General features: G+C 41.9%; 6 protein-coding genes and 1 long non-coding RNA gene across 8 annotated transcripts; 4 read left to right on the top strand and 3 right to left on the bottom strand.

Moving 5' to 3' along the window:
- Positions 1–4129: 4129 nt before the first annotated feature.
- Positions 4130–14236, bottom strand: lnpa (limb and neural patterns a). 2 transcript variants are annotated; one of them, XM_076039951.1, is made up of 13 exons: positions 14121–14236; positions 12027–12103; positions 11580–11621; positions 9685–9872; positions 9552–9610; positions 9424–9464; positions 8457–8540; positions 8308–8359; positions 7986–8207; positions 6037–6142; positions 5797–5867; positions 5268–5423; positions 4130–5058 (listed from the first exon to the last, which is right to left on the bottom strand). In XM_076039951.1, exons 2-13 carry the CDS (start codon positions 12051–12053, stop codon positions 4898–4900), a joined length of 1209 nt encoding a protein of 402 aa, XP_075896066.1. In that variant the 5' UTR covers positions 12054–12103; positions 14121–14236; the 3' UTR covers positions 4130–4897. The 2 variants fall into 2 exon arrangements, with proteins under 2 accessions (XP_075896066.1, XP_075896067.1); XM_076039952.1 differs by lacking the exon at positions 14121–14236 and adding an exon at positions 13607–13726.
- A 9113-nt stretch (positions 14237–23349) lies between these two features.
- evx2 (even-skipped homeobox 2) lies at positions 23350–27349 on the bottom strand. The gene is made up of 3 exons (XM_076040201.1): positions 25101–27349; positions 24475–24710; positions 23350–24065 (listed from the first exon to the last, which is right to left on the bottom strand). The coding sequence occupies exons 1-3, from the start codon at positions 25492–25494 to the stop codon at positions 23442–23444; spliced, it is 1254 nt and encodes a 417-aa protein (XP_075896316.1). The 5' UTR covers positions 25495–27349; the 3' UTR covers positions 23350–23441.
- Positions 27350–27508: 159 nt separating this feature from the next.
- LOC142897630 (uncharacterized) lies at positions 27509–33320 on the bottom strand. Its single transcript, XR_012928471.1, has 3 exons — positions 33199–33320; positions 31185–31260; positions 27509–28101 (listed from the first exon to the last, which is right to left on the bottom strand). It is a non-coding gene; the product is annotated as an uncharacterized LOC142897630 (long non-coding RNA).
- Positions 32395–35278, top strand: hoxd12a (homeobox D12a). The gene is made up of 2 exons (XM_076040086.1): positions 32395–33831; positions 34210–35278. Exons 1-2 carry the CDS (start codon positions 33261–33263, stop codon positions 34446–34448), a joined length of 810 nt encoding a protein of 269 aa, XP_075896201.1. The 5' UTR covers positions 32395–33260; the 3' UTR covers positions 34449–35278.
- A 3773-nt stretch (positions 35279–39051) lies between these two features.
- Positions 39052–42672, top strand: hoxd11a (homeobox D11a). The gene is made up of 2 exons (XM_076040059.1): positions 39052–40474; positions 41115–42672. Exons 1-2 carry the CDS (start codon positions 39844–39846, stop codon positions 41348–41350), a joined length of 867 nt encoding a protein of 288 aa, XP_075896174.1. The 5' UTR covers positions 39052–39843; the 3' UTR covers positions 41351–42672.
- A 2136-nt stretch (positions 42673–44808) lies between these two features.
- hoxd10a (homeobox D10a) lies at positions 44809–47374 on the top strand. Its single transcript, XM_076039838.1, has 2 exons — positions 44809–45890; positions 46635–47374. Exons 1-2 carry the CDS (start codon positions 45110–45112, stop codon positions 46907–46909), a joined length of 1056 nt encoding a protein of 351 aa, XP_075895953.1. The 5' UTR covers positions 44809–45109; the 3' UTR covers positions 46910–47374.
- An 816-nt stretch (positions 47375–48190) lies between these two features.
- Positions 48191–50824, top strand: hoxd9a (homeobox D9a). Its single transcript, XM_076040060.1, has 2 exons — positions 48191–49620; positions 50146–50824. The coding sequence occupies exons 1-2, from the start codon at positions 49029–49031 to the stop codon at positions 50388–50390; spliced, it is 837 nt and encodes a 278-aa protein (XP_075896175.1). The 5' UTR covers positions 48191–49028; the 3' UTR covers positions 50391–50824.
- The last annotated feature ends 10972 nt before the right edge of the window (positions 50825–61796 follow it).

Here is a 61796-nt window from a genome sequence, read left to right on the forward strand (position 1 = left end):
TTGGTTCATCATCGGATTGGCTTGATTAAAATTAGTTTGTGTTTGTATACATTAATATCAATACACAAATACATAAATTTCTACTTTGCTTTACATTGTGAGGGGCATTCTTCATTATTGTTGTATACTAAATTACCTTTTAAACCATATGATTGGCAGAGCATTACGTTGCCGGTCATGGGTTTTAATGGTATTTATCGTATCCTCTGGATGGACTATGCAGTGATAAACTGAACAATTCGCTGAATGGGCCAGAAGTGTGAGGTGCAGGTTTATTAAACGTTCATTTTTAAAGCAATGCCAACTCACCCTAGTGGCTATGTTATCCTTCAAGGCAAGTGGGACATAGCTGAGACAGGACTGTGTACATCCCATAACTGTCCTTCTCTGCAGGTCTACAACACACACACACACACACACACACACACACACACACACACACACACACACACACACACACACACTGAAAGCTCCCCGTCTTTCCATCTGGTAAAGTGGGCTGTTGTGATTGATTTGTGGATTTGCTCCCTCTTTTTTCCCTTCCATTTAAGTGAAATAATGTATGGAAGCAATCTGGCGACAGACATTTTGGAAAATCTATTTGAAATCATTTCAGCTCAAGCCGTGGCAGTTTGTCTTCTTAGGGGAGAAGGAGCAAAGTATAATTGTCTGCAGTCTAGTAAAACACAGTATAACTGCCATCACACTTGACTGAGCTTATAGCTGGCGAGTCCCATGGCCTCTAGAAGATAGAGCAGTTAATGTTCCCTTTTATTTTAGAGGATATGTCACTTGTTTCCCAGATTTATACCATGATACAGCAATTTTGTCCAAACAGATGGATAATGGTGTCACCAGCAAAAAGCCCTGCTTGTATCGAGTTTAGAGCATATTGTTTAGATAGGGGACTGAGTTGAACAGCTCTGCCAAGGCTTTTTCTCTTTATCTCCCTAATCTTGCCAGTATTAGATTTGATCATTTTTGTTTGAAGGAGGAAAATGTGGCTGTAATGGCTTCCTAATAGCAAACACGGGGGATACAAATCCAGCGGCTCTGTTCTGCGGTGCTTCCATAAGCACCACTGATTTATAGAGGTCTTTATGACAGAAAGGAAAATGATGTGCTGCAGGTATAAATCAGGTGAGGAGCAGGAAATTGAACTTAGATATCATCTTGTCAGATGCTTAATGCTCTTCCTCCTGTCACATTCGATAGGACCAATTTGGAGAATCCTGCAGAGGTAAAAAGAAGACAATTAACAATGACAGCGTTGTAATAGATGAAGCCATAAAATGAACCCGCTGCCTGCAGGATGCTTTGTATGATTTTCACATGAGTTAGTGGCAGGGATGGGTTCTTCCAGCCTCGCGTTGGTTTTATGTGGTTTCGTGAACATTCTCGAGCCGAAACGTGCAACGAAACTGCACGGAAAATAATAAAGAAGCTAATTTTTCAAGTTTTCCACCGTGCACTGTAATTGAAACATTATGCCTGTCATGACAGCACTTGTAAATTTAGGTCAATCTTTTTTTTTTCTTTTTTTATGTTATCGATTTCAAGAGTATGCTCTACCCTAACACTATATAGAATGAATCAATAGATCAATTGTCGAGCACAGAATTATATGCGGAATAGAGACAGTTGAAATAAATTCCATCTCTGCTTGGCCTGTTGTTGGTGGAAATCTGTTTTTAGTCCAACAATAAAGGATTCTTTTTGAACACATGCGTTGTCTTTATTAAACTGCAACCTATTGTCTGAATTAAATGAAGTTAGCACAGTGGATTGTTGCCAATGATAATTCTCAAAGTGTGTGCTTGGCGGAACAGATGCCATTGCTTCATGGCGTTACGAGTTCAGGGTAGGACAGTGAATGACTATGCTCCCTGATCCCTGAATGCCACGCTGGTATTAAGTAAAGCGCAGTGCTTTATTGCCGACATCATGTATTCAGCCGCACGCATTTGTGATTTGACAGATAGAACGTGTGACGAAAAAATGGAAAGCCATCTGTCTGGCCTCGCGGCTCCTCCTCCGACTAGAATTTTAAAAGCTAATTTCTCGGAAAGCTGATGACCTTTTCGAGAGAGGCTGTATCAACTTGGTCGGGTGGCAATTGAAGCCCGAGCAGATAAAGAGCCCCTGTAATAACTCCAGATCCACAGCTCAGGAAGCGTCGACCCCTCTCAGCTCATCAAGCCGAGCTCTTGTATAATCTAATTTGATTTTAATGCTTCTCTGAAGGAGATTGTGCTCTTATTACTGTGTAATGATGCTGTTGTCAGGAGCCGGCAGCGATGCCTGGTATCACGGCCGTGTTAACTGCTTCCGTGACACTCATCTCCGCATCTCCTCCACGTTGTTTCCACTGCACAACGGCTTGTGTTGTGCGTATGTGGTTTTGTTGCTTTTCACTGTTATAGACAAAAAAAAATAAAACGTATCAAATCTTGAAAAACTCCCCTCGCCATTACGTTCCGTCTGATATGGCACTTTTTTCGTATTCAGTACAGTAGATGGAGCATAACGATGAAGGTCTTCGCTGAGATGAGGAGAATTCTGAAGTGCTCACACTCGGGGGCAGCAAATGGAAAAGTGACAAGGCTGGTGCACTTGTCTATTTTACTTATTCTGTGCCTCTGTTTCATATTCTGCTCCGCACCACAGGGTTATTTTCCTCCAGGGTTCAGGAGGGCACGCTCTTTCATTTCTTCAGAAAATTGTTTCGCAGGATTTCAATCTTTTGGCTCCCAGATATGACAAAACACAATATCAAGAACACTTATGTTTCTTATCTGCCATTTTTTCTGGGTATAAATAAAAGATCAGTATAAATTTGTGTCAAGTGGCCCGCGAGTGCGCATGTGAGAGATGAGTATGAAAAGAACTATGAACCTTGGGACAGGCCCACTGTACATTTTCCTCGCCCGCTCAAAATTACCTTGGCACTGGGGCTTTGTATGTCATTTGTCATCCTTGAAAATCAATTAGTGCTTCCATGATAGCAATCCAGATGAATCCTCTGAGAGTTTAGCCAAGCGCACCCAACAATGTGTATGTGCTTCTAGTGTGGACATTCTGGGTAGAGCATTTATGTAGTCATAACTGTGGAGATAATGGTCTTTTAGGGTGCAAAACAGTGAGCAGATTTGTAAACAATAATTTCAGCAAACACAGGCAAATGTAAAAATCTGCTCCAAAAAAACATAAGATAGGATTACATTTTCGCTTCGTTCAACATTTCCTCTCCATCTCCATGTCTCTTGTGGGAGTCTCTACGGCTTCAAACAAAAGGACCAAAAGCCATTGCAGCAAACCAAAAAAAAAAAAAAAAATCTCACAAAAAGTAAAGAACTGTCAAGAGATGATTCAGTGCCACAGCGAATCCCAAATAATTCCCAAACACGCATCTCGAAACCAACACGGCAGATAGATCTCTGGTGATGTATCATTTATGATGATACGCGTATACACGGCCGATGTAGAGTGGACAACCCCGCAGTCCCGTGAATACATCCCAACGTTGTCCTATTGATGTCCCATTTTTTTCCCCGCCGTTTGGCTCCTGTCAGAGGTCAACCTCAAACAGCACGCGGTGGAATCACGCGTTACTGTCGATGTCACATTGATGCATTGCAAGGCCCGGGAGGTCACGTCTCTGTAAACATACATTATCAAAACCCATAGAAGACGCGAGGCGGCGACCTCACCCATAGTTTACGGTTTATCTTCAGGGGGAAAAGGGTCACGCGGTGGCAGAGGACAAGTTTGTAGCCGCAATCACTTTCTTGTTGCAAATGAAGAGGGTCAAGCAATCAAGAGCGGCCGAGCCTGGTGTCAGCACCATTATCTTACACTGTCTGGAATGATCAATGAGCTAAAATAAAATGATCACAAGCGAAAATTGACCTGCTAATGAAAGCGGGGCGCTTAAACATGCAGCTGTGAGGAGCTGAAGAAATGCCCCAGCAATTTAAAATAAGTAACAACACAGGTATCATATTACACCTACTTATGTTCTTATCAGTGTAGAATAAACCTTTTGTTTCATTTGTCAATTCTTCTGAATGCATCAGTATAAATAAAATACCTGGATAAATTGTCATTTTTGAAAATAAGACACCCTTAGTCCAGATAACACTTTAGTTTATTTGTAAATAACAGTAATTCATCAGACAAATACATTCTGTAAACAGTGAAATATTTATAGATTATTTCATGAAAATACTGTGAAACAGAGTAGAAAATATAAAATTCACTCAGGAGCATGTGCCCTGTACCGCCTTACAGAGTCATTTCCCTCCACGAGTCATAAATATAGTTGCGTTTATGCATTGCTCGAATAGAACCATTGTATTGTAAACATGTAGCACCACTCTGCTTAAAAACACACTAGTCACTGTCATGAAAGGCACAGTATTCTAGAAAAATTGTTATAAATAATATTAAAATAAATATCAATTTTTTCTGATTAAAAAGATTCTCTCTGCCCGTTAGGGTTCCAATTGCTCCAGGCATCATTTATTTATAAGAAAATATGAATAATATTTTATTAATCAAAATTAGACACAAATTCATTGATTGTCCTTAACACAATATAATAACAATGAAATGGACACACCACCATGCTGGGAAAGGTTTGCTCTCTGCAGTTTGATTTGCAGTTGGTACCAAAAACTTGTGCTGCATGCTTCAAATTCATCACTTTTGCTAGAATAAAAGCAGAGGGGGAAAAAATATCCTATACTCCAACTTGAAACTCCCAACCATTACTTGTGTGTTTACGCTGTTATTCCAACACAAGGTATTTACTTACAAGTCAAATACATTTTTTTTTTATTCTAGAGAAAAACAAAGCTACAGCTCGACTTGTGCTTGTCATCATTATTCCTGTGCTTTATTCCACTTCCATGGCTGACAAATCCTGCTCTTCGTCAGATTTCTCCGAGGGCAGATCTTGTGACTCTGGCGTGGTCGGCCCGTCTGACGCACAGCTCAGCTCTGCTGCGGCTGCTGCTGCTGCTGCTGCTGGTGCTGCTATTCCTGCCTCTTGGGTGTCTGTTTCAGCAGCAAGCACAAGTTTGCTTTTTCCGCAATAACGAGATCTCATATTTCACTGACATTTCGCATGCATTTTCAGTATATCAGACTAAAAGGAAAAAGACGGTAAATTATATAGACGCAGCCAACACTTACAACAGATTACACACGCACTCTTAGGTGTTACGGTGTACGCGTGTGTGACATGCTGGTGGCGGAATGATAACCTGAAACTGGTGGTTCGTCATTTTCGTCGGCAGCAGACGAGGTTACGTGGTCGTCAGGTGAGAGCTTTGGCTCAACTGCGAACTCGGGGAATCTGGGTGCCTGAGGCCTGGTCTTTCTCGCAGGGTTCAGGAAGTAACAATACGCACACCTAAAGGCTGACAAATGAGGAGAAAACAAATAAGAACACCAACGGTTTGGTGCAACCTTACTAACTGATTCCTAAACAGACACAGATTAATATACATGAAAATAAGCCATCGACTGTGGGGGTGAATGGGGAGAAGAAGAAGAAGAAAAAAAAACGCTGGAGATGCATAAACACATCAGATTGATGTGTGGCACTAGTTTGCATATTCAATCTTGTTGCGCTTTTTGCTTACAGGGGTCGGCGGAGGCGGAGGCATTTAAGAGCCATATGATATACTACACTGCCAAATGCAGGGGGGGGGCAAATGAAGGCGGTGTTTGATGGGGGGTTGGGAGAGGAGGGGCGCTGACACAAAGCGTGCGCGTTTCACCAAGTCTTACCAGTGTACTCGAACTCCTCCTTTAATGCCATGCCGTTATGGGAGAGACACTGCTGACATATGAGGGCGTATCTGTGAGGAAGGAAGGACAACATTCCCAGACGGTAATTTAGACTGCTGCACACTCGGAATAGCCGTTGTGGCGTTTCAACATTGCGCTGCATTATTGTGTGACTGTTCCATCGAGCAAGTAGTAGTTTCCCCGCCGCCCCCACCACCAGTATCTGCAGGGGTGGTTTACCTGTTCTGTGGACCATCACCGACAAGATACTCAACGACTCTGTCCGCAAGGCCGCGTTCCCTCGGGGGAACAGGTCTGGCGAGGGGCGGGCCTGGAGGGTGCATTCCTGGTAAAACACAACACACGCTCCCTTAAACACAGTTCCCAGGCCCAGGCGCAAATGTTGCTTTCCACCCACAAAAAAAGCCAAATTTTAATACCCCAGTATGATTAAAAAAGGAACACTTTGTGCTTGGCAAACATAATAAACCGAAGCAGAGCTGTTTTTCCAAAGAAAACCAATTTTAGTGTTTTAAAATGATGCATTCTGGTAAGAGTGGGCCTGCAATCCCTCCAAAATACACACTAGTAAGAAGGGTTTAGCACAGGGATGGGCAAACTGTGACTGCTGGGCCACAATGGCTTTTAAAATGTGACAGAGGGGGTCGGAGCAGGAGCAGATGGATGGAGTGTTTTGGTGACCCACCACATGGAATAAAGATATGTATCATGGGTTATGTAGAAAACATGTGCCTTAACGTCCAATGAAAATGAACAGAAGCGCTGCAACAAAACATCTGTTTGTTGACTCTTTAAACACTGAAAATCAAACAGAGCTTTTTCTAGTACCATCAGTTACTGCTATTTAAAAGTAATTTAGAGTTATGTTGTTCTTCAGGATATCATCATCAACACCGTGGCAGAAAACGTGAGAACGTAGGGAGACTAAAACATTAAATAAGGTACACTAATATAGTTTCAAGTTCGCGGGCCGGATTAAAAAGCTTAATGGGCCGCATATGGCCCCAGTGCCATAGTTTGCCTGTTCCTGGTTTAGCATAATATTCTGATATGTATAATGGTTTTCAGAGAAATCCATCACAGCAGAGACTTCATGGTTCTGAAATGACCAACAAGGCCGAGGTTCAGTTTCCTGCCAACACCATGGTCCACCTCACTCTGCTGTACCGGCTTCCCGACGGCCAAACGGTGGCCATCACTTGCGAAGCACGTCCAGAATCCCTGCTGCGCTGGCGCGTGGTAATTAATATAATCTTACATCAAGAGCAATCATACGAAGATGACTGGTCATTTCTGCGAGGCTTGGCAAGAGTCTCGGCCTCCTGCTGCTTATTAATTTACCAACATATGGAAACTCTGCGGTGACTCTTTGTACCAAATTGCTTTTCACTTTCGATTTTCCACAGGAGCAGGTGATACCATCAAGTCGCGCCGACCATTTGTGAGGCGTTCCGATGCCAAAGGCAATCTCGCCGTGCATTAAAAGGCATTTAGTGAGATTCTGCCATCATTGCCCAGAGAACAAACGCGGGCCTGGCTAATTAATCATAGTTAATGTAATCCTGATCCGTGCACGCTTCGCAGTTGGCATTCCAACGCGGCAATTACAGCATTCAGCTTCCTGCAGGAAAACATCTTCCTTGCCGTTTGCGCTTATTTGCATTTTCAAATGAGCGTCCACAGTCCAGAAATGCAGTTTGTGTATACGGTTCATACTTCCGCATAGATGTCTTTCTTTTTAAAACAGCTGCCGAATGGAACTGTTTTTCGCTGCACTAGATTTGAATTGTCCAGAAACTACTGCTTTCCAAAGTGTTGCGTCTAACAACAAATGAGGTTGGGGGGAAAAAAACCAAAAAAACACTGAACCTTTTAGCCGGATACTTGGAAAGTACATTCATATAATTACGTCCTACCCTTTCCTCCAACACACACACACACACACACACACACACACACACACACACACACACACACACACACACACACACACACACACACACACACACACACACACACACACACACACACACACACACACACACACACACACACACACACACACACACAAAGCCTTATGCAACTGGGGACACAAGAACCAGGGAAGAGTAAATCACACCTTAATCGACCACATTATGATGTGGTCCCCCTGCGCGCAGGTAGCTCACCGAATCCTGGAACAGGTGTTTCAGAGGTCACAGGCTTCCTCATCAAGCTCTGCTGAGCAGCCACAGTCGACAGGTTCCTCTCCGGGGGTCCGCCCGGAGCCGAGTGGGAAGCTCGTCCAGGCAAGGTTGGCTCGGAGGCAGTCGGAGGGCGGCCGACGGCTACGCTCGCAGGGCTGGCCATCACCGAGGGGGCGTTGGGGATGACATGACGCTGCCGAAGCTCTGAGACATGAGACATTGGAGGTTTCACGCGAGAAATAGTAGCGGGGAAAAAAAGGGTAAGAGGTACATATTGTATTTGTTCCCCCGAGGGTGGCGCTACCTTGTCCTGGTTTTACGGGCATATGGCGCGCAACAGAAGGGGACTGGAGCTCCTGACATGAGAAGCAACAGCAGAGTGAGGAGTTGGATTAACTGTGAAATGTGAGGTGTGAGTCCACAGCATGGAAAAAAATAAGAAAACAAACTCACCAATTTTTTATTGGAATCCGGATCAAATCTCTCCAGAATTAGCTTGGCATTTTTATAAGTCTCAGTTTCCATAACTTCTTCCAGCTGAGGCAGGGAGCGGGACCAAAAAAAAGCATTTTAGTTAAAAAAATAAATAAATAAGAAAATACTACTACTTTTTTCTTGATGATGCAAAAAACCAATTACTTATTGAGTAATAGCCTTTTTCCCTGTCTGGCAGTATTTTTTTTTTTCTTTTAATGATTTGGTGTAATTAAGAAGCCTTTTACATATATATTTTAGAGTCAACTAGCATAAAATCACAAATAAACGTGACTGAAATTGGCACCACAAAATTACTTAAGAAAATGATACATCTTAATCTAAAATAAGTACTCAACATTTCTAACTGTTTACATATAATATGAAGAATAATTACATTCACTACTTCGATAATGGAGAGTGTGAAAATCCATCAGGCCTAATTATTGAAAGTTATTAGACTTGACAGAGGATGACAAGCAATTTCTCAGATTTATTTCACTCCAGCGCTAAATGCTATTAATTAAAGTGACATTAGCTGAATGGTGTTCTGGGTTAAGCCACTGTACCAGTCAAACGCTGTCTGTTAGAATGTTAGCAATTATCTCGCTGAAACATGTTGAGGGGGATCAATAAGAGAAGCACTCGGAGGCCCCTGGACAACCTGCAGAAGGTTGTGTCAGCGTTCACAGCGCAATGGACAACTAGATGTCAGGATGTGATCCTTTTTACAGAAATTATGACCTTTACGCGTTACACAAACCCACGTAAACTGAGTCTTTCGGTGCCATTGATGCAGATTAGTCCATTTTGAAAGGCTGATTTCAAAAACATGCTAACAGTTACATATAAATACATACGTATGATTAAATATACTATATTATATACACCTAGCAGTACACATAAATAAAAAGTAGTATCTTGCATACACCACAATCACACTTACTATTTTCCTTTTTCGTGCCGTCAGATCTTCTAATTTTTCATCTGGGGGGGAAAAAAAAGAAAAATCAATAAAAGTTTTCACATCAAACCATTTTAAATGATGAATTAGCGTAACAAAAACATCCTTACTATTTTTTTCAGTTATTAGTGAAAAAATCATGATGAGCATTTTTCGAAGAAGCCAAACTCTAAAGAGGAAAAAGGGTCAAACTTGCATTGCAGTTGCATTCGGACGAGACGTGAGCCAACCTCATATACTTACAAAAGAGGAAATATTAGGAAGGCGAGACACAAGACGAGTCGCCTGACAAACAGCACTGGCATGTACCAGAAATACACGAGTGCACAAGTGAACAGGTAGAGAAGGGACGAGTACAGAAGCAGCCGGCCGACCCATGTCTTCAGACGCCTCTGATACTTCTCTCTGTACTCCTCAAGAGCCTGAATGTCCTGTGAGGGAACACAACATCAATGTCACATCATTAAGCGAGAGTTTAACTCAATTTATCCTTGGTCGGTACACACTCACACCGTCCATAAAGTCAATGCGGTTTTCACTTTTCCCAAACGACACTACCACCATTTTCTTTTCGAGGCTCCACTTCCTCAGAAACTATGTTTACTACAGCCCATAAGAACACAACACAAAATAAATGGAGAATATGGGAGAGTGGTACATTTTTTTTCACTCCTGGCCTGCATCATTAGTGGTGTGAACAATTTCACAGGAAGGTGTAAAGAGAAAACTAATTGCTGTGGCTTAAGGACACCGTGCATTGGGCTGAGAAGGAAACTACAGTTTGAATACAACTATTTGTGCGGTTTTATTTTTCTTCCCATTTTCAGTTAGGCCTCGAATGCCATAAATCCGGTAAACAGTGGGGATGGGTATTGTGTATTAGAAGTAAACATAAGATTATGCGCCAACTGGTTATACTGAAGGTGTTCACTGTTTATCAACTAATATTGCATGGTTGGTTTTTTTTTAGGGAAAGATCTTCATAAGTAACAACACACAAGGTTTTCCACAAGTAAATAGAAAAACATAGTCATCAATGTCCCTAATTCAATACTTTGTATAAAATTACAGTTGTAGACATGATTATTAATTTAATTGATGAAATGAAATATCCAAGTTTAACAAATTAAATGGCAATACAATTGTTTGTGATGGACATGTTGGGCTAAGCGCAGGTTGCTTTGCACAGAAATAGCCGTCTGACAGAACTAGAGCCTCTTTGGATACAGGGGAATATGGTCCTACAGCAACATGTGTCCCTGTCACTCCAATGGATGAGGAAACCGAGTCAACATTTGGTATTGCATTAACAGGTATTTGTTTGTCCTTATTCATGGAACTTGGAAATGGGATGGAAAAAAATACAGCCAAATGTTTTAAAGTGCTGAAGCCTGAGGGGAAAAAACAAAACAAAAAGATGTACATGGACAAGAGTCGTCTCTGAGCTACTTGACTGCCACCTGATCTCTCCATATGTAGGGTCTCTTATTCAAAAGGACACATGCTGAAAATAGCCCAACACAAGCTGCACTGCACATGAGCACTAAAGCCCCCCATCAGTGAGCCGAAGAGGATCTGATGTGACATTCAGTGGCACACTTGTGGTAACACTTACTAAATAAACTAATACATTTATAAACAAGGTGGTCAGCAAGTATAAATACTTGTGTAATATATGTTCCTAGTATTTCCACTCTCTCCACATAGAATGTCACAAATCAATATGACACTATATGTTTTAAAGGCAAAACATACCCAGGCTACTGGGACATTTTAGTATGACTATACCGCAATTGTGGATACATCCACTGTCAAAGGATTCTATTTCAGTTTCAAGGTATATTTTGTACAAGGCAAAAAAATAAATAAAAATGTCCATCACATCCAGCAGTTTAAGCAGCGACAAAGAAACATTGTGTTTTTCCAAATTCTTTGGAATACATGCCAACAAAGTCTGTGATCAGTATTTCCTGGACAATTGTTGCAAATAGATGCAAAATTAGAGCCAAGGTGGAAGTAAATTACAATAATCAGGAAATAAATGCAGTTTATTATTCTGCAAAACAGAAATGGTCAAATCAAAAGCTATTTGCTAAATGAAAGTTGGCCCTTGCAGCCGACTATTCACTCTAGTGTACCTTGTCAATTCCTTCCAGAATCTCCACAGTGGAAGTCTTCCCCTGTTAAGGCAAATATTTGAACATGTTAGTCAGACAGAAGCAACAGACAGATATTCTGTCATGATACCAAAGCACTATGTGCAAATGAAACGCAAACAAATAAAACAACTTCCCGTTTCATGTTCCCACTTTAGAACATTCTGTGCTTGCATCATGTGTACCATGCCCTTTGGGTGTTAAGTTCGTCAGCATTTGATCTTGTGCTTATTAATATGGCAGGTGGTGATGATCCAGGAAAGTATAAACTTAAACAATGCACTTTACACAATGACACGAATGCAAGTGACTGAGATTTGGCATTTATGACAAGCTCAGAAACATAGGCACACAAAACATCTGTAGAATTGTAAGGCAATCACATCTGGCTTCAGCTACACTGAGACAGTACGCGTATTAATTACTAACCTTCCACCATGAGAGGACAGCCCCCATGTTGATAACGTGGATATGGCGGACACTCTGGTCACAGGAGGCCTCCCTACCTGTTGACAAGGGTGATAAGCGTAAACACTTTTCAATTGACTAACTGCAGCGTTCTGTTGACTGCGTTTTCTAAAATACAGCAGCAGACAAAGCCACCTTAAAGGGGCATTAGAGTATTGTTTACAAGCTTAGAGGAATTACAAGAGACTCTAAAAGGAACCAAAATGTAATCCTTCTAAAAGGATTTGCATTTGGGTTTTTTGTTTCTTTCGAATGTCCCTTTATGTCTGTAACAAAACAGCTTGTCTACTTAGGGTAACAAAACGCCGCAACAACAGAAATGACCGATATCACAATATGGATGAGAACTTGATTTGGAGTGCACATGTATTCTTGCCATTATGGCAAATCCATTGATTCAATCTGAGCCTGCTGCCTTGTGGGGGTCAGCAAGTTTTCTGTTATTTCCTGTATTTCACTAAGACCAGAGTGTTGAGCAAAAGAAACTGCCAAGTCCTTGCCAAATGGGAAGCCAGACAAAAAGACCGCTTTTTGAATGACTTTGATCTGGGATTAAAAGGTTTTATTGCATAAGCCGTGCACAGAGATCCAGCCGTGCACTGGGTCTGACGGAGGGAGGAAGGCGATAAGTTGGAAAAACAGGAACAGAAAAAAAAAAAAAAAAGTTCCTGATAACACAGAGCAAAAGCGAAGAGAATGGAAGAGGACAGAAGAGTGGATGTAATGTTGGACGTTAAATAAAGACTGAAGATGGCATTATGACAAGACGTTTGAGGCTCAGGATAAATAGTTGAGTGTTCACGTCACTCAAGGCAGCTGTGATGCTGTAATGCAACACCTTCGCCTCCGGCCATTAACCTCACAGACGTACCTCAGGAAGCTAGCAGGGTGGGCAAAGCATTTGGCAGATAACAAACCCAGATTACAATAATGTGGCCGTACAAACACCAAGTCCCAGGTGGCAAATGTGGCATAGTTAGGTGATGTAATTTAAACGCACACTATTTAATGAAATCATTAGTGTTGGCTGACTGATTAATCTTAACGCAACTTGCAAAAAATAATGAGACAGGCTTTCACTGGAGGATGGATTATATCTCAAAAGTACACCCAGATGAATACCACAATATATTATTTTTTTTAACATGATACATGTGAAATACTAGAGTCAGTGCACTTCTCATTATTAATAAAGCTTGTTGTTATTGCCAATAATTCACTATGAGTAACTTATAGGTTTTATGTTTTCCTCCCGGAGTGTTGCCTTCTTTCGAGTCGTTTATTGTGAAAGTTCAGCTCTCTGGATCCATCATTTGTGGTCATGTTGGGCTGCGTCTAATTCGCAGGTAAACTCTTGCCGACAGGGAGTCAGTCGCCAAGTTTGAATTTCAGCACAATACCAACACACCCTAAACTAACGTCTAACACTTAGGACTGAGAGAAATGACTCAGCTCGATAATTCTATTAAGCGTAGATTGACAGAGGTTGCGCTGCTTTCTGGCGTTGCGGTAATAATGTTTATGGACACGTGGAATGTTACCTGCAAAGGTGCGCTGACGCCTTTCGTACAGCTGAACAAGGTTTTGTTTGTTCACGTTTTCACGGAGCAGTGTTTAAAAAAAAAACCTCAACTAGCGTCTTTGACACAACACAGTAACCACTTTAAACACAGCGAGCTGGACTTCCCCTTTGATGACTACATCCACGTAAACTGGGTTAAACTGACGTCAGCGTAAACCTTCCACATAACGATACAACTATACATCGTCATGATAACACAGCTTGGTGGCGCTAATGACATTAGCAGCTACCGTGTCACAGAAAAAACTTATCGGATGTCAATGCAACAGATGGCTAGCGTTAGCGTTAGCTCACCGCGCTAACAGTCGACGCTAGTAATATTAATGTTATTTATGTCGGCCAGGGGGCTGGAGGAGCAGGGACTTCCCTTCACTAGCCGCGAAGCCTGACTGCGTGGCTGCAAAGTGCACGAACAACAGCGAGACGACGCACTTTTGCAGTAACAATGTGCAGCTATAATGTGCAGCGCTTACCTCGGTAAAACAGTTGCCCGGGGTTCACCAGCTAGTGGCAGCGGCAGGAGGGCACAAACAGTCCTCTTGACTTTACCACACGGCAGGAAGGGGTGGGGGTGGGGGGTGGAGGAGGGGGGCGTGGTGAGTGTCCACCACTGACTCGGAGCTACAAGCTGGCAGAGTTCTCGAGTTGTTGTTGAATTGGAAAACCGGTTTACAGTTGAAGCGAGGCCGTTGATTCAAACGTTGCAACAAATTTAACAGTGCAGTGACTTGTGTGTTGTTGTTGTTGTTGTTGTTGTTGCAGCAGCAGCAGCCGCAGCACTGCAAGCGATACAACATCTTACAGAGTTTTGAATCCAAGACGATTCTTGCTGTGTAGTTTTTGCATACAGGCTAAGTAGACCGCACTGATGTCAAGCTACATCAGCATGACATTCATGAGGTATTGCACTACATTGATGTTATCTAATATTCATATTGCTGCTGCAAAGATTTCTACTTCTCAACAGTTTGGCTGGTGAAACATAAATTATATTAATCAGAGCACCAAATAGTAAATCAAGAATATGATAACACAGGGCAATGTTTTAACCTGCGGATCAGTTTTGGAGTGTTGCGACGGAGGGATGACTGAAATGTCGCTCCTTTCAATGAAAATTTCAATTCCATCCCATCCACTTCTAATCCAAAATTGAAAACATCTGTCTATAAATCACGAACAAGGGTCACATATGTAACCACGGTTTTGTGAGCAATTGGGTCGCTCCAATATACGAAAATTCACTCTGCCATGAGTAATCCAAAAAAAATCTTTGGAAATACGGTAATAGACCCAAAGACATAATCCCCCATTGTTGTCTTGGCGAATTACTTAAATAGTGGCGTTCATTAGTGAGTGTGTGAACAAAGCTCTTGCAAGAGGGTGCACATAAAACCCAAAGCAGATCACAAATAACATTGCTGTGACGGAGTAAAAATGAAGCAAACAATGAGGGGAAATATGTTCCAACAACAAAGTTAATAACCGGTTTATTTCTCCCTTTTGAAATTCAGCTCAAAAGACTAATGTTCGTTACTAAACAGGCTGTAACTTTGAAAAGTACCCACTTTATTGGGCTACCACCAGGCTGCAAAAGGGAGATTTTTTGTCATAAAGTATGTGCCAGGCTTAATGGCAATCCATTTACTATTTGTGGAGGCATTAAAATAAAATAGAATATTTGTGTCATCCTCATGGTGCAAAACAGCTTGGCAATAGAAATGAAAGTCATTGGGCTACATCATCTTGCAACTATAAATGCCTACAAAAGTTTGCGCCAACTCATTTTGTAGATTTCCAGATAGAGAGGCATAAAAACTGGAACAAAGTTGCGAGCAGACTGACTAACAGCCTGACATCACTGTTGTTGAGCCAAATAACTCGCACTGCCAAAAACTTAACAACTAGTCCTGTAAATGTTTTATTCTGCACTGGTTTTGTGAGCCTACATACTTTAGAAGAACAGTGTTAAATCTGGAAGAGGGAAGTTTCTTTGGATTCACTGAGGCAAGCTCCATATTAGTGCATCCACATGTTATGTTCCTGCTTTATCTAGTACACAAAAACACTACGTAGTGATCCGCCACAAAGACCTGCATCACTCACATTTGCAGCATTTTAACCTATGGTGAAGAATAATTAACATTTAAAGTTGATATCTGCTATTGAAAGTAGCCCGCGATAAATTCTGCCTTTGCTGGTCTCAGCATCACCTCTACATTGAAAAGTGTTGATCTATCAAGAGGTGACCGGAGGGGTATATTTTTCAAAAGGTCGTGGCATGAGAAAAAGCAGTGTGTGCCAGCTGAATCATTTACTTGGCCCATAAAGTACATTCAGTATTTCTAAAAGTTGATGCTCATCAGTTGGAAGTGGCAGCCACTGATGTTGCATGTAGCAGCTTTTAGATTGAACCCCTCATGGAGACCAAGTCCACAACATATTCATATTTATCCAATGACTTGTTTTCCCACAAATTCTCCTTCTTGAACAAACCAGATATTCCCACCAAATATGTTAGATATTAGGCTGAACAAACGTGCTGTTCTCGTGTCCTGTCCTGACCATCCGGTTTTCTTTGTTTGCTAATTTTAAAAGTGATGAAAACGTCCTGGTTTCAATTGTTTTTCATGAATCATCATTTATTTACATAATTGGATTAAAGGGTTGTGAGCACTATTTTGTTTAATCTGAATCTGGAAATATAATATAATTCCATCCATCCGTCCATTTTCAATACCTGCTTGGTCCTGAGCCCAGGATTACGGGTGTAAAACAGATATTATTTGGAATATTATGTCTTTTTCTATTTTTGGTACAGGAAGACTTGGGGGGGAAAAAAGCAATTATGTTCTTACAGGCCAATTTTCCAAAGACTGTAACAACATTATTCCTTTCACTGTTTCTATTCAGAAGTTTCAAAGTTATTTTTGCACCACTGAAACTTGTCAAAAAGATTATTTTAAACATAATATAACATGATGAGCAACCTCTGAGAAGCCTTTGTGCCTTTAGTTGCAATTTTCTATCCATACAGATGAAATCATGTCTTAAATATATTGAAATTATGAGACATTATAAGACTCGAACTTTGAGTAAAGTTCGAGTGTTACTTGGCTAAAGTGTCATGGCTATGTAATCAAAATATGTACACCCACCACCGGATATTAGTGACGTCATTTAGCTCAAGTTCTGCTGGTGTTTTCATCGCCATCCATCTACTACGTCATCAGCGTTTATAACGATTAATGTAAAGGCGTGTTTATTACGAAGGAACCGGAAGTTAGTTCCCCCAGCCATCGACCCTGTTGCTATTTGCTCTAAGGAAGGCTACATAACCCAAAGGTTAACATTTAAATAAAAGTGAAAAGCTAGCGGATATTATTTCGTTATCTACACTTCCTGTTTGTAGTACGTTCCAAATTTTTTTAGCAATTACGTTGATATTTGTTTTTGCTTTTCATTAATTGCCATGAAATCGCCTCTTGAGCGACCCCTCCCCCCGCCACTGACCTGCTGTTGGTTCGCTCCAGTTTCTGGCGGGAAGTGTAAAGGTGTGTACGTGGTTGTGCGCGCGGTTTTGCTTCCGGGCTCCATTTCTGTGACGTGACTTTACCTGCTTTCCCAAACAATTTCCGTCCAAGCTGTCCAGCTTATTGACAGAGACGTTGTGTACCGTTGCTCCTTTTCAAGTACTGGCCAAGTAACTTGTCGACATGGTGCCAGAAGAGTCGGCCACATGTCGAGGTGAGCAATATAAAATAACCAGTGAAATATAACACACGAGATTAGTACAATGATTCAATGAACGCAAGCTAGCTCAATTTAAAGTGGTGATGTGATTGCACAATATGCTCGCAACTATCCCGTTTTTAGAGGCTTGTGTGTCAAGTTAGTATCAGTGTTCTATTCACTTGCAGTGTTTTGCCGTGTTTGTGTTTTTGTTCTGAAAGGTTTTCAGTTTTATGCTCGTTTGAAAACCGTTGCATACGTCAAGCTAGCTTGTCGTCGCTAGCTACAGATGCGATCTTCAGTTTTAAACTGAAGTGCTGTTGACATTAACAAAGTCAAAGGCAGCCAGGGTGAACTACAGGCGATTTATTGATATACTGTGTGGGTGTGTGCAATTAGCTTGTATGTATCAATTGCAGAATCACCCATTATTCCTTCTAAAGTGCTTTTAATGTGATTGCTCCGTCCATGCACATTTGTCTAGAGCATTCAGGTATTTGAACAGAAGGCTAAAATTACAATGACTCTAATTTGATTCTTTTACTCATGAAGGAGTGGACATCCAAGGAGGATGACATGCTAGCAGGGACTGGAATGCAGCCACTTCTCAAATGGAACAAGGTAAGTGCTCGGCATACAACAGCCATTACTTAAGGTCCAATGTTCTTTTGAAGTGTGTATTACAGGGCTGGTTGTAAACCTGTCAACAAAGCTTTTTCTGTACAGAAGCCTTTTTAATGCTCACAAGTACAATGTTCTGCAACTATTTTCCTCAAGTGGTTGTTAGTTGCATGTCTTGATATATTGTAAAAGCTATCAGAGTTATGTGTTCTAAAGTCAAAGTCCTAATCTACTTTAATCTCAAAAAGTTGCAATATCACAATGCAGAAACATTAATTCATTAAAATACAACAAATACTAAATAAATTAACATTCATGTCCTCACCGCAGGATTCTATAGCGCTTCACAGCGTTTATTATGTATGCATAATTTTTTGACAACTAAACCCATATTTATCTTATTGTAAAATATACCACAGTAAAATCCCGCTAGGTGGCTACAGTTGCACGTCTTTTCTGCGGTGCAAAGTCAAATTCTGAAATAGTTAATGTTCCCAATGTATAACCTGTTTTTCAACATCACATCTAATAACAATTGTTATTATACATTTTATTTGTTACATACCTCACATTTAATAAAAACAATCTCAATGTGCTTAAGTCAGACAGTTGATCCATTTCTTAAATGCTATTTTATACACTTACACGGGAGAACTGTTGTTTTACATATAGAGTTTTCATTTAAAACGTACTGCAGGCTTCACAACAAAACTGTTGCTTGGTTTGGGTAATGTCTTTGAGATATCAGGTAAGTCCCACTGGGGGTGGGGGTGGGGGGGGGGTGTATTCTCACAACACCTGACAGTTTAGTGTAACAAAAAAAGTAGCTGCACACTTGTCTAAGTCTGTCCACCTTAAAATAGGTTCATTCTTAGATAATGTAACTGTTCGAAGTAGAAACTTTTGATTTACAAAGATAACATCTTATATTGTTGCCAAATAAATAATTAACTATGTTATTCATTTATTTATTTATTTTTAAATATATTTATATTTTTATTAAAGTTATAAACACACACATTTTAAAAGACTAAATCAAGAATAATGGTAACAATTAAATCATTAGGCACATATCTTTTAATAAATAGATGTATTTACTAAAGCGGTGACTAATTTTAAACCATGTACTCAAATCTCTACTTTTAAGCTCTACTTTTCCTTATGGCTACGTACACTTGCTGAGGCAGCCAGTTTTACAGTTTGTTTTTTTTGTCTGGACGTTGAATGTTTCAAAGTTTTGAAACGTTCGTTTTTTAAACTACGAAAAAAAGTGCCTTTGAAAACTGAGACAAGGTGGTCTTGGTTTTTGAGTGATTTCATTGAAGCAACGTTGGAACGCCTAATATCCGCATTACCAGATGTGCACGGAAACATTTTGCTGTCTAAAAATAAAAGTTATTTTCTTGTAAGGAAATATTTCTGAACACGACTATAAACTGTTTTGAATTTAGTATAGCATACCATGCTGTATATTCAGTCACCATGGAAAGCAATTTATTGCTCCACCTTAACCATCTCCGAATTGCTGGAAGAATTACTGTTTAAACCAATAAAAGCAATTTCCAAGGATAATTGAGAACATGTTTCAATACATATGCATGAAAAAAGGATTTTCCATTTGACCGACTTGTGCCGTGTGTAATTGATTGAGGGGATGACCTGTTCTATTAAACGTTATTTGAGAACCATCAAAACGCGCGAAACTGCAAATTGCCCAGCTTGTATCTGAATTAATACCTCATTCATCATCATTATGGGTTGATAAGTTAATTTAACCATTTCATTCCGTCTTAATGAGCTATAGTTGAATTAATGTCATGTAATATATGAAAGTAACATTTGAACAGAGGCAATGATTTGAGACAAACAAAGCGGAGAGTGCTTTGGAGGCGTAATGGTGGCATAAATCTCGGCAGGCGGCGAGCGTGTCACTTGTTTCCTTGCAATCCCCCCCCCCACTCTCCATGCTATATAGAATCATAACCTAAAGCTGATTTTTAGGTGTGACATCCCGCTCGCTATGTGATTGATTTGATTTTCTCGAAGTAACAGCTGGCATGTCGCTTGTAAATACCTTGCAGCACTGTGTTCAAACGTTGGGACAATATGTTTCACACCAAGGATGAGTTGCTCACATCAGGAAGTGAAAGAAACACACATGCAGTGATTCTTAGAGACCATAATGTTATATTTTAGCCCTCACTTGGCTCGCTGAAGGCCCTGCTGCGCCTGCCAGTCCATCTGGCGCTGAGTGACTGCGTTTGACCATTAAGGGCTCTGCTCTGTCTTCTCCATCCACCTTAAATGCGTTTTGGCCCCGCTTGCTCCCTGTAGTTTCGGGGGTGTTTTTTTTTTTTTTTTTTTTTTTTTGTCCTCCCGCAGCAGCTGTCACCCCGCATTACTCGCAGTCAGCTAAATGAAACATTATTCTAAACATATGCATCGTAATCAGTCCGGTCACACTTACAAGAACACGCGTTAATAAGGCAATCAATCACTCCTGGAACAAGCAAGTTGTTCTGTAACAGCTCATAAACAGTGTGTAATGAAGAATTGGAGGTTAGCATGACACGGCGCTGATCAGATAATCAATGTCAAAGATGCGATGAATGTCAGTAAATGTAGTTTTCATGTCGTTTCTATAAAATGCCCCAATCTACAACAAGCGGTTCAATTACCCTGAAAATACAGTCAATTAAATAGGGGTGATTGGACAGTAGGGGCAGGATCATCGATCTTTGCATTTCTATCTCGCCGGTGGACATTTAATTTGGTTTTTCTATTAGCACCGAAATAAAGAAAATATAACATGTATTAAACAAGCCCCAAAGATTTATTTTCTTGTCAAAAACCATTCCGGAAAGGTGACAGACAGTCTTGTGCGTTATGATGAATTCTTTTTTTCTCCCCTCTCCCCCCCTCTCAGTCTTGCACATTGGATACAAAACTAATCGTGTTATTGTGGGCAGTGTTTTTCTGGCCTCTGTCTTCTCCCTTTTACACCTCCATCTATCTCAATGCTTTTGTTGTGCGGCTTTGCGAACCCTCGCTTTGGTAAAGAGCACGGAAACACGGCGATATATCACGGCGATATTTGCTGCCCTAATCCTGTGTCTTTTAATGGGAGACGTTAAAAAAAAGCAACTTATCCCCTAGACCCCTTGGGGAGTGTTCCGGTGTGGGTAATATTTTAAGCAAGTGCAATTAACGACAGTATCAGCTTGTATCATTTAGAGGTAATGTAAAGATAATGGTAAATTATAGGACCGGAGTGACCCGTGATGGCAGGCCTCATATTCCTCTCTTTTTCTTTTCTTTTCTTTAAAAAAAAAAAAAAAAAAAAATGATATTGGCCTGTGAAATAACGCCACAATATATTTAGATATAAACTCACTCGCACTATATTTACGTAAGGAGGCTGAAATGTGTAAAGGTTTTTTTTTAATTTATTTTCCAAGAACAAACACGATCAATAAATAACATGATTTACATTTCATATTGCACATTTTTTTTCAAGTTAAAATATTTAAATTCGTACAGTCAATGATATTTAAATACAGAGATATAGAGTTATAACAGAGACCCCGGGGACAAAAAAAAAGCCAATAGCATTTTTTTTAATCGTTTCATTTCAGTGCTCGTTTATCAGCCCTTTAAAGCCTCTGTTTGACTCGTCCGTACAGAAATCATCTCCATTTTTAAATTTCGCCTTTACTTTTTCGTCTGAAACAGCAGTCTTATAGTCGAATAAATTGGTGGGTTTTTCGGGCCAAAGATTTTTGTAGGCGATGCTCCTTTTTTGGCATGTACATCCAGTGTTAAAACATGAAAAAAATCAGCAAGTCACACAAAATAAATAATAAGAATAACAATTTAAAAAAGGGAAATGTGCAGCCTAGCATCCACATTTCATGAAGCATTTTCCGGGGCAATCAGGAATTCAGTTTTCAACTATCAGTAGGTCAGTCCGCGATATTATTTAGCAAAATATTTCACGATTTACAGTTCACATGTTTTTATTTTAAAGAACACATTGGTGACATCCCCCAACGGGAACGAATGTAAACAAAATAATAATAATAATAATAATAATTTCCTTTTTTTTTACAGGCGCAAACAATTTTTAAATGCAGGCTAGTCTGAACCCTTCGTCGCCTTGTTCAGTCTCCGTATTTCTGTGTGAGCGAAGACCTCCGAACGCACGGATGGAAAACGTTGAATTTGGTATAATGAGGCTCAACAATGTAAATAGAAGGAGATGCTGCGCTGCTGCGTGTCGACGTATTCCCCCATCATCAGCCGAGAACATTTGCACAAAAAACACAAAGCGTGTGCGCAGGGGCTGGGCTGCCCGCAACGCGATACTTTCGTAGCCCCGCATCTGTCATATCTCAACCTCTTGCGCGGCGTATTGTGCGTTAGCAGCACTGTCGCTTTGTTCCCACTCTTTTGTATGTCTAATGACTTCCCTCCGCGGGTTGTTAGCACTTGACAGCAGGTCTCAAAACGGGCGAACTTTCCGCGCAAGTCGTGTATTCAAAGGAGCTCCATCTAAGGTACATGATTGGCAATTTTTGTCATGATTCTCTCGTTATTAACATAAAAATTGACACAGAAGACGCGGCGCAAAAAAAAAAAAAAAAAAAATGTGTGCACCTTCCAGCTGATTAGGGCTGTCCCCGCAGAGCGCAGGCTGCTCGTTGGAGAGGCTATATCTCCTGCCAGAATATCTCAAGTCTATTAGGCTTAGTGAAGAAAGATATGCTCCAGATGGACAGTTAAAGTAGGACCCTTCCCTACTATCTATATTTAGGTAGCATTATTAGCTCACGTTTGTATCTTCGAAAACGGAGGAAGTCAAGCCTGGCTGGTTTGTCACACTGAGATAGGCCCCACAACTGACACACACACACACACACACACACACACACACACACACACAAATGTGCTAATGTTTTTCTTGGTTTGATTTGTGAAAAATAGTCATTTCAAATGAACGGCACAGTGATCTAAGAGCTTCCTCAGTGGTCTGTTGATTTTTTTTCTCCAAATAATGTTGCTAATCTACTCAGTAATGAGTCTATCCAGCACAAATTGGTCTGTTTCCTCACCATACCGATGGGCTTTCTCGACCAAACGAAAAATAAGAAATAACCCCCCCCCCAAATTTCAGGTGCGCATTGCTCATATTTTTTGACGTCACTAAAAGTCTCTCGGATTTGAATGTGATTTCTTGAAATTCACATGTTGACACGAGTGTGTTTGTGTTGCTGCCTATAAACGTTTGCTTGTAACCCAGGTGTGATTCTTAAGGGTCGGCCAAAACCCACCACTAATCCCCCGCAAAATAAATAAATAAATAAATAAATAAAAAATAAAGTGGTTGCATGTGCACTCCCACTCGCCCCCGTGCAGAGCGCGCACACGCGTAACATCACGGCGAGTTATCTGGTGAGCGACGTCTCCTCTCGCTGGTCCGGCGACGGCACCGAGGTCTTGCTGAGCACGGCGGCGGAGTAGGGCAGAAATCCACTCTCGGATCTTTGGCTCGACGCCGTGCACGTAAAGTCAGTGCTGGCGCTCCGGCTGCCGAGCGCGCTCGCCGCATGGCTGCTGCTGTGGCAGCTCAGGCACGAGCATGGCACCGAGCTGGTCGGGGGCGCGCTCACCGCCGCGGCCGCAGCCGCTGCCGCCGCAGCCGCCGAAGCTGCTGCCGCTGAGCTGTTGAGCCCCGCCGGCGACTGGTACAGTCCTGGGTGCCGGAAGCTGCACAGCAGCTCCGGCCGCGAGTAAGGGTGCGAGAGGGCCCGGAAGGTGTCGAGGGGCCGGATGGAGGTGGCGAAGGGCGACGAGGCCGCGCCGGTGGCTGCCGCTGCCGCAGCCGCCGCCGTGACGCCGACGTGCGGGTAGTAGTGCAGGGGCATGTGCGAGTGGAAGGGGTAGGGCAGACTCCCCGTGGCCGCGGCGTGCGTCATCATGTAGGTGTAGAAACTGGGGTCCGCCGGGTGCGGCCACGACATGGCCAGCCGCTGCCGCTTGTCTTTCATCCGCCTGTTCTGGAACCACACCTGCAGCACAGACGCACAGCACAAAGGCCCGTGTTCAAACTGCCATGCTCATTCCCGGCTCCATAGTTTGATTCAGTCATATTCAACTCGAGTCATGTGGCGAGACATCTAGTGTTATTTTTCATAAAAACAAAATATATAGGCCACTTTTGAACAAAAGTCTGAGTTTATGTCATTTATTTTATTTTCAGAATATATACTCTGAAATTAAATGTCAATAATAATACATTGCAGAAATGAAACATGAAATTGATTAGCATCAAATAAAGTGACTAGTAACTACAATTGTTATGCCCATAGCCATAAGGAGAAATGTCTTTTATAAATAGGAAAATTCTTGGTATATATTATTTTCACAGATTTATTCATTCAATCACTCCAGAAATACTTGGACAAAACGGCAGTTTACCTTGATGGTTGTTTCGGGGAGGTTCAGCGCGGCCGCTAATTCGCATCTTCTCGGTCTGGAAACGTAATTTTCCCGGTAAAACTCCTTCTCCAGCCGTCCGATCTGTTCCCTGGTGAAAGCGGTCCGGTACCTTCTCACTTGGTCGGAGTTGGAATTGTTCGAGCCTCCGCTTGAATTGCCGTTCATATTCGCCAGGGAGTTGGAACCGGACGAGCCAGAATTACTGTCAGAAAAACCTGAAAACACAGTCAGAAAAAAAAATAATTATACCGGTTATTTGTTGTAATATTGGTCAAAACCGTTGTTTGGTAAGTCATAACGAAATGATAGCACTGACATGATTTTTAAAAATTATTTGGAGGCAAATACAGAAACACCTTAAATCCCATATTTCTAAAAAATAAAAACAAAAAATTACCCGCATTAGGACAACATTTTACACTTCAGGCTAAATTATAATTATTTTTGAAATAATTCTAATAGTGATAAGAAAACAGATGTTTTAATTTATTATGTTTATAATAAAAATAATTGTTGAACAGTGAAATAATCCATTCAACATCGAACTACCATTCTTTTAAAGCTAAACAATTCCCTCAAAAATGAAAAAATAAATAAGACGCTACCTTTGCTGTTTTCCTTGTGCTGACTCGGGGAGCGATGCGTGTTGCAGCCCACCTCCACGTCGCTGTTGATGTCCGAATCCGGCGAAACTTCGGAGTAGAGGCTCATCTTCTTCCGGCTCTCCGACGAGGAGATCTCCGCCGACGGACTGTTCTCGCTGTTGTGGTGCGAGCCGAAGAGGCTTTCGATTTCGAATTTGCCTTTGGCGGGGATGTCCCCCAGATTTCCGTGCAGGGAAGCCGAAGTGATTCTCGGGCTCAGCCGTCCGCTGTGCTGCGAGTTCTCCAGGGCCTCCAGCACCGAGTTACCCGGCGCGTCCGAGAGCCTCTTGCCGGAGACGGGACTGTGCAGACCCCGCTCCATCAATATCATCTCTTTTCTTATCCGCTCCATCATCAAACCGCGCTAAGAAGAAGAAGAGGAGGAGGAGGAGGAGGAAGGATGGAGGAGAGGAGAAGAAGGAAGGGGGGCGGAAATAAAAACCCAACAACAACAACAAGCCAGGCAGCAAGCCAGTCCAGGGGAGGCTGGAGCAGCCAATGAGTTCAATCCGCACGCAACTCGGCAAGTGCGTCTAAATAACTGTCCTGCAAAGCGTCGTTTTTTTATAAGCAAGACGCGCCAAAAAACGAAAGAATGTGAACGCAATGGACTAGCAGACTGCTCAGGACGAGGTGCGCATCATCCTCCTCCTTCGGCGGCCCCCCAAAAATGTCATTCATCAAAAAAAATAAATAAAAATAGTGGCCGCGATTCGTTGTTAAAACGTTCGGCTGACGTCGCTCCAATGATCATTTATTGTAACAGGTTTATAAGCAAATAAACAGCAGAGGGCTGTCACTTGATGATGGAGGCGGCCTTCGGTCAGACGAATAGTATCCAAGTGGAGGAGGAGAAGGAGGAGAGGAGTGAGAGAGGAGCGTGTGTGAGGCGTGTGCGTGTCCCTGGCTTGATCTCTCCCAGTCTGCTCCTCGCTGCTCCTGGCTTTCTGGGTTTGGCCTCTTGGGTGGAATTGACAGTCTGATTAATAAAATGAGCGCTGCAACATTTCCCTCTTCATTTAGGAATATTATCATGCTTTGATTCTCTATTGTTCCCCGCCTCTCCGCACGCCCTCCTTGCCTCCCTCCCTCCCTCCCTGCTAATCGCTGTTCTCTTTTATTTATTGTCTTTATTTCTTATTTATTTAGTTGAATTTTTTTTTGGCGTGCTGTTTTGTTTTTTTTAATCATCCCTTTAAAAATTTCGGCCTACTTTTAATCCAAATGCACTCTACTTGTAGGTGATTAGGAAGACTTGTTATTATTGCTAGTTTTTCGTGCTTTTTTTATGCTCTTCGTGTCCAGTTTGGAATTTTTTATTTTTCGTTCCTGGATGTTGCTTCACACACGTTTGGAGATGCATTTGTGCACCCTTTCTAATGCAACATTATAGACACGTGCACAGGCGTCAGTTTTCTTTGTAGAATTACTTCGATTCCAACAAAGGCTTTACTTGTATTAACCGGTGGGAAATCACTGATCAATACATTTTCGTTGCTATACTAATTTAAAACGCTCGATGCATCTTGCAATATTTAGTAACGTTGACTGTTGTCTTAGTAAATCATAAATGGCTAGATTAAGAAATACCTTTCCAATGAATCCACCGGATTTAAAAGACAGTTTTTCTCCATTTCTCTCAGTTTTCGTTCTCTTTATGATTCTATGCATAACCGTAACGGGAAAATGTAGAAATACGCTATGGTATTATGGAGGTGACTTGATATGTGAAGACATGCATGTTGTGCTTCCAGTCCCTCCGTGTGAAATGACTTTCACGCCTCTAGGATTCTTAAATGCGTTCTCTGGCGCCATCTGGAGGTTTTTAATATTTAATGCTGTTATAGATGTGAGGTGTGGAGTTGGTTTGACTCTTTACAAGATTTTTTTTTAACTTTTAATTTTGTTATAGCATAAGAAAAAAAAATCCAAACTAATTCTTATTATTATTTCTTCCTTGCACTGAAGACTTATTGCTTCATACCATTTGTTCTTGTGTCTGAATTAGAAATTTGGGGGGGGGTTTGCACCTATGAACCATGAGTTTTCTAGTGGATTTTGCCTCATAATCAAGGCAATCAGAAAAGTTGTATGTAGCCAACCATATTGAATATCTTGGTTGGCTTCATATTTAAATGACAAGCCAGTGAGGAATAAGTCCTTTTGTCATCTTTTGTACCCGCTTCCTCCTGCATGTAAGGTTGCAGGAGCCAATCCCAGCTGTCATTGGCTGAAGGCAACTGTTGAAATGTGCCTGGGAGTTCTCAAGCTCTAAACTGACTGTGGGAGGTATCAATGTGCAAATTGTTATCACCATATTTATTCATGTATTTGTTCACAAAACAAATTCAATAGCATTTATGCTGTAACTGTCTTTTGTTAACTGTTTTAAAAGATTTGTTTTAACAGAGGCCAAAATACAATACCACAATACAATTTGCCACAATAGCAATTAACCTTTAGTGAAAAACAAAAGCAGCCCAAATAGTCCTGTGAGCCACTGTAGTCTGAGGAAAGAAAATCTTCAACAGTCAGAAATAACCCATAAATATCCCTCTAATGAAATGTGTTAAAATATACCTTGGGTGACATTAAATAGCCAAGGTGTCAAGCTATAACCTTCAGAAATCTGTTGTTAACTCTCGTGGAATCTGCACTAAAACGAGTCACACATTCAAAGACAAAAGCTTTAAAGTTAACAGATTCGCTTGACCAGTTTGTGGTCACAGACTACAAATAAAACATTTAATAGGCTATAAACCAACTTCTACTGGCTACTTGAATCATTTTCTGTGAGGATGTTTCCAGTCGTCCCACTGATGAATGCTCTCTTCTGGTTGTCGAAGCAGGTATATGCTGCCAGTTGCCATAGCCGGACACGGGATCAGTTACAGGATTCAGTTCACCTGTAAAACTGAAAACCGTGTGAAGTTGCCAATCGACCCAAGTTGTGACCCTGAAACTTTGCGAATGAGAACAAGCGTTAGATGAAAATGGCAGATTCTGCCAAACCGTTAAATTTACTTCCATCACAACCACCACTCATCTTTCATTCATAAAATAAAATAATAAGGATAAAATAAAGACACAAAGGATCTGAAAATACCACTATGTGGATAGCTACAACATTTTTAATCAGGATGGACAAAACAATGGGAACGTGGAAATACTTGTTTTTTTTTCCCCTAAAAAAAGTTTTTTTTTGCAAGCTCAACCATAATAATAAATAGCTTTCACCCCAAAAAGTCAGCCAGTCTGCCATTATGGAGTGGAGTAAAAATAACTAATCATTTTTCCCCCGGAAGATCAAGCACCACCATTAGAAACCACAGACTGTGGTTTGTAAACCACTGCATAGTCCCGGTCTGTCCATTATCCAGTCAGTCAGTGGTGTTTCTCGTTTACTGCAGTCTCGATAGCCTCTAGTGGTGATATGAGGCACTGCAATTTCAGGCCACATCTCTTTGCAATAGCCTTGGTTCGCTGTATGTAACCAATGACTGGATGTTGTGTTAAACAAGAGTCTTTGTCATCCGTTTTTTATTAGCACTTGTTTTCCACTATAGGCTAACTGTGCTCATGTTATGTTGCAGCTGCATAGTGTTGCAGTCAGACTCGTCATTCATTATTACGTCAGTCTAGAACAGGGGTGGGCAATTCTTTTTGAATTTTTTAACTTGTGGGCCACAATTGTTCTAAAATGTGACACAGAGGGTCACAGAGCAGGAGCAGATGGTTTGATTGTTTTCGATGACCCTCCTCATAGGAAAAAATATATATACATCTTTGGATATGTAGTAAACGTACTTTAATCTCAATTGGAAATGAACAAAAGCATTACAACAAAATATGTCTTTGAACCCCCACGATATTTATCTCTTTATTGAAATTACTGTTAAAACACTGAAAAAAAATGCTGAAATTTTATGAATTACTTACTGTTAATATGATTTTTCCAAGTACAGCGGGCCGCATTAAAAAGCTTAACAAGCCGCATATGGCCCCTGGGCCATAGTTTGCCCATGCCTAGTCCATATCAAACCTTTTCTTATTTCGCTCATGTTATGCTGCAGCTGGATAGTGTTGCTGTCAAACTTGTCATTCATTATTAAGTCAGTCAATGCAGACATGGATGTAAACTGTGACTTTACATATATTTGATTCTCATGTTTACTAGGCCTTAGTAGGCTGCGTAAAAAGTGTTATTTGCAACCACACATAAAAAAAAAAAATTTTTAGCAGTGCATCCATATTTTCCTGCCACTGGCTTGGCACTGGTTAGAGACATAACTGTTGTCTGTGTTTACTCTCTATTTATCTTTCTTTTTAAAATATTTGGTTTGATTTTTATCTGTATTGATTTGATCTTCCTTTTTTTAATCCAGTGTCTAGGCTACCTCTATTTACCAGATAATTGAATATGGTGCTAAATTCCAAGATGGTTTTTAACTTTGCGTATCTGAGATAACATCACTCATATGTTTTGCTCTTTAACTGTTCCATAAATTCCTCAACCTTGAGAAGTGACTAAATGTTCCTGTTATACTCGGTTACATAAAGTACTGACTGTTTAGCTTGTGGGAAGCTACGTATCCTTTATCAGCGCTAAAAAGACTTAGTGTTGCCCATCGTCCCTTTATGAATGCAAATCAAAAGGCCTTTAAATATATTTGTCCACTCTGAACGTGATTGCTGCAAATTGCTCCTTTTAACGCAGTAGAATTTTGAGAACGCTGCCCTTTCTTTCCTTACGCAAGACTGCCATCTACCGGAGACTTTCTGTAAATGCAAACTGACGTAAGAGGACCACACTAAATGACTTGGAAGTCACCTTCAAGGCCAAATAACACGACGTTGTCCTGATGCTACTGAACAAGATCGAATACAAACATTTTTTCCTTAAAAACAAGCTGTAAACCATTAAATCAATCGTAAAAAGAAAATTAAAATGAAGAATTTGGCCTGTGAAATTGTGGTGGGAATCATTTTTTGTGTACAATGAACTGGAAAACTGAACTGGAAACTGCACTGGAGTCGAACAGTAAAATTACTTGAATGTGACATTTGTTTTGGTCGGTCACTAAAGCTACTAACTGAGTCCAGTTAACACTTTGATGAACGTGTTCACAAAGCGTCATCGTTGCCTAATTTTAAAAATGCGTCAACGTCAACGTTGCCTTATTCAAAAAATGCTGCCGTGCCAATCCGTCTCATTCTAATAATCACGTTTCTGTTTTTGGTTTAATTTATTTCTTTATTTTACCGTAATTTCTTCTAACTGGTTTTTAAAACCATACAGTCGTCCGCGATATGAGGAACATTTTTAGAATCAACAGTTACAATGTAGTTTTTTCTCCATTTGTATAACCGTGTTTAGCTCTATTTTCTTTAGCAAATGGCCGTTTTAGTTCTATTCATTTCCTCTGGCGATTCCGTATTCAAAAACCAGTAAGTCGATTTATAAAAATATACTCCAGGAGCTGCTTTTTAAATCATGCTTTGTTTTCATTATTGCATTCGGAAAAGAATCGTCACGAATGTTTTAAAAGTCACAGCGAATGTAGTTTATAATTTAATACCAAAACATTTATTAATACACAAAGACAAAATGTGAAGGGGTTTTACGAGTAGACGATAGAGCAAAATAGAACATTTTTATACATTGTCATTTTTTTTGTAAATATTTAAAATACAGTTTCGCAATCCAGTGTGAAATTTACAAATCGTGTTATTTTACAAGACCAGTTTTCAATTCCCAAAATTCCAAATTCCAATTCCAAACATGCGGGATGTTTAAGTACTTCTTTTTAGAACAAATTATTATTTTTTTTAAGGTTCTACACCTCCTGAAATAGTAAACGAACAATTTGTTCCGTCAAATAGTCCAGGGCCCTGCTGCTTCTTGTCGGTCAAGTTGTCGCAAAAAGCAACCAAACAAATCTACAATTTGAACATTCAACAACAAAAAAAAAAAAACCGAAAGAGATTTTATGCTGTTGATAATTCGTGCCATGATAGAATGAACCCTGACCGCGACAGACCCACCTGGACCTTCATCGAATCCAGTCGCTGGACTTTGTCACTCTGGAGGTTCGGGCCAACATTTGGAGCGCTTGGAGAACTTGAACGAGGGAAGTAGCAAGTTTATTACCAAGGACAATAGACGGCTGGAGCTTCCTTCAAAAGGCCCTGGAAAAGTACCAGACAGAGGCTTCTGCAGCCCAGACATGAGAGACGCAGAGCTGTAAATGACACTAAAAGCAGGGTAACACTAAAACACCTCATTTGGTGACGGTGGGAACTGATCTGCCTCCGTGACAGAAGGGCTGCGGGATTATCACGCTATCAAGCTCAGGTTTTGCACGCGTTTACGTTTTTCATTTTCTGGACTGTTCGTGCAATAGTTACGCGTCTTGAGAGAGAGAAAACCCGTATACAGCAAATTCGCTAAATATACAAAGTGAACTCTGACGCTCATTTAAAAAACAAAAAAAACAACTGAAATTTTCGACTAATTAAAAGGCATGCTGTTTAATTTTTTGTTTTAGCGATGTTTGTCTTTGTTTTGGTGATTCTGTTGGACAAGTATTAACATAAGGATTGGTGATGGCTGGATGATTGTGTACATTTATTTTTACATTGTTCTCCTTTTCTTCATAAATGTTCCACGATTTAATAACAGGCCTAATTTAATTTTGTCGTTCTTTCAGAGATAAGTCACATTCATTTGTCCCACTTAACGATTCCCGACGCAAACGTTTCAGATTCCATCACTAAGGAATCTCGTTTGGTTTTCTCATTTTTCCAAAAACAAAAGTTAAAACATAACCTCATTCTTAACTTGTAATTCTTAATTCTACCCTATTTACAGAGGTAGACCACTTGGGTATCTTGTCGGGATGTGTTGTGTTGCTGAATTTAGGCTATACGTCGTTACAGCGTCTTGTTTTACAATGTATAGCCTATAATATAGTCCAACTTATTTTAATGTGTATAAGTGTTTCAGTCTGTTTCCCTCCCCGAGATGGTTGACAGATGTTCATTTCTTGTTGCGGCAAACAAGCCTCAACTTGTGGTCAGCATACTGAATTTTTAAAGCCTACAAACCAAAATTATCTTGATATTTTTGACTTTTTTCACTAATCTATATTTATACATTACTCTGACTACCCAATACGTCTTATTTTGTTCAATATAACGATTTATACAGAATTGAATAGATGGCAAAACTAAAATTAACAAGACGGTGCAGGTGCTGCCCTCTATTGGATTCTAACCACAACGACAGAATGTGCATCGTTGTCTGTGTTTTGATATATATGCGGTCTATTCTCTTCTGTTTTATGTTAAGCAAAACGGGTGTTTGGATCTTTAGAGTGGCATCTTTCATGACGCATCTATATGACTGTTCACCGAGATAAATCGCGTGAAATGTCACGTGTAGCTCAGTCTATGCTGTGGTATCATAAAGGTAGAGGTGGGCGTCAACGTCATCATTGCCATCATTGCACACCCATATTTCTGTTCACACACACACACACACACACACGCGAGGTATGCTTAATGCATACCAATAAGTGGCTGTGGTATAATGGATATTTTTGAATCTGAAATCATTATTGTGCATTTGTTGCCTTGATTTTTTTGTCTCTCTGTAGAACAACAATTAACAAAATTCCACCAACCAATGGCTTAACGATCTATAACTATCTATCTATCCATCTATCTATCCATCCATCCATCCAGTGGGAGGACAATGTGTGAGTCCTGCTCTACAGCGCATCCCTTTACAACCCTCACGCTGTTCTTTGGTTCTTTGTAGACCCTTTCAGTTGCATTGTTCATTGCTCTCCAGAACAAGTTTGCTGGTTTGCGCTCTGTGAGCAAAAGCGCATACCAGCAAAGATGTCGCACGGAGAAAAGTTGTCATTTCAACACCTCTCCTGATGGCCAAATATTCTCTTGTGGAGCGCGTCGCTTTCGGCGCCCGCGGCAAGGGTGGGGCGGAACAACATAGTTTGCATATCACGTGACGGCGTATTAACAAATCAACAATTACCTTGCCGTTATTCTTCGGGAGTTGCAAAAAAGCCTTGCAAAGAAGCGCTTGAGGAAAGCTCCATGGAAATGTGCGAGCGGAATCCTCTCAATCCGGGATACGTCGGATCTTTATTGAATTTCGCGCCCCCGGAGTCGCTCTACTTCTCCAACTTGCGCGGCAATGGAGCGCACATACCCGGGCTGCATCAGCTCCCGTACAACAGGCGAGAGGTGTGCACGCTCCCGTGGACTTCTGCCTCAAGTTCGTGCGCGCCCGGAGCGGCGGCGGCGGCAGCAGCGCCGCAGAGCCACCGCGCCTTCAGCGGCTACTGTCCGCCCTTTCTGCCCAACTCGGGCTCACTGAGCTCGGCCGCCTCGGGCGGCCTCATCAAGGCGCATGCGGACGACTCGGCTCGGTGCTTCACACACAAGGCTGAAGAGGAGGCCGCCAGGAGCGACGACGTGTACGCGGGGGAGCACGGGGTCGCGGGCGAGCGCGGCTACTCGGAGCTGGACAGCCGCTCTCACGGCTCCGCGGCTCAGCTCGACCCGGATTCGGCGGATCCGCTCCATGTGAGCGGCGGCAAACGAGATCAGAATCCCGTCCATCCATCTTCAAGTCACACTTGTTCCAGGGCGACTTTCCCAGAAGGTAAATAAAGGCTTCGGTTTTTCACAGAAGTGAGTTAGACTGCACAAGTGTCTTATCTATAGCGTGTTATCCAATAATAACACTTGATTTATTTATTTATTTTAACTTAATGAGACTATTTCGTCTGGTTGACGTTTGTAGGTGAACTGTATAGAGTCTTTGCGTGTGTGTGTTTGTGTATACTTTTTTGATGCACAGGGTCATTCCTTGTATTATCTATAACAATATAAAATAATTTTCTGACACGTTTTTTTGACTAAACTATTGGTCTAATTTGTAAAATGTGCAGCAAAATCCACAAAAGAAAACCCCCATGTTAGGATATAATGGCGGAGAGCTTGATTGCTGAGGCTGTCCGTGTCCTCCTCCATTCCCCAGGTGCTTCGTGGTGCACGGCGCAGATGAAGGGCAGGAAGAAGAGAAAGCCCTACTCCAAGCTGCAGCTGGCCGAACTCGAAAATGAATTTCTGATGAACGAATTCATCAACAGACAGAAGCGGAAGGAGCTGTCCGACAGGCTGGACCTGAGCGACCAACAAGTGAAAATCTGGTTTCAGAACCGCAGAATGAAGAAGAAGAGGCTGATGATGCGCGAGCACGCGTTCTCCGCGTACTGATGGGCCTTTGGACTTGATCGTGACCAGCGGTGCGCGCACTCACTCACAACAGAATATGTGGCGTGGATGCTGCAGAACATCACATGACCAGCCCACGGTCTGTGGCGTCCTCTTGTATTTATGAATGTGCAAAATGTTTATATTCCTGTCACATACTGAGATACGTTTATATAAACTTCAACTATCTAAGCTGATATAATGCAAATAAAGTTGTTTTTATCTCTCTTTCTTGCATGTTTATGATACATTTAATACTCTGACGTCCAAATGCGTAAAAGGCCCGGGTTCTCTTTTTGGCCTGTAGCCGTCGTATAAACCTTTAATGCTATATCTATTTCTTATCTATCTTAAATTCGACACCGATTTAAGCTTTAAGCGCTTCTAATGTGTTTTTGTGCGTGTTTTGCTTACTTGCTGCCCTGCGCACGTGAAGTGTAATGCAGTCAAGTTCATGTTTACAATCGGGGCAAAGCGTCAACAGAAATCTGTATTAGAAATACATATATGTTACGACTGCATGTCTATTTCTGAATTGCTGTTGTTCAATTATACTCCCGTTTTTTTGTTGATTGTAATTTGAAGTTGTGTCGTTGTTTGTAAACTTTAAATGCGAGACATGCGCCTCGTTGATTTCGCTGCATCGTGTTCACTGAACATGTCCGCAAAAAGAAAACGTGAGGATGGGAGACACCATCCTCGGGACTACACCGTAACTGTGGTTAGAGTGTGCTTTTTGTACTTAAGACATTCATTTGTAAATCATCCAGGACGCCTAGCAGAATTCGGCCAACGACCCTTTACCATTGGATAGAGGATTTTGTAAATAAAAATAATAATAATAATAATAAAATAAACAGCATAAAATGGATGCAAGCTGCACATTAATACGTGTTTTTTTTTTGTTTTTTTTTAAATAAAGATTATTTTAAATCTTATGTACACTTTGTTGTCCGTCACCTGACACATTTTATAGTTTTGTTTTTGTATCATTTAGGAAGTTTATCTTCCAGGCCGAATATGTCGGCAGTGTGTTGTTTCACGATCACACCTCGCTTAATTGTTCACTTGAAATATTTTAATATAAAATTGTCCTTAACGTTTCATCCGTATTTACACATGGTTGCAAAGAGAGAAATTCACAAGAAAACCGTGAGTGGTTTCTAATTTTTTTTTTCCTCTCTTTTGTTAGTTACGCCAACTACAGCAGTGAAAATACGTCGAATCTGACGTCCAAGAAAATGCAGCTATTTGTTCCTCTCATTTGAAAAAAGGCTGTTTCTACGTTGTTCCATTCTTAAACCCCAGTCACTCAGTTTTAAGGAGTGGGGTTTAAAATTCAGTCGAGGAAAAATAATGTTTACACCAAAGCGCCTCTTTTGGTTTGAGTCGTGGCTTCCTCAATTATTTCCGTGCGACGCCTCACTTTGTTATATAAACAGCAACGGGCTCTAAGTTCAACCTCGGCCGAACAGATCCACTATTATTGAAATGTAGCTTGTGCTTATTTTGAATGCATGTTTGATGCATTTTTACGAACCGTTCTACTAGAGAATGTTTATTTTATTTTTTTAATGTAAAGTCAGATGTCTCGCTTTTTAGGGAGTACTGGTCCATTTTATAGTGACGTGTAATTATTCTATTAGATTTCCACGCAGTGTTTGAGCTCCGGAGGTCATTAGTGTGTCACCGCCCTTGTCGAGGCAGGCAGAAGTCCAAGTTTCATCTATCAAACAATCTCCTCCACTCTCGCAGCCCATCAAACATTTGTAGCGCTTGATCGACGTGATCCCTCCATGACATCTTCCCCGCCTCATCATCATGATCATCATCACCATCACCATCACCACTGTCATCATGATCATCGCCGCAAACTGTCTGCGGGACTGCACACTGCAGCCACGGGGGGAGAGGCTCATGCAAATCACAGTAGCGTTGCAGAGACAATAACGTGTGAATGAAACGTGATGATGTGACTTCTGAATGTGTCATCACCACTGAAAATATTCAATTCCGTGTGTATGTGTTCATAGTCCTAACGCATGGCTACATCTTGGATCATTGCTTTGTTAGATAGTTTTTCTCTCTTATTGTGTTCAGTAGTTGTGTAGTTCAACACACTTCCAACTTTCCCCTCCTGCTCTCACTGCCTCAAAGGGCCGCAGAGGCTTTTTTTAGGGGGCCGATACTGAACGTTTTCTTCTCGCCTTTTTTGTGGCTTTATTGCTTTACAGCCGGGCATCGTCATGCATTTCTGGGCGGCTGAAGATAGTGGGGGCGCCATAACAAAGTTAAGGTCAAGTTAGTAGACTGTGCATTTCTACCTATTACTATTTCACCCCCCCCACTATATTCGCCTAATACCCAATGCGAACCAATTGATAACCATCCATCCTGTGCCGGTTGGGGTGAATTTTACACTTAATCAAGCTCAGCAATGCAGCAATAAAGGCGTAATTTGAAGGCGCATTGAGCGTCTGCTCGGATTGCTGTGTCCTTCCCTAATTTGGAGTTCACCTTTTTTTTTTTTAAATCGATGAACCACTTTGCGAATATTTACAAACAGGCCGAATGGAGCATTACATTTCTAGTGCGTTCTAATTGAATTATTTTTTTATACAACGTTGCTTAGTTCAGTATTTTTGAGTGGTCGCACAACTTTTAGCAAGTTTAACAAAAGCATACACGCAAACATAAATAGTTTTATTCTATTTTTGCTATTTTTTATCGAAGGTTATTATGTCTAACGTTATTGCACGAATAAAGCTGTAAGCAGAAGTTCCGCTCGGATAGGCTTAATATTATTAAGAGCAACGCCGCTGTTGATCGTAATGTCTTGGTACACAAAAAGGTTTAATGACACAAAAAAAAACACAATAACATCTGTAATTGTTAAAAAATACACGACCAGTCAAAACTTTGGACACACCCTCTCATGCAATTTTATATGTATGTGTGTGTGTGTATGTGTGTGTGTGTATATATATATATATATATATGTATGTGTGTATATATATATAACTTTCGACACTCCAAATAGATACTGAAGACAATCGAATATATAAACAACATATATGTGATTATGCAGCAAAGAAAAGCACGTTAAATAACTCTAAATATGCTTTTTTGTGAAAACGTGTTTGATTTTACACTTTTAATATATCCTATTTTCCTATACACAGAATTCCGTGTGTGTTCCTACGTAGTCATGAGAATGAAAGAAAATACATTAAATTCATAGGGCGTGTCCAAACTTTTCACTGGTAGTGTATAAATAACGAGATGATGCAAAGCAACAGGTCGCGTTTGTCTTTGTACCCGTGTAAAAACAAAACAATTTAACTTCACAATCATGATGCTTTCGTCACCTTAGTTTTTCAGTTGCTTGTAGTTAGTTAGCAGTTTGGAGTACTTCATTTTTTACATTTCCATTTATCTGTTTTTTTATTAATCCATTTTTGGTACAAAAAAAAAAAAAAAAACAGCTCTTAGATTTTTTCGTTTTCGGTGAAAGGACAAAGTGTGTGCTCTGCGTGTGTTCCTGGCCGAGACTTTGAAAGAGCACCGTGCGAAAAGTTGAGACCAGACCACAAAAGCTGCTCTCACCCCCCAATAACAATAAACTCAGCCGCCTTTAAGCTACTTCCACAGCCTGTGACCTTCAGGTTTAAGACGGCGAGGAATCTGCGGGCTCCTTTGACCATAACACTGCCCTTCAAATCAGAGCTGTTCACAGTCAACTAACTGTTTACGCGAGGAACACACACACACACACACACACACACACACACACACACACACACACACATACATATATATATATATATATATATGTGTATATGTGTGTGTGTGTGTGTGTGTGTATATATGTGTGTGTGTGTGTGTACATATATATATATATATATATATATATATATCACATATCACATATCACATATCACGTAATTGTTCGCCTGAAAATTATCCTGCGTTTGCATATATTGATAGAATTCGTAAATTTCTTCGTATACGTGCAACAAACGTTAAAGCGTACTCACAGAAGGGGGGGGGGGGATAAAATGCAAATATTTACGACGGCTGAAGACGCGGTATCCGTCCACCAGTGTTCTCCAAATGGAGAAGAGGCCCTGCAGGCTTGCAACGATGGCTGCCACCACCGCACTCGAACATGTTGTGGTTGCAGAGGCTTGTTGCTCACTGTTTTCTGAATATCACCGACACCGCATACGGCTTTTTTGGGACTTGGCCCTTCTTATACTTGGAGACTGTAAGGAATTTACCCAGATTACGTCCCTGTGCCATCTGATAATGCACTGATGTGGAAAGCTTGATTTATATTTTATTTTTCCCCCAAAAATGTATACACGTCCAGCTTGCAGTTATTAAGGTTCTGTGGTCGGAATAAGATGAGAAACCAAGCGGCACAAACGTGTGAGGATGATTATTGGAAGCAGATTTTTTTTTCTAAATCTGCAGTGCACATGTGCTGCGTATTTTTTACGCTTTCTCCACAGAATGATAACCATGCACTTGTGTAATATTTTTGGGGATTTTTTCCCTCTCTGTTCTGGTACAATGGAACTATCTGTGTCCCAATTTGCTGTAGGCCATGCATGCAGGGAGGGTTATATGCTCGGTTTGAATCCATACATGTATTCCATGCATCCTACATGACCCGCATTCTGCTGCACTGCGTGCGTACGTAATCAACCCCCTGGTCCTCATATGAACACTTAATGAGCCGCATGTGAACCGTAATCCCGCAAAACGCTCCGATGTGAATGTGCGGCTTGTTGCCACCTAACTCGAGCTTCACTCGTGAAACGAGGTCAACGTTCTCCAAACGCAACGTGTTGCTGCGCAGAATGACTGCCGTTGTGCGCCACATTTTCGCCGCAAATTAATTGCGAGAGCGAGATGATGTTGCTGTAAAGCTTTCAATTATATATTCCAGCGCTGCCTCCCATTTTTCCTCTCTCTCTCTCTCTCCCTCCCACCTCTCTCTCTTCCTCCTCTTCTTCCTCTTCTTCCTCTCCTTGCCGTGAACCATAGGGCCAGCAGGCTGGAGAGGAGTTTCCTCCGCAGCCAGCCAGCCAATAGAGTCCCTCGCATGCGCTCACATGGAGTTTCTCTGGACAGTTTTTTAATGACTGATATTGATGTATGGTAATTTTCCTGGCTGGGATCACATGACACAATTACCTCAAGAATCGATCAAGATGTATTGCAGGTCTGCCTGCGTTTCCGATTTTTTCTCCCCGGCGGGATCCACGCACACGCCCGTCGCGCTTCAGATGGGCAAAGTTTAGCGCGGCAGCGTTGCCCCCCCACCCCTTAAAAAAATATATATTTTTTTCCTCCGTGGCGAAGAAGAGGGGAAAAGAGGGGAAGAGGAGATATGACGGAATACGATGATCGCAGCTGCGCGTCAAATATGTACTTGCCGAGCTGCACTTACTACGTGTCGGCGCCAGATTTTACATCGGTCTCCTCGTTTCTACCGCAGAACACGACGTGCCAGATCAATTTCCCGTACTCTCCAAACATAGCCCAGGTCCAACCTGTTCGAGAAGTCGCTTTCAGGGATTACGGACTGGACCATCCCGGCAAATGGCACTACAGGGGCAATTACGCGTCGTACTACTCGACGGACGAGATCATGCACCGGGACTTGATCCAGCAGTCGCCCGGCGGCAGGGCGGACGTGAGGTTCAAAAACGACTCCTTGTACGGCCACCGAGGTGCGAGCGGCTCGCCATGCGGCTTCTTCACCGGGATCGGCCGGAACGGGGTTCTCCCCCAGGGCTTCGACCAGTTCCTGGACGCCAACTCGGACAAGCCCACTGCCGAGCCCCACAAACAAAAGACAGACTATAGTGCTGCTCCCACGGATGCTGCCAACAACAACAGCAGCAGCAGCAGCAGCAGCAGCCAGGCTTTGACCAAGCTGGAGGAGAACAAAGCTGAGCCGAGCGGCAGCGTCGACGAGGACTCATCCTCCAACTGCGGCGACAAGAGCAACCAACACAGTGAGTCTCGACTGTCTCCCTCCCTTTGTTTTGGTTTAGTTGTTTTTGTTGTCTTGAGGAAGGTGTGCAAAGCTGGCAATAAGACAGACAATGGAGAGCCTGGGCTGCTCTGGGTCCGCTGCAGCGGTCGTTCAGGGGTTATGTGTCTCTTTTATAAGCATGCAAAAGCCTTTATATCCTATTAAGGTTTATTTTACGGCTGTAAAGGTATTTACAATGGGAAACGGTTAAGTAAGCGTGCTTTAAGGGTAACCTTGTGCCTCATAATGATACTGTGCTGCTGGAAAAGAAGGGTTTCTGTTGACAGAGACGTTGAAAAGTTAATAGCGAGTCTGAGCGTCTTGTTTTGGATCAACTCGCGTACTGTTTAAAACTGCAATAACGACAATTTGCAGAATATCTGATGCGTCTTTTCTTGCGGATTTAATATAGACTGTGCAGATAGTTTAATGGTGTGTGTGTGTGTGTGTGTGTGTGTGTGTGTGTGTGTGTGTGTGTGTGTGTGTGTGTGTGTGTGTGTGTGTGTGTGTGTGGAGAGAGAGAAAGCGAGGCCTTTGTGCACAAATAAATGTACTACTTGCAACACGGTCAGTCACTAACGACTTTTCGTTTCACCCCCCCCCCCCCTTTCCTCTCTCAGATCCGTCAACCAAAGCCAGGAAGAAACGGTGTCCTTACACCAAATACCAGATCCGAGAACTTGAACGAGAGTTTTTCTTCAACGTGTACATAAACAAAGAGAAACGGCTGCAACTGTCCAGGATGCTGAACCTGTCCGACCGACAGGTGAAGATCTGGTTCCAGAACCGGAGAATGAAGGAGAAGAAGCTCAACCGCGACCGCCTACAGTATTTCACAGGAAACCCACTCTTCTGATACATCTGACACACACACACACACACACACACACACACACACACACACACACACACACACACACACACACTTACAAAAGATGGTCCCTCTGCGTATATGAGCCCTTTTCACGTCGCAAACGTTCTTTTTTTTTCTTCTTTTTTTTTCTTTTTCTTCCACAAAAATCCGCTAAGTCTTGCTATCCATTTCTGCACTTATTTATTTTTCTTCATTTATTTCCGCTTCAACGGCAGCAAAAGTTTCAGCAAAAGCGCGACGTCTGTGCTCTAAAATCTATTTGTAAACTTCTGTGCAGCCTTTGTTTTATCCCCCCCCCCTCCTCCTTGTGTAGTGTCCATTTGTAAGGCGCATGTACAAAAGCTACAAGCTACGGTGTGAAATAAAGTAGACACGACACAACTGTTTGTATCATAGTTATATCTTTATCCCGTGAACTTCACCGAGCCGTGCGAAAGGTTTGCCTTCATTTTTGTCGCTTCCACAAAATCCTTCAATGGACAAATTTTGGGGTCCCAGCGGCGCGTCGAGCGTTTTACACCCTTTGCTTTCAAGTGTGGGCTGTTTACTAAACCTTGAACCGTCTAGACAGTACAATAAACGCAGCTGTAAATGTCTAAATAGGGGGCAATTTGGACTTTGGTGTCCCAACCCGAACCCCCACCCCCCACCCCCCAAGACCACAAGTCTGACTGAGCCTCCGAGTTAGTTCTCACTTCAAGAAATGTTTGAAGGAACGAACTCTCGCTCCTTGTTGGAATACCTACATTTCACCAGAGTTGGCTGAGGGAGGAAATTCTGAAAACAAAAAGCGGGTAAATTTTCTGTAATTTTCACCCATTTTTATTAAATTGTCTAATTGGAATAAATTGAGTTTATTTTCCTGCAAATTAGAATTTTTAAATGCTGTCTTTAATTATTAGAGGCGTAACATTTTCATTCCTATGCACTTATTTAACGTGAGGCGTCACTTCACGCCGGGTTTTTCAGTGTTGCACAGCAGAGACGCTGAACAAATCTGTACATTGATTGCTTTACTGATAATCAATTCGATGCCTGTTTAGGCCAAGGCGTCGGTTTTCCTCATATAGCAACAATTGTTATGCAAGACGGGGGGAAAAGTTTACCGATGAATAAGTATTAATTTAATCTGTGCACCCAATCAAAGGTTATTTCCCATAAAGACTATTAGGAAACTGGAGTTTCATTTAGCGTTTAATTGGTTCGCAATCATGTCCCACAGTTATATGGTCCTACCAACTGTGCTGAGAAGGCTTTAGCTTCGCTTCTCGCTGTATCCACATGAGGGCAGACTTGCAGCTTTTGGCCGCCGGTGGAGATGCAACCGCTGAGCCAAATTTTTCAAATCGAGCGAGCGTGGAAATCATTCAGTAATCCTTTCAACGCGGCCCGATTCTTGTTTCGACTTCACAGAGGAGAAGCATGAATGATGTCGCGTTGCGACTCATGGTGAATTAGTGCACTTGTTTATGTGTGTGTGGGGGGGGGGGGGGGGGGGGAAGGCCATTCTGCAGCACGTTAGTGTTTCTCTGCAAAACGAAGAAGCAAAACGCCGGGCTTTATGAGTGATTGATTCTGTTTCTGTCTTTGTTACACCACAAGTGAACTGCAGTTCACGTATGAGAATGTTGAAATATGAAGCCAAAATGCTCCTCAAATCTGCTTTTGTCAACCTAATTTGTTCTCTTGGCGACAGACTTACCTCTATTAATGCGAATATTGTGGATTTGTGGAAAAGTATGGGCAGCCTACGAATATTATTTACACTTTTCGTCATTATGCTTTTCAGTGTTTATTTTATTTTAGTGTATTTTTTAAGAAAAAAAAATGTTAAAGATTATCTTGAAGGAAACACGTTGTGCTGAAATCGAAGACTTTTCTGTACCCGAAAATAATTATTTTTAAAAAATACTTATATTTTCTGTTTATTATTATTATTATTATTATTATTATTATTATTATTATTATTATTATTATTATTATTATTATTCACACATAAATACGTTTCAATTTATTTGTTTTTCTACGTACTTTTACAATTTGTGTATTTGTGGTTGTGATGATTATGCCTGGAGAATTAATTCCCATATTAAAGAAACTTTTCTGCAGACGACAGCTTCACATAATGTGAAATTGCATTTTGTTCTTTAATAATTTTCTCTTTCACACTCAATCACCGATACAAAAATCAGCGCTGTCGCGTTGCTTGTGGCGTTTGTTACCCAAACCGTAGAACGCAAAGCAAAAATTGATTTTAATCAATTTATTTTTGTGTTTGTGAATAATGTTGGAACAAGATGATGCCTGTGGTCTAAATATGGTGTCTCTGGGTTAAACACGCCCTTCCAAATAAGGACCATGGAGCTGTGGGATAAGAAGACCACCTCACCGCAGTCTTTCTTTACTGGTAAAAAGATCGTGGATCTCGTAGCTTCCGTAGGATACTTTCAAGTGTGTGTGTGTGTGTGTGTGTGTGTGTGTGTGTCTTTCCATTCACAGACAAAAACAACGGAGCCCCAAAAATCTAAACATGCTCACACAAGTCTTTATTTCCATTGTTTAATTTAAACCCTGATGCAAAGCTAATTTCAATTATAATTCTATGTAACATATCTGAATAATATTTGTAATTTTATATGACACGTAAAAAAATATATATTTCTGACAAACCCCTGCACATTTTAAACGACATTTACATTAGGATGAGTCCGTGGAGGACTCATCCTAATGTAAATGGGCGGGCGCTTTAGTGTCATTTAACTAAATAGTACTTTAAATATACTAAATAATTCTTGAAATATTCTAGAATGCTTTGCTGGTATTAGAAACATACCGAACAAATCAGTATTTAAAGATGTGCTCCTTTCTTCGTACAGATTCAACTCAGCATGACACATGGAACTGTAACACAACAATCCCCAAAACAGTTAAATAAATAAATAAATAAATAAATAAATATTATTTAAAAAAGCAAACATAGGAAAAAATCTTTACTATGCACTTTTAGTGATGTGATGTGTTTTGGACTTGATGACCTTGCAGTTGTGTGAAGTGAAGTCGTGTTGTCGGGGAGTCTTTCATCCTTTTTATATAGTAGATTCGCTGGACTTTTAAATAGTCTGCAGTTGTCACCGATGCACCGTTTATGCACTATTGTGCACGTGTGTGCGTGCGAACACACACACACACACACACACACACACACACACACACACTTGGCCTTAGTCTCTCTCTTCATTAAGAAACACAGTTCTTCTAAAGCTTCTGCAAACCTCTCCCCCATGTTTCTTCCTTGTCAAAGTGTTGAGAGAGTTGCAGTGTCGCGCTGCTCGGTGTCCTCTCCAACTTAGATCATTATTTTTATTTTTATTTTATTTTTTTTATTTTTTTACCGTTTTTGGCACAGCCCTTCAACCCCCCCCCCCCCCCCCCCTCTCTCTCTTTTTTTTCTTTCCTGCCGTTCACCAATTTCAAGTCCGCGTTGTAGGTGTCGCTGTTGACCACGACTGCAACCGCAGTGCGAGCGCTGGCAGGAGTGGGTGTGTGGTGGTGGTTGGGGAGGAGGAGGAGGCAGAGGCAGCGTCTCAAGGCCATTTTCAAATCTCATTGGTGGGCTTGTCATGTGGTCGGGAGGCATCCTGACTCGCACAGGAGATTGTTTTTCCTAGACATGTCAGCCTCCAAAGGACATCTCTCTCTCCTCCAACCAACCTAACCCACACCCCCACTTTTTTAAAAAACATGTCCTTCCCCAGTAGCTCTCCTGCGGCAAACACGTTTCTGGTGGACTCTCTCATTAGTGCGTGCAGGACGGACGGCTTTTACTCCAACGGCAACATGTACACGCCGTCCGGCTCAGACGTGGGAACTTACGGAATGCAAACCTGTGGACTCCTGCCGTCGTTCGGCAAACGAGGCGAGGTCAACCACCACAACATGGGCATGAACGTGCATCCGTACATATCTCAGATAGATCACTGGACCGATCCGAGCAGCAGACCCTGCAGGACAGAGTCCTCCGGTCAGATGTCAAACTACACATTCTCACATCAGAGCATAAAGGAGGAGAGTAACTGCTGCATGTACTCTGATAAGAGGCTGCAGAAAGTGGGCTCGCCGGAAGTCGTCCCGTCTTATTCCAGTATTCCAGAAAGCTGCTCGCTCGACGGTCCAGAGATCCCGGTTCCGGGCTATTTCAGACTGAGCCAGACGTACGCCAATGGAAAACAGCAGGAGGGCTATAGCTGCCAGCAGCCGCCGAGCCCGAGCCCGACACTGATGCAACTGAGCCGGGTCACCCCGAAACCGCAGCCCCCCTCCTCCTCCTCGTCGTCGGCGTCCTCGAATTTCGCAGATACCGAAAGGAAGAATGAAGACTTGGTGCACGACCCGGAGCCCTCCACCACGCCGATCCCTGCCGACAGCCAAAGCCCGGACCCGGACTCCGACTGTGTGGAGCGAATGTGCTCCATGGACGCCTCGGTGTCCAGCCCCGAGTTGCTGCAGCAGCAGGAGAAGAAAGGTAGGCAGGCTTTTCGATGAATGCGTTTTTTTTTTTTATCTGGTGGCGCTGCAGTGAAAAGGCTCCGGCATCATAAAAGCCAAGTATAAAACACAAACAACCCTAAAGTCGTAATGTTTAATGAGAGTCTTTCTCGGGTTGCAGTAATAGGCAACAGAGAATGGATTTTTATCATGCAGACTGTGTCCATCCGTCCTCTGATATTTCAATTAAGGCGAAGAAAAGAGAAGAAGTTAGAGTTTTTTATTTGTGTATTTACTATTTTTTAATTAAACCATTTGCATGCTCCTTATTTAATTAGGGCCTATAGAAACTACGTTGTATCGGGGATAATTTAAACCATCGCAGGGTGTTTTAAAATTCATGCTTTTGCAGCTACTTTCCCTTTTTTATGGCAGTCATGAGGTATAATTTTGGTTTAAATAAAAAAGTTGATCATTTTAAAAAACTAATTAAAGGTTAAGGCATATTGAGCTCTGGAAATTTACATGTTTTAATCTCTCCAGCTATTGTGTGCTCCTGCTGTGCTGCCTGAATCAGTTGGGTTCCATTTTATTCCTTTTCTTTTAATGAATAAAGGTGAAATGTGCGTGACTAATAATATCTACAATTCTCTTTTTGAGTCAATGCACATTTATAGCCTATTATTTCCCAACGGTCAGATCAGAATCAGCAGGCTCTTGTACCCCCTAGTTGTACTAAATGCTTTAACACTGACTCTCTCTGATGTGAATCCTCGTATAGAATCCAAGAGCGAGGCGCCGACGAGCAACTGGTTAACTGCAAAGAGCGGCAGGAAGAAAAGGTGCCCCTACACAAAGCACCAGACCTTGGAGTTGGAGAAAGAGTTCCTGTTCAACATGTATCTGACGCGAGAGCGCCGCCTAGAGATCAGCAGGAGCGTCGACCTGACTGACAGGCAGGTCAAGATCTGGTTCCAGAACCGCAGGATGAAGCTGAAGAAGATGAGCAGGGAAAACCGCATCCGCGAACTGACCTCAACCCTCACCTTTTCGTGAGCTGGCGTGCATTTCCGGTTGGCTGTATTATTATTTTTGTTTGTTTTTGTCCTCATGATTAGTTTGATGGTGAAGCGGCATCAGACGTTTATCCCTCAATTTCAACGAAACTGTGACTATTATCCATCCTTTTTGTCTCTTTGTGTAGCGTTTCTGTTTGTTTGTTTTTATGTTCTCACAGGGTAACACATGGTCTTAAATTATTAAAGGGAAGGATTGGTTGTTTTCTCCTACTACATTGGACATTCTTCTGAGTGGCGGTGGCTGGATGTCGGGATAGTTACTCTGTTTCAGTCATAAAGAAGCACATCTATTGTCGTGTCGTGCAACATTTGTTTGACAGTGCAGTCCAAGCCATTTGCTGTATAGTGAAATGTTTCTTACGAGCCTCTGAGGTGACAGACGTTCATCTGTACATTTGATTGCATGTGTGTGGCATGTATCTTGCAATAAATTATCAAAAAGCAGAAAGGCTGGTTGTTGTTTTTTTTTTTTTCAGTTTTATTTTATCCTGATGAAAAAAAATGTCATCGTCAACTCAAGGGTTATTTTGCAAAAACAGACACATTTTGTCACTGAAACAAAACAAAACAAAAAAAAATACTAATGAAAATTCAAATTCAAATAATTACAGTTAACTGGCAACAATTGTAGTGTTTAAACAATGACCCCCAAAACTACAAATACTTTCTACATTTTAAACTCGGCAGTTTGCCTTTGTTGGTGGGTTACATTTTTTACGCGCGTTTCTCTTAAGTTGCTGTCGCCATGTAACAACAAAATTGCGTGTCGAAAGAGACTCAAACTACTGAAAAATATCCAGAAAGGCTTCGTCGTTCACTGCGGTTTGATTTCATCCATCTGTATCCGTAAACGGGGAAGCGGTCTGGTGATTTTTGCAGTCATCAAACCAGAAGTGAGCGCGTCTGACGGAATTCAAGCACAAATTCTCACCCAGGCAGGCAGCATTTTAATTCTTCCTTCCTTCCAAGCGACCGAGGCCTCGGCTACGTTGCCTTTCTTCTCTTTCAGCCTAAAATAACCCTGAGAATGATGTGATTAAATGACATAACAGTCCATAATATCCAGTCAGTATGACCTAATTGACTCTGTGCATATTTTGTATTTTACTTGATTTTCCTGGGCTGAAGTTCAGAAAACTCAAAGCTGCATAAACGCTACAAAAAGTATGACAAGGTCTAAAAAGAAATCATTTTAAATAAATAAGACTAAAATAAATTCTGAGATATTCAAATTGCAGCTCGGGGGGGATCAGCTGACAAGTTGACATTTCTTGCCTGCTCCTTTTTATTTTATTGACGGCGTGTATAATCACACGCACCTCATAAAACATTTATTGATACATAAAGATATTATTGCCCCGCTTCTGATGAATACAATCATTTCACAACTGCCGTTTCCGGCGTTGCCTTCGCGGGTTGGACCGCGGCGGGAAAAATATATTTTACACGTCGAATATTAACAATAGAAGCCCGGCTTTGTGAACGGAAACGGCGGTCTGTTGTTTTACAACTTGTTATTACATTTATTTTACGAGGAGTGAGTGAGTCTATAAACTCTTTTCTTTTTTTTTCTTTTTTCTTTTTTCTTTTTTTTACAAGCATTGAGAGAATCGGGACAATATTGGGAGTATTCTCCAATATGAAGATACGGTGGATTGTTAATGGGTGTGTGTTAGAAGAAGAGGAGGGTTATTCCTCTGTTTTTGTGCCTCTTTTGTTGTTACATCTTGCAAAACCAGCGCAACGCGAGACGCAGCTGAGCCGCACCGACACGGTCGGATCTGATGCTGGGATGCTTTTTTATTATCGCTGAAATGAAAAGCTGAATTAAACTTGACGGGGAAAAGGGGGCGAGAGTGCATGGTGGTGGTGGTGGTGGTGGAGGAGGGGGTGGAGGGAGGAAAGAGAGCGAGGACCGGATTGATTTACTCGCTGTATTGGTAAATATGACCACGTGATCCATGTAACCAATCCCAGTAGATGCAGGCCAGCAACACAAAAAAAAATACTATGATTGTTCATAGCGGGACGCTTTTCCGTATAACAGCGCAGCGAGTCCGTATTATATGAGCAGGAAGAGGTCAAAATAATAAAAGATGTCTACCAGCGGCGCTCTGGCGAGCTGTTATGCGGACGCGGCGATGGGGCCGGAGTCGGAGGATGGAGTGTACGGAGCTCGCTTCATGCAGCCCCCGCACATGGTGACCCCCAGGCCGGCAGGTGGCGGCGACGACGCCGACTTCGCCTCCTGCAATTTCGCACCCAAGTCCGCCGTTTTCCCGTCGTCCTGGTCCTCGGTGCACCCGCAGGGGATCTACCATCCGTACGTGCACCACCATCACCACCACCACCACCCGCACCACCAGGCTCATCTCCCCGCGTCGGATGGCAGATATGTGGGCGTCCGCCCCTGGATGGATCCCCTCTCCAACCACCACGTCTCCTTCGCCGGGTTGCACTCCGGCGACCGGCCGTACGGGACCATTAAAGCGGATAAAGCCGGCGGGCAGTGCGAGCCGCTGGAGGCCGAGGCTCGGCCGCTGCGCACCGCCGACGAGTACGCGTGTGGGGCGTCGGTGGATTGTCCAGAAAAGGCGAGCGGAGAGCGCAGTGGCAGCGAGCTGTCGAGCCCTGGCGAGCACAAAGAGGAGAAACAACAGCAGCAGCAGCAACAACAACTTGACCCAAGTGAGTATAGAACGAACCGAATAGCCAGCTTCTGATTTACAGCCACAACAACTGTACGAGCCGAGAGCTGGGCTGTGTAAAACTAGAGTTTTTTTTTTTTTTTTTATTTTTTTTTTACTAACCTATAAAAGTGTCTCGTACTATACCCGTGGATCGGAGGAGGGGGGAGAGAAAGCCGCCATACTGGGACTATTAAAGAGGATCCTAAAGTTTTTAATGTCATGGGGGACACCCCGAGTTGGAAACGTTGCTTCGCTTTGATTGTGTTTTAGATGGAGTACCTTTAAACACAGCCGTGTTTTATTGTATTTTGACAGAAGAGTCTTGACAGTAAAAACAGGACAACACCCCAAACAGGAGTATTTGCGCAAATGTCCATGTAAAAAAAAAAATATTCGACCGTCTCGTTCTATTCTATTTCATTCACCTTAAATACAAATTAGCAACGTTTCACAAACCCAAAACAACAACAACTCAACGATCAACACTGGGTGACAATCTCCCCTTCCCTCCGTTTTGTTGCAGACAACCCGGCGGCGAACTGGATCCACGCCCGCTCCACCAGAAAGAAGCGGTGTCCTTACACTAAATATCAGACTCTGGAGCTGGAGAAGGAGTTCCTCTTCAACATGTACCTGACCAGGGACCGGCGCTACGAGGTGGCCCGCATTCTCAGTCTGACCGAGAGACAAGTGAAGATCTGGTTCCAAAACAGGAGGATGAAAATGAAGAAAATGAACCGAGAGCGGAGCGGCAAGGAGCAGCTATGAGGCGGTCGAGCCGCCGCCGCCGCTGCCGCTGCTGCTGCTGCTTTCGCACATCCAGTGCTTGAAACCACGGAAGCCGTCTGAACTGCTCTAGTTTTTATTTCTTCAAGCCTCGGTCACGCAGTTTTGTTTGTTTTTTTTATACAGACTGCATCATCATTTTTCGTTTTTTTCCTCCAATGCCGTGTCGCTGTGCAGGAATCTGACCTGAAACTCGGATCCATAAGTTTTCTCTTTTTAAATTCACGAACTGCCTCTAAATGTTTGAGAAACCGCAGGCCTCACACGCTGCTGTGTTCCAGCTCTCCATACGAATTGTTCGCACACATGGAAAAGTGCCTGCTTGTATAAAGTGTTGTGCTTTGTTAGAATTGTGGAGCTGTACATAAAGTTTTTCTCTCTCCCAGAGAACAAAGTGGCTGCAGTCTCTGTGCAACACGCGTATGTTTTATATTTATATATATATAAAAAAACAAAACCTTTTATGTTTTTGTGCAAACGTGTTGTGCTCACATTTTATTATTATCTATTACAAATACCAAACGTTATCTTTGCTTTTCCTTTGAAAACGTGGCTCAAGACAAAAGCAAACATCACACAGTCAAGTCTACGGTGATATCACATAGTTGAATTTAACAGTTTGCACACGACACCAACAAAAACCAACCAATCTTGCGTCGATCCATAATATCAGAATAGCTTTTTCTACCATTCGGGGTGTCAGTTAAACTTCCGGGTTTTATTCCTAAAATAGTATATTCAGGAGCACAAGCAGGCCCAATAAAGCCTTTTACGATTGGGCGAGGTGTTGCAACGGATTTCCAATTTATTGTCCAACTTGTATATGATTACTTTAAAGCAGGAAGAAACGCGGCCCTATAAAGCTATAGAAACGGCTAGACGTCTGGCCTAAATGACTTTATGGCCCCGGCTCAGTAATTACACTTCTCTTTGAAAGCCCACTTTTCTTCGGGCGTTTGCTGACAAACAGAATGGAGACACTCTTTTTTTTTTTTCCACGGGGTTAGGGGTGTCTGCTGGATGAATTGTTTCAGGAGGAAATCACCCCCAATCCTAATGGTCACGTGTAGTTATCAGCTGAACTTCCCAGCAATGGGAACAAAAACTTCACTTTGACTGCTGTGTTTTGCAGCCTCAGCGTTCCAAGAAAGTCATTTTTATTTTACGCGCACCAAAAAGGTTCCTTCGTTTGTATTTTAAACTCTCTCTCTCTCTCTCTCTCTCTCTCTCTCTCTCCCTCTTTTTTGCAAAATAGAAACTAATAACCTTAACATTTTAAGCAGAACTTGTCTACATGAACGTTTGATTTTTATTTTTATTTTCATTACATTAGTCTTCTGATAGCAACTGGAGACTCCGGGAACAATAAAACGGTTATTCAGTAAATTTGGTTGGGGAAAAAAAAAGAGTAACATGTGGATAGTGTGTGGTCGCTAGAGGGCGATATTGTCCTTTTGGTCTCGTTTTGCTACGGTTCGTTTACGGCTGGAACATGAAGGCAACACATGGACCTTTAAGCGTACATTGTGCACTGGTGAGTTCACGAACTCGTGGACTTTATATAATCCAGTATTTTATGGGAAAACGCGGCATATCGTGGTATTATGATCCTCAGTGAGCCTCGGCGAGGTTGCACCATGCTGGATTTTACAGGGCCTACTGCAATTTCCCCACTTTAATCGACAGCTGTTGTTCATGTAGTGAAAAGCAGAAGGCCGCCGTGTTCCTTTTTAGACCATGATTTGTTGTCCTTGTGAAAGAAAAACGTTTTTATCTATTTATTTATTTCCCGAAATTACAGTGAAATTTATAGTGTTTTCCAGAAACTACAAAGAAACTAACACTAATAATTAACATTTGACCTTGTTTATTTTAATTAGGCGTGTGAACTGAATTTTGCTTGCTTGTTGAGGTCAGACACCGTTATAATTATCATTATTATTTTAATCTCTTAAATATTTGACAAACGGAACAATAAAAATAAAATGAGCGTCAAGGTTTGTGAACCAACAAACACTCCGACTCATCATCATGGCATTTTCCTCTGTTCCTTCTGTCTCCAGTCTGGACATTGAAATACATGTGGCTGACTTAGCAGATGGGAACACATTGCCTGAAACTCTTGGAAACCCGCAGAAATCCACTGATTCGTATTTGTTGAAAACTGTTTCCCCCCTTGATAGCCCCCTCAGATGATGAATAACACAATGTGTTGCTGCGTGACCCGATCAGTGTAGCTGCAGTCATCGCCCTTTTAGAAGCTTCAGACTGTGTGGAGGTGGACATTTTTTCTCCAACAGTAACAGGCTGCGGGCTGGATGAAAAGTATTGAACCAATTATATGGGAGATGTGGGATTGATTATTTAGGTCTTGGAGCGCGGAGCTCCATGTGCAGGCCAACAGTCAGTTGAAGAGGGAGGGGTGGCTGGGAAGAGAAGGGTGTGCTGTCATGGCTGAAAACTTGACCCCCAGATTGACGAAGTTCATCTTATTTTTCTGTTTCTTTTTCAAAACGGCGTGGCGAAATAATTTGTCAGACAGCTGTGACGCGATCAGACGCCGTCTTTGATTAAAAATCATCATGCAATAAAAGACAGTGGGGACTTTCTGTCAGTTTCCACGCAGGGTTAGTGATGGTCAGGCGCACGCGCGCGTGTGTGTATGTGTGTGACTTTTCCTCTCACAAGGTCCTGCAGTTCACTTATGTCACACCCGTAGATAATGATTATGATGAAGCTACGCTGCTCTCTCTTTGTCACACACCGATGGGCCGAGCCGTTGCTGCGTCATAGCGCGGCGGCCCAACACGAGTCCGAGTCAATGCTGCTGACGACGCGCCCCTGAACGCTGTTGAAAACGGAAACGGAAAAAATCTATTAGCTAAAAGCGTCGCGGGGTAAGAGCACTGCGCCTCCCAAGAAATGAATTTGTTTTCATGTGATGCACGCTGTGCAAATTCTTTGGCACCAGATGACAAAGGCGGAGAGTTGGACTTCAAGTGGAGAACATGAGGTCATTTTATTGCGACGCCTGAACACACACACACACACACACACACACACACACACACACACACACACACACACACACACACACACACACATGCGCGCGCGCATAATGAAAACTATCTTGAAAGGAAATGTAATTATGAAATGTTCGTACAAATGCAGATAAAATGGACACAGTAAACCCTGTTATTACGTCTGACGGTGTTCAGTGACACCAAGATTTAGTTGAATCAAAATGTAACACATGGATCTGCTATGGCACAACTGGACGATTTGCAAAAGTGTCGCCTGTGGTGCAACGTATTTGACGTATGAGCGGAAAGAGGAAAAACGCAATTTGACGGTGGAAACATGGTCAGCAAAAAACAAAACATCAACACATCTTTCAATTAGCGATTCATTTTTCGCCATACTTGGATGTCAAATACGTGGATTGTGTTACATTTCACAAACAACAATTCAATATTTCTTAATGTATTATATATACACTACCAGTCAAACGTTTGGACACTCTCAATGTCATGGTTTTTATTTCACTATGATGACTATTTACATTGTAGATTCTCACTGAAGGCATTGAGAGTATGAATGAACACATTTGGAATTATGTAGTAAACAAAAAAGTTAATTAACTGAGACACGTTTTATATTGTAGACGTTTTATTTTATTTTGTATTTAAATCCACAGTTCTATATTACCCTTCCTAAAACATATTTAGTCATTTAAAAATGTTTTCTGTGCTACATAGTTCCACACATCTTGTTAATATATTTGATGTCGTCAGTGTCTCTCCAATATAGAAAGTAGGAAAGAAACAAACAAACAAAAAAAACATTCCAAACTTTTGACTGGTAGTGTATATATATTACATATGGATATAATGTTCTCTCAAAAAAAAAGCTACGAGGACGCAGCACAATGCGCAGCGATTTTCAGATCACGTTTCTTTTTCAAAGCCAACGAATAAATACAAATCCACTTGTAAAGACATTTTGATAATCAGGACCAGAATTAGAATTGTCTTGTTTGTTTTTTTCGTGAAATATTTTTCTTTCTCGGTGTTGGCTTTTCTTCAGCTTCTCTTTATCGACGAAGGTTTTGTAAAAAGAAAAAAAAAAAAAGAAAAAAAAAGAAAGAAAGAAAGAAAAAAACACCGCCAGCAAACACACACATCGCCTCTGCCTGTACCACAACTCCAGCGTTTACAAGCGAAATCTGCCGTCCTTCTCTGCTCTCTTGAATCCTGCACAACATAGTTTACTATCTGACAGACCCACAGACCTAATGGCCCTGTGCTGTGTTTTAAAAGCCACAGCCGGCCGTTCTTAACTTGATTTGTGCAATCTTATCTGTAGCAGACCCCATTTGTTGTCACTAATCAAAGAAAATGGCCACGGGAGCGAGCGGCCCTCGGTGAGAAATGCTACCGAGCGTGTTGTGGTTCAAACGTGCGCGTCCGTGCGTGCGTGTGTGCGTGTGTTAGCGCCCTTAGCAAACGCAAGAGTGGAAAGCCAACCGACAGGTAAATAGTGCCGAAATCTCAGTTTTCTTCCGAAAAGACGGAGAGCTGCTCTCCCACTGGGTGACTTACAGCAGCGTCATGCAAGCCACTTAATGACACACACACACACACACACACACACACACACACACACACACACACACACACACACACACACGGCTATAAAGGCAGAAACCAGAGAGTGAAGTGAGCCGCAGCCGGACTATAAATCGCGCGGCGGTGCTGCAGACTCTGGCATGCGCGCCACCAGATGAGCGAGAATGAAATTCCTCCTCTTCGCTGCAGCCACGGAGGCCCTGCGCATGTTCGAGCTGCACATGTCATATTTAGCCCTCCAATCTCCACGGGGAGAGGGTGAAAGAGAAGGGGGAGGTTAAATATTGGGGCGTATATATCGTATATGTTGAGAAAATAGCGGCGTAGACAGAGATTTTGCTACCATTTTTTTTTGTGGAGTTACCATTTTAGGGTCCTTACAATCTATTCTTTTTACCCCCGTTATTTATTTGAAAGGGGAAAATACACATGAATGAACATCATTATGTGAATAAACATGTAAATGCGTCGGTGTTAGCCAGCCTGGTAATTTACATCCGTAGTCCCTTTGGCAGGTAAAAGTGACGGAGAAATAGTAGTAGTACTAATAGTAATAATACACAGAGGGTAGACAGTAATACACATTCATAAATAGACATGACGTACAGAGTGAGTTCAGCAAAGTGTCGGGTGTAAAGTGCCAGTTATTAACGTACAAATCCATATACACAAAGACAGTATCACAGTCCAGCATATATTCCTGTTATATTCTGCGGTCTCACACAACATATTTTAGAAAAAAAAAATGTTGCAAAAATCTGAAATGAAATGCGACAAAAAATAAATAAATTAAAAAAAATGTTGCATTTCATTCAGCTACCAAAACCAATTGAGCAACGAAAATTTATTTTTTTTCGTCTTTTAGTAAGAAACAGGGACGTGGAGGTGTGAGATATCTCGCTGTTTAATCAAGTAATGTTTTCAAAAAGGCAACAACTATCAGCCTTTACACGAGGATGTCGAACTTTTATTGCAATATATGTTACATATTGAGGCGATGACATGTTGGTAGGGTGGGGGAGGCTACATTTGATTCATTCATTTTTGCACTCGCTCATTTAAAGTCAGTCTCAGTGATGGAAAAAAGGGGATTCACAAGCAGCATCTGTGCTGTGTCCAGATGCCGAGCGTGCAATGCAGGGGGCTGCTGCTATTCTGCGCCGCGCAGATGCATGGAGAGAATTGCTGCAGTCCAAATTCCCTTTTTTGTGTGCGAGGACAATTTACAACTCGGCAATAGAGCTTTTTATGTGCCTCCATCGCCTGTCATTGGATGCCACTGGTCATGTGTGAGAGGGGGGAAACGTCTTCATGGCTCTTTTCCTGATTTCCCAGGCCATTTTTTTCCCTCTCCCCTTCTCCCCCCCAACCGCACTCCCACTCTACATGGCGTCCAAATCGACACGCCGTTCGGCTTTGCCTTAAAATTCTATCGACGCTCTGTTTCTTGCGCCATTGCTGCGGGCGCCACCCCTGGATGTCAAGAAGAAGAAGAAGAAGAAGTAGTGGTAGAAGAAGAAGAGTGTGAGAAGCTTCGTCTGCCTCGTCCGCACACCTAGCGGCCACCATCCAGTAATACTAATAATAATAATAGTAAATGCTCTGCGTTGGTAAAGCTCAGAGATTAAACATGGATTACCGCCTGGCTGGAGGTAAGCTTCGGAACCGTGGAGTGCATGTACGCGTGTGTGCGAGTGTGTGTCCGTGTGTGTGTGACGTTTGACAGCCGCCCCGCTAATGGTAGCCGCGTAAATGAGCAGCAGGATGGGCTGCTGGGTAACTTCACATGTTGCCAAAGGACCGGTTGTTTTTGCGCTTTAGTCAGTAAGCGGCTGAAAGTCCTGCTGTAGCGTATCATCAGTTAATCGACAACAGCAGCAGCAGCAGCATTAGGATGCATTCACCTGTTGTTATGCAGCCCCTTAGAAAAATAATTTCCAATGGTTTACATTGTGAGTTCGATGTTGGGTTCCGCCTATAATGTTATTTCTCAAATTGTTTTCGTAATTTTTTTTTTTGATGTTATCGTGTAAAAATGTAACGAAACTGCGTTTAAATGCTAGGGAATGTCGAGCCACGGTGTTACTATTGGTCGGTTTTTAAATATTCCACCAGTTCAAGCTGAAAGGTGCACACAGCTGCTCAACAATCGGAATTTCGTTTTTATTCCCACATTCATTTATGTTTAACAAATAAGCTCCATTATATCCCGCATCGGTTTCAACCCAGAGTTGCAGCGGTTCTCCCGCCCCTGAGCCTTCGCGTTTTGCCTTTTCTGCCTTCTATTACATTCATCTGCGCTGCATTTGAAACAGAACAAACGTGTTTTGCTATGTATTGCACATATTGAGAGTCTGGCAGTGGTTCGGTTTTCATAGCTGCCTTCAGCTGGCTGGAGATGGGGCCAAGTGAACAAAGACAGTATTTCACTGGGGCCTGACAGGCAGCTGCGAAAGTATTTACAGCCTGACTGCAATGCGGCAAAATGGACCCTGCAAGAGACGCACATGCAGCCAGAGGCCTGCGCACTGTGAGAGCACCCACTCGGTGTTGTCTCATCTTGTACATAGTTTACACAATGTCTTTCTTTAAAAACAAAAAAGAAAAGATGAAAGAAAAATGATAGGAATGTTGAACGATGTGTGACTCCGGCACATTTTAACGCAGCGGTCGCCTTGAGTCGATGGTGGTTTTGCTTTTCTCACCAGCTCAGTCTGAAGCCCTTTGGGTTGGAGAGAGATATTGGTTGAGATTCCTTCCACTCTTCCTCCACGTTTCGTTTTGTCAGCAGACAAGACCTGCAGGGGGAAATCGTTGGAAGAAAAACAAAGACTTGAAAGATTTTTTTTTGTTTTTGTTTCAATTCAATTGCATTTTGGGATTAATTTAGCTTTTAAATTTACATTTGAATTTAGTTGAAGTTGACCCCTTTCCCGAATGTAAAATTCATGGATGATTGATGGTTATGGACTGTTTAAATGGGGTGTTTTGTTTCGCTTTAATAGCTTAATTTAACCAAATACTGCATTTAAGTACATTCATTTAGGCGGATAACATTTCTCCTTTTAGTTTGTGATGTATTTCAATTTCATTTTTAGAAAACTTCCCCTCTCCTCCGTATCATCCATCCATATGTATCAAGATATTGTTTTTCTTTGAAGAAAAAACAAACCAACCCAGAATGAGTTTCAATCTTGTGTCTGTACTGACACTTTTTGCAGAGGAGAGGTGAAGGAGCCCAACAGTGCCAGCAGAAGGCGCTGTTGCCCAACACTCCCAGTCTCTCCGCATCTCCTCTCCGGTTCAGCTCCGCACGCTCTCCCTGCCTGGTTCAAGGGCTCAGCGATTGGCTGAGACACGCGGTCACGTGACAACGTGCCATTTCAAATATATTCGAGGGAGTTTCAGAAAAGACGCGTCCACACTTTCAGCCTGTTTTCTAAACCGATGGGATGATTTGTTGCTGTTCCTAATATTGCCGTTGGTACCGAGTGATATGCTGCAAGGTGCAAACAAACTGGGTGACTTATAATAATAACGATAAGAAACTTTATTTGTATAGCACCTTTCATACAAACAGCAGCTCAAAGTGCTTAACAAAAAGAAAATACATCAGATACATCGTAAAAAAGAAGATTAAAGCTAAAAATAAATAAATAAAAACATCCATATCAATAAGATAACACGGGTTACAATGAAAGATTAAAAGTTAATATCAATACACAGGCTAGTATCAATACAAGGAATTAAAGTTAATTGTTAAACGCAAGAGTGGAAAAGTGGGTCTTGTTATTCCATGTTACTGACGGTTCAGTTTAAAATCTTGTCGACTTACAACAACGAAGTTAAACCCTTTCACTTTATTTCCCATGCACTATTGCTCATGTCAAAAGGTGTCAAACCGGAAGCGACGTCACAGAACTTCGCTCAAACCTGGAGGGCACGAATGGCTTGTTATGCACAAATTATCTCCGGGGAAATCTCTGTTGCATGACATGTTTCTGTAAAACTGTGCAAAGCCTCTGACATTTATCACACCTGGCGCACCGTGTGGCAGCCAGCCAGCCAGTCAGCCAGCCAACCAGCCAGCCAATCAGCCCTCGACACCAGCAGCTCTCTGTCTGTATGGGAGGGAGGGGCAGGAACAGCTCACTGCGCTCTGGGATTGGCCCGGATGACTGAGTGACATCAGTCACATTGTGTCAGGTTCACTGGGGAGAGAAATGGATTTGAATGGAAATCACGCATATTTGACTTTTCTTCCCCCTTCAACACTTTGTAGGTCGACCGTTTAGGTAGATGTGAGTAATAAAAAATAGAACCAGTTGATAATGAGGAATGCGGTGCAATTGGGAATTTGAATATTACTCTGTTAGAGCACAGACAAGAAAGAAACATTATTAATATGAATGCTCGGAGATCCAGTTATTATGAGGACTTGATGTTTGCTGAGGCGTTTAGTCCTTTATTAAATCTAATATTGTAATAAAGTCCTTGTTTATTTATGTATTTGTCTCCGAGCACCTTGACTGTTGAACTCACAAGCCTCCTCGGTTTTTTACCACCACTTTTCCCGGGCGTGATCGGCCCTTATTGACTTAAGTGCAACTTTGCGGGTTATTTATGGGCCCTCACTGAGTCCTGAGTGGCTGCGAGGAAAACACGTGACGCCATTAAAGTTTGTTTTATGGCCCCGGAGTTGACAAGCCAAAATATAATTCTCATTGTCTATTAGTAAGAGGAGTCCAGATGGGTTGGTTGGGGAAAAACAGGGGGCTTCCATTGGCAGAGAGCTGCGAGCAGGGGACCACTGTGAGCGGCGTGGCTGCGCCATCATGCTCTGGGCCATCATACGCTGCGCTCTCCGCGGTAAGCCCTTCTCATCATTCTGATGGCGGTTATGGGCGGCGTGATGTCATGCGCATCATTTTCAGCCTATAGTGTTTGCCGCCTCTGTGTGTGTGCGTGTGTGTGTGTGTGTGCATGTGCGTGTGTACGCTCCGGATAAATAAGAGGTGGTTCGATGATTCGCCGCTGCGCTCGTTCTCACTGCTTTGTTTGTTTTTTGTTTTTTTTGTTTTTTTTAATTGATGGTTTTGTTTAGATGTTTTCTTTTCTTTTTTTGAACGCAATCTAAACTGTTGGATTCGATTTAGATGCTGTTTATGTTTTTTGGGCAGTCAGTCTTGTGGTTTTGTTTTGGAATGGGATTTGTTGACGTTTTCTGAAGGCCACGTCCAAACGATTCAAGTTCAGTGAATGTTGTGGCTCTTAAAACCATCCCGTGGTCGTGTTTGTGCAGGAACGATCTGTTGATTGTTCCGTTTTTTTGGGGGGGTAGAAGAAAAAAATGTCTTTTGCGCTCAGAAAATTTATATCGTGTCATTTGTCCTTTGTGTACATTGCGGGGCTGTTGCAATATGGATTTGGGGCCTGTAGCATTTTTCTTTTTCTAAAGGCCTGTACATTATTTACAAAAGAAATCTCGAATAACCAAAGGCAAAAAAATAACTGTTTGCAAAGCTTAAATGACTTGTCAAAATTAAGCATTTACAAAATGTTCCCCCCGACTCGCCCATATTTTTACGCAAAAATAGGCCTCGTTTTTTTGTTTTTTTTTGGACGTTAAATCAGGAGCGATTTGTTGATTAAAAGCTGGTGGTGGTGGTGGTGAAGGAAAGAGTCGAGTTGAACCGTGCGGCCTTTGGTCGAGTGCAGGCTGTGAGGAAACGCTGACTTTATCATTCTTTTGTTGGGAATCTCGGCTTTGACCCGTCTGAAGGACGAGCCGGAGAAGGTGAAAGGCAGGTCAGCCTGTCTAACAGAGAAAAAGCGACGATCCTTGGCTGAAATTTACAGAGTAGGAAAAAAAAAGTTTTTTATTTTTTAAGTTTAAAATAATCTTTTTTTGAACTTGTTAAAAAAAGAAAAAAAAAGAGGAGACCATGTTCACGTCTCAGGCCGGATGAGCACTTGTTTCAGTGCGGTTTGGTTTATAATTTCCTGTATTGACACTTTTAACTTGATAAAATAAACCAGCTTTGAAATTGGGCCACTGTGGCAAAACAACAACAACAACAACAACAACAAAAAAAAAAACCATTAGGCCTTAATTCAGCTAAACCGCTTTGAAGGAGCATCCAGAAATTCAACTGCTATAAACATGTCTTATTTTCTTCATCACAAAGATGGAAACTTAACCCTATTTTAGGTTTTAGATTTTTTTTTTCTCTGCAGCATTAGGTCTAATCTGCTAGATAACAAATATTAAATTCTAAATTGGAATTTTATCCCCCTGACGCCTCACATTTCAAGTGCTTTGAGTGTCATGTTGCCACCATCAACATTACATACTTTGTATTTCTTAGCCAAAGATTTTTTTTTAAAAACATTTTTTATAATTGTTTTATTCTTTTGAAAGAAAAAACTCAATAATTTGATCTGGTCCATAATGCCATCTGCCGCTTTTTCTCTGGCTTTTTCACAGAGTTTCGGTAGCCGGCATCTCCTCAATGGCTCAAAAAGGAATTTGTAAACTTTTGCACCCTTTGAGCTGTCAGCAGGGTGGAAAATAATTGAACTTTTTGATAAGTTTGTAAATGATTTGGCTTGACCTCGGTGGCCTCTGGCCTCATCTTTCGGCCTGCGCTGATAAAACTGCTCAGCGTTCGCCGCAGACATGCTTGATGAGTTGATTTGAGAAATGCTTCGACTGGATCACAAAGTCACGGCTTTAAAACCAGAAAATCACTTTATGGAA

The sequence above is a fragment of the Nelusetta ayraudi genome, unplaced genomic scaffold (assembly GCF_046127955.1).
Source record: "Nelusetta ayraudi isolate G7.1 ecotype Tasmania unplaced genomic scaffold, CSIRO-AGI_Nayr_v1 ptg000060l, whole genome shotgun sequence".
NCBI lineage: Eukaryota > Metazoa > Chordata > Actinopteri > Tetraodontiformes > Monacanthidae > Nelusetta > Nelusetta ayraudi.

Excerpts from the sequence above, each read along its gene's own strand:
- lnpa (XM_076039951.1), bottom strand. The coding sequence starts at position 12,053 with ATGGGGGCTGTCCTCTCATGGTGGAAG. Across the intron at positions 8,541-9,423 it reads CGGCACGAAAAAGGAAAATA|CTGGAAGAAGTTATGGAAAC; the intron begins GTAAGTGTGATT and ends TCCCTGCCTCAG. Across the intron at positions 6,143-7,985 it reads AACACCTGTTCCAGGATTCG|GAATGCACCCTCCAGGCCCG; the intron begins GTGAGCTACCTG and ends GTGTTTTACCAG.
- evx2 (XM_076040201.1), bottom strand. The coding sequence starts at position 25,494 with ATGATGGAGCGGATAAGAAAAGAGATGATATTGATGGAGCGGGGTCTG. Across the intron at positions 24,711-25,100 it reads GCACAAGGAAAACAGCAAAG|GTTTTTCTGACAGTAATTCT; the intron begins GTAGCGTCTTAT and ends CTGTGTTTTCAG. Across the intron at positions 24,066-24,474 it reads TCCCCGAAACAACCATCAAG|GTGTGGTTCCAGAACAGGCG; the intron begins GTAAACTGCCGT and ends TCTGTGCTGCAG.
- hoxd12a (XM_076040086.1), top strand. The coding sequence starts at position 33,261 with ATGGAAATGTGCGAGCGGAATCCTCTCAATCCGGGATACGTCGGATCT. Across the intron at positions 33,832-34,209 it reads CAGGGCGACTTTCCCAGAAG|GTGCTTCGTGGTGCACGGCG; the intron begins GTAAATAAAGGC and ends TCCATTCCCCAG.
- hoxd11a (XM_076040059.1), top strand. The coding sequence starts at position 39,844 with ATGACGGAATACGATGATCGCAGCTGCGCGTCAAATATGTACTTGCCG. Across the intron at positions 40,475-41,114 it reads CGACAAGAGCAACCAACACA|ATCCGTCAACCAAAGCCAGG; the intron begins GTGAGTCTCGAC and ends TTCCTCTCTCAG.
- hoxd10a (XM_076039838.1), top strand. The coding sequence starts at position 45,110 with ATGTCCTTCCCCAGTAGCTCTCCTGCGGCAAACACGTTTCTGGTGGAC. Across the intron at positions 45,891-46,634 it reads GCAGCAGCAGGAGAAGAAAG|AATCCAAGAGCGAGGCGCCG; the intron begins GTAGGCAGGCTT and ends ATCCTCGTATAG.
- hoxd9a (XM_076040060.1), top strand. The coding sequence starts at position 49,029 with ATGTCTACCAGCGGCGCTCTGGCGAGCTGTTATGCGGACGCGGCGATG. Across the intron at positions 49,621-50,145 it reads GCAACAACAACTTGACCCAA|ACAACCCGGCGGCGAACTGG; the intron begins GTGAGTATAGAA and ends GTTTTGTTGCAG.